Source organism: Anser cygnoides, chromosome 1 (assembly GCF_040182565.1).
Source record: "Anser cygnoides isolate HZ-2024a breed goose chromosome 1, Taihu_goose_T2T_genome, whole genome shotgun sequence".
Taxonomy (NCBI): domain Eukaryota; kingdom Metazoa; phylum Chordata; class Aves; order Anseriformes; family Anatidae; genus Anser; species Anser cygnoides.
Genome location: NC_089873.1, coordinates 68,878,919 through 68,951,007, shown reverse-complemented (window position 1 = coordinate 68,951,007; position 72,089 = coordinate 68,878,919). Strand labels below are relative to the sequence as shown.

The 72,089-nt window shown below is 36.6% G+C and overlaps 3 long non-coding RNA genes across 3 annotated transcripts in view; 1 reads left to right on the top strand and 2 right to left on the bottom strand.

Annotated features, from left to right (window-relative positions):
- LOC136791062 (uncharacterized) overlaps positions 1-2,274 on the bottom strand; it is an 11,307-nt gene extending 9,033 nt beyond the window's left edge. The window contains exon 1 of the long non-coding RNA XR_010832252.1: positions 2,144-2,274. This is a non-coding gene — a long non-coding RNA (uncharacterized lncRNA). The remainder of the gene's footprint in view (positions 1-2,143) is intronic.
- A 27,519-nt stretch (positions 2,275-29,793) lies between these two features.
- On the top strand, positions 29,794-42,007 carry LOC136791061 (uncharacterized). Its single transcript, XR_010832251.1, has 4 exons — positions 29,794-30,713; positions 32,188-32,280; positions 33,581-33,710; positions 40,051-42,007. It is a non-coding gene; the product is annotated as an uncharacterized lncRNA (long non-coding RNA).
- Positions 42,008-45,787: 3,780 nt separating this feature from the next.
- LOC136791060 (uncharacterized) lies at positions 45,788-65,299 on the bottom strand. Its single transcript, XR_010832244.1, has 6 exons — positions 64,707-65,299; positions 60,228-60,340; positions 57,214-57,378; positions 50,474-50,552; positions 48,299-48,343; positions 45,788-46,981 (listed from the first exon to the last, which is right to left on the bottom strand). It is a non-coding gene; the product is annotated as an uncharacterized lncRNA (long non-coding RNA).
- Positions 65,300-72,089: the final 6,790 nt, after the last annotated feature.

Here is a 72,089-nt window from a genome sequence, read left to right as displayed (position 1 = left end):
CAAATCCTTTTTAACAAAGCAGGAATACAAACCCAGATCTCCCACTGGCTAGGCAAAGTCCTCTGGGTACTTGTCAATGTGATACAAATGGGGCAGAAATGGCCTCTCCTTCAACCATGTGTTGTGAGGTTGGGTGGATGCCGATATCAAACCCCAGAAGATTCAGGATTAATCAAAGCATGGGAAAGGACCAGGGTTCAAGACAATTCTGTGTCCACTGTAGTTTGTAGTGGACTGTATGGATGACTTGTATCTCTTTGCATTCATGTATATGTTTCTGAACCCCAGTTTTAGGCACATGATTTTCCTCCTCTTAAGCAATCTGGGGTCCAGCTGGGGCTGTACATCCTCTTCACAGTAGGCATTTGAGACTGGGGGTGCTGAAAACAACAGCATTGTGATCTGTTGTGAATTTTGCCCTAAATGAAGGCTGTAGATCTAGTCCTGAGCATATATCCCCTTTTGAAAATGTGTTTCTAAGAGACTGAATAATAATTCAGTAGTTATCAGTTAATTACTGAAATGTGAAAAATTGCGGAGCAGATGAAGAAATACACAAAAACAATGTATTCATCTCAACAGCTACATTTGCCTGATAATGCAGTTCAAAATTATTTATTTATGCTTATATTTGCACTGCAGAGTAATAATGAATGATGTGAAGTATTTTTGTATGAAAAATCAATCTCACTATATTTTGTAAAAAGTCAGGGAGTTGTAATGATGTGAGACATTACAAAACATTGCATCTACTATTAAATATTTGCTGAGAAATGGGGAAGAAAACATTGTTTTTTATGTCACTTTTATGGGATATGTGGATAGGTAAAATGCAACATAGTGAGCTTTTACTGTATTGCTTACTGTTTCCAGGAACATAATTCACAGGACTGGAGGATAGATTTGCATACATGTATCTTATAACATAAACGTAACAGAGATTTCTTGTAGATATCAAAAAAATAAAAATAAAAAATATTGCTAGATTGTGCCTGTCAATGGCAAACAAAATTCAAGAAAATCCCAACAAATGTGCAGCAAAGAAATTTGAAGGTGTGCTCTCCTGGTAACAATTATGTTTTACTGTTTTGCAAACTTGTTGAGAGAAGTTTGCTAAGCAAACAGTTCAGGGAGGCCTGCACTGATGATCTGCTCTGACTTGCAGTATGGCCAAACACTTTGTAAAATCAGGACAGATGTCCTGAGAAGCAAACTTATCAAGAAAAAAATGCAGGAGGACAGTGTAGCTCTGCTACAGAAAGTATACTTGGAAGAGTATTGGGTACTTTTTTCCCCTCAGCTTTGTAAGGCATAGCTGTAGGTCATCTCTCCATGACATATTACCTTCTGGCACAGAGACAACAACATGTAAGGTTTCAAAGAGACATCGTGATCTCATCCTGATCTCATTCACTGAATTTGAAGAAGAGAGGGAGAAAAAACACTCAGATTGGAAAGAAGAAAAATTAACAAGAATTTTTAACAATGATGGTGGATTTTTTTTTTTTAATGCAGTGAAGGGAGAAGCCAGAGCTACCCACACGTCACACCACTTTTAGAAACACGGGGCTTGTCACAGCTGATCAGGCAGCTACTCTCACTTCTGCCTCCAGCTGTGGCTGATACCTAATGCTACCAAGGAGTTGGGAAGTCCTATAATAAATTGAAATCAACTGAATGGAGGAAAACAATCATACCTGGCTGTTACAGCCCAGAGCATGAGGTCAGAATTCCCTTACTTATCTAAGCTGCCAGAGTTATATCAGTTGAATGCAATCTGATATTTTTTGCACATCCTGTTGAAATCAGTGGGAATGCTGAATGCACATGAACTGCAATGATCATAAAATTAGTCAGACTTATTAAAAATCCACTCACAGCATTTAAAACTCCATGACCATCTGTTGAAATACATTCCACAGGCCAACTAGGGAAAACTGAAGAAAAAGAGAAAGAGAGAGAGAGAGAGAGAGAGAGAAAGAAAGAAAGAAAGAAAAGAAAAAGAAAGAAAGAAAGAAAAAGAAAGAAAGAAAGAAAGAAAGAAAGAAAGAAAGAAAGAAAGAAAGAAAGAAAGAAAGAAAGAAAGAAAGAAAGAAAAAGGAAGAAAAGAACACTACTATCAAAAAAGAAATCCAGCACTTACTGATTCTTGTTGGACAACTGAAGTTCATAAGCTTAGCCATAACTGCAGGAGGTACAAATTGCAAGCAGGATGAAACAGCAGAGAGCAGGAGACAGAACGTACAGGAGTCTGATGGCCTAAGTTACAGTTTGAAGACTATTTCTTTCACCAACAGGTCAGTGTAAATAGCCTCTGAGCCATCCTGCCTCCCACTATTAGCACGCGCTGTCCCTCTTAAATGTTTGTGCAACTGTTTGGGGTTGTTTGTGAGTTATTTATAACCTAATGAGTTTCCTGACCCAGTTCAGAAGTAGCCCCAAAAACACAAAGCAGAAGGGAAGACATGGGGATGGGAATAAATGGCTTGAAGGCCTGGGAGGTTTTTGTGACCTTGATCTGTATGAGCATTTTTATAATTCAGCTCCTTTTAGTAATTTTGAATGATCAAGATGCAGTTGATATTATGCATTTATTTTTGGTTGTTCAGTAAACAACCGTACAGACAAACAGTAGCATATGCTGTGCTCCCTCACTGGTCACTATGAACACTTGCTATGCCTTTTCTATATTGTGAGATCAGTCAGCTTCAGTGTGGGGTGTGAGATGGTATCAGATCTCTTTGCTCAATGGAAGAATCAGTTGCCTTTTCTGTTAGCATATGAGTTGATCCATTAATTTAATATAATTATTCAATTAAATCCATTTTGTAAATAAAGATTTTTTATTAAAAAATAGAATAAAAAAGAATAAAAAAGAATTTTTAAAAAGAGCTTTCCTATATGTCTGTGAGAGGCTAGCTCTATGAACATATTGCCAGTTATGTTACTATCTAGGATGCTTTTGTTTCCTGAGGACACTCCTGTGAAAGAAATGTGCTTATCACCTGAAGGCTCCTAAATAAACCAATAGAAGGGATTGCATGTGCTAGCAAGGTGAATTCATTATCTTTGTATGTAAGAATAATTTTTTGCTCTCCCTATGATAGACTCTAAGCTCCATCAACACACAGGGCTGGGATTTACTCTAGTACAATCTACAGGTGCTGTTACACAAGAAAACATAATAAATTGCATCTTGCATTTTCTACGCCCCAAAGCTCTGCTTACTGAGTATGTCAAAATCTTTAATTATAATATTTATTCTTACAACACCTATGTAAGCCAGGAAGGTAAGTTTATGGCTGTTATACAGATATGGAACAGAGAAAGGTAAGGTTAGAAATAAAACCATTTTTTCTGCCTAGGTAAAAATTGAGTGCTCAAATTCACAAATCCTCTGTATATTGAATTTTGGTCTGTGTGAAACTCTAGGAAACTGTATTTTGACTAATATTTTTACTAATGACTATTTTTTCCTTAGATTATTGAAATTCTGCTATTGACCAAAACAAGGCTGTCTCCTGGCTGAGCTGAATGTTTCATCTCGGCTGATTATTCCCTACCAACTAAAGCCACAGACAACCACAAATCAACTGTTCTGAGGCCGCATGGACTTCTATTAAGTGTGTGTAACTTCTATTAAGAGTGTGCAACTTTTAAAAAGCTAAGAAGCAAATGATGAAAAATTAAAGTTCTAGCTGCATCTGCTAAGAAATGAGAATTTTCTTAGACAGGATAAATGTTTTCAGCGAAGAAGAACATCTCAGGTGGAAAAATTAACTTTTATTGCATTCTGAAAGGAAGGTAAACAATTTTCATAGATTCTTATTGCAGTCATTTAAAACTAAAAATAATAAAAAAAAATTAACACACTTTTCTCAATTATATTGTTTTTCCCAATGGGAATTTTTGTTTTCAACTTTTTTTTTTTTTTTCATATCAAAAATACTGCCTGTGTGTGTGCGTCCATCTAAAAATACTGATCTTTACTATCACAGTGCTTCAAGGGAGCTATAGTCCAGGTCATATTTTCTGTGACTCCAAATGCCAGTCACTGACTTTTCCAAAACCACATAACAATATGGAATTCCTATTAAGTTGCATTCTCAAAGAAGTGAAGTGAAATATAACTGTTGATATTATATGGAAAGGAAGCTGGACTTTCAAGAAGGTGTTCTACTGTGAGAGACTGCAGTGACATTTCTAAACCAAAATATCCTGACATTATCCAAATGTTTTTATTTTCATTACTTAAAAGAAAACAAACTAAGAAAATCTTTTTGGAGAAGTGCTAACAATGATTAAGCTTTTATTTTTCATTGAGATTTTCTATGAAAAAATAATTTGACCAACTCTCCACATACCCCAAAAACAATAGAAAGATCAGTGTTCAGGTTCTTTTTAGATCCATGTATATTAATACATTCAATTCAAAATTCCTCTGGCTGAAAAAGGTGATAAGAAATAGGTGAGTGAATATACTAAAGTAATGGAAACAGATATTTCATCTGAAGAAAAATTTAGACATTCTATAGGATTGTTAAGTAACAAGAAAGAAAGGATTGAGGCTTTCTTCAACTGTAGAAAATGAGCTTTGTAGGTTTCCCAAGGTTAAATTAGCATTGAATAAAATGTTCTTTATTGAAGTGGAAGAGCAGATTATTGCAAGACTGATATTTCTGTAAGTGAGGCACTTTGATGCCACCATTGTTATGAAATGTTTGCAATGCTCACGTCTTTTTGTGACTCTACCAATCTTCTGTGAAGAAACTGCAGCAGCAAAAATGCCAAAAATGTTACCCAAGATAAATATCACAAGGAGGGCTCCACTATTTACATCAACAGTGTAAAATGTAAGAGAACTTAATGACAGTAGTACTCAACTTCAGCATAAAGGCTAAACAATGCTGAAAAAAAAGGCAACGCTTACCAGGTGGGCAAGGGCAAAGTACATGTTTAAGAATTATTTCAAAGCCATCATCAATGTCTTTTGCTTTTTTTTGGTTGGAACAACATGGCAAGATGCCCTGGAACCCTCAAGAAGAAATCTTTGTGCTAACATGCAATTACTGACATTTACATAGAGCATGAGGAGAATGTATCCCAGGGACTCTGTGAAAAAAAAAAAAAAAAAAAAAAAGGCAGTAAGTAAGCCTACAAACGCAATTGAATGAGATTTTAGGATGATTTGACAGATTGTAGTCTGGTGGCACTACTGTTACTGTATCAGTGGCAAGTTGGCTTGATCTAATTAATAACAAAGGACTGGAACAGCACTGAAATATAACTTGGAAACAAAGGAGCTTTATGAGGTTTCAGGGAAAAAAGAAAAAAATAAAAGAAAGGAATAAAAGAACTCTACATAATTAAATGAAACAAAAACTCATAGTTCAGTCTTACCTCAGTACAGAGGTGTACCTAAGATGAACAGCCTAGAACCTTCTCCATGTCATGCATTATCAACACAGTGGTTTCCATTCCAGACAGGTCTGTCTACACAAAACTGCTGAAATAAGTCATGCCAATGGTATATAGAGTGTAATGAAACCTGGAATATAAGTGCTGTGGGAAGCAACATAATTTGGCATGGAAAACATTTCTATCAATGGGGAGAGGGAGTGCAATTGTAAGAATGGCTTTTGAGTTTGTCAGACTAGCAATTATAAGAAGAAAAAAACAAAACACTTTATTTATAGACTGGAAAGGTTTTACAGAGAATAATCAAAAGGTTTAAGCCTGCTACTGTTTTAATGGAATCAGGTTTTAGAGTAACATACTTGATATAAGTTGTATATAACATGCAAGAAATCACTTGAAAAGTACATTATACTCCTGGATATATAAAATGGGATAAATTACAAAGCAATCTGCATATTTGTTATTTAAAATTTTAAGTCCAAATCTGCTCCCAGTGAAAGAAACTGAGGTTCTGTCATTAAATTCAAGGAGTGTGAATGTAAGCTCTTTAGGTCATATAGTTAACCTCTGATTTTTAACAGATATAAATTCTCACTATCCACTGTTAAGAAATCACCTTTTCTCCTGTATAGATTTACTATCTGATGGGGATCAACTTTATGAAACCAATGACTTAGAAGCAGAATAGCTTTACTAGTTTAATGTTTCCTTGGGCTACTTGCAATAACTGCTGAAGTCGAAAACAAGGAGAAATCAACAAATACAAGATCAAGAAACTGATTAAATATGGCAATATGTTTGAGTTTAAGCAGGTTCAGCATCCTCCTAGGAATAACTAAGCATATTCGCCCTTTGGGAAAAGTGGAGAACACAGCCAATTCATGACAAAAGACACAGGAAAGGAACCGAGTTGAAATATCAAGTATGAGAGCACTGATAAAGTTTTAAAGGGTCATAAAAACCTCAAGATACTAAGGTGCTAAAAGCATTATTATTAATCTTCAGATTAAAAACTAACAATTAAGGTAATTATCAAAACAAAGTTCCATGCAATGTGCAGAAGGTGGCTTAAAAGCAAGTATTCTGTTATGTGAATGGAACATTTCTAAATACAAACAAGATTTTGGAACAGTGCTTATACTCAGTAAAACCAAAACAAACCAAAACAAGCCTTAATTAGAAGGCCTTAAAATTATAGCACATAGCCCCTGCTTTATACACATATTTGTCTTTGATAAAAAGATTACATATATCCACAGAGAGGATAGTATTCTCTCTGATCTGCCTAAAGCAGAACAGACTAGGAGGTATGTCAGAATGAACAAGAAGGTGCGCATGTAGTCACAGAACAAATTCAGATATTGTTACTGTCCATGAATTTCTAAAAAAGGAAAAGAAAGATTGTTGGAGTGAAATGTTAATAATCTAAACAACTTCCTGGTCATCAAATAAAATAAGAAAACAGAATCTCTTACAAAAAACGATCATACCAGCAACAGCAATAAAATAATTAGATGAACTCCAGAGTATAATGGAGGATTTTCTGCTTCTTTTTTGTTACAATACAACTTTTATCACTCAAATATAGAGAAATTCCAGATAGAAAATAGAAAACAAAACAAACAAAAAGATCCATTCTTAAATACACATTCTCAAGAATGGAAAAAGACTTCTGAAGAAGCTGATGTTTTATTTGCATAGTCTTAGAAGTGATTTTCAATTTTTTAATTATTTTTTAACTTGAATTTGAGATCAAATTGACATTTGATATTTTTCATGTAATGAAAAATCAGTTTTCAGTAACAAATTGGAGATCTATTTCTATAAAATTGTTGGTGAAAAGTGGTAAGACAGATTCCACAATAAGAATTTTGGAAAAGATTGGAATTTTGTATGTAAACATATTCGTTTTTGAAAAACGTTCAGGCTGATTGTTTTGCAATAAGCACATGCAATATTTTACTGCTTTTAGTTTATTGGAAGAACTTCAGACTGTTTCAAAATTTGGATCTATATCTGCATTTTGGAAATCATATATGTATATATATATAAAAGAATTCCTCTCTTGAGAATTTAACAGTATTTTAGAGCATTGTGAGATAATGAAAACATGCAAAATGTTTGCCCAGACACACCATACTTACTCTGTATCTGCTATGATGTTGTAGATTTCATATTCCCTATATTGTTTAAAACCTTGCCACCATGCGAACAACCAGAAATTCTGGTGTTAAACAGAAGTTACATTAAAGTCAATTGGAACTTAGCTTCAATGACCTGAAGAATAAAATTTGTATGGTGTTACTAGAAAGAAAAAATGTTGGTCGTGAGGATAAAGAGAAAAATTATCTTTTGATTCTTACATTTCTGCCTGCAATATTTATAGGACAACAAAAATATATGGAAATTCAGAATAATTCCGTAGAAGAATTTAACTATTTTTGAATCTGGAAAAAGGAAGAAAATACATTTTCCAGTTTCCCTGAGACATGTAAATGAAACTGAGCTTCATGACTAACTGTCACATTTACCCAGATGTTGTAGGTCTCCACAGACAGTTCTCTGATGTCTAGAACAATGAAAAAGAGGACTTATTAAGGCACCCCTCCCTCTCCTCCTAAGGAGTCTCTGTTACCCTTTTTGCCTGTTCAGCACATGATTGGTATTACATTGAAAGGTCAATACAAGATAAAATATTAGAGATATACACCTCTGATAATGTCCATTTATGCCATCTTCCAGTATCATGCACTAGAGACCTCTGAAATAACCTCTGAAGAGCTTTATCTGATGATATTTTTCAGGGGAGTGAGGATCTTCCTATGCATATCAAGGAGTCCAAAAACTGGAGACACCTTTTCTGTTCAGATATTTGCCAAATGGAAAATGGAAGGGAGAAACAGGGAAGAAATAGATCAGCTATCTCCCCTGATTTGTGAGCATGTAAGGAAGACAGTTCTTTATATGTGCGATATTTATGTTGGCCTAACAAAGTGAAACCCCCAGTCCAGTAGAGATTAAGCACATGTGTAGCTTCACACACATGAGCAGTCCTTTGGGACACAAGCCTGTTAACATCCAACAAATGAAGTTCTTGCAAAGAACTTCTCCCACAATATATTCAAACCAAATTGAAAAATCTGAAATAGGAAACAGCTGAGACATGAATATTTAAAACTTTGCTGCAGCAGTGGACATGTGTAATAACTTTTCAAAGAGATTTTCAGAGGATTTTTTTAATACCATACACATAGCTCTTGTCCTAAATACATATTTACATGATGGACTGGAAAAGCTCTTTTAGAAACTGTTCTGGTCTTCTGGGTAAATAGTATTTTCCTTTTAAAAAATTATGAATACATATTTAACTGATAAACTAGAATGGCTCTATTAGGCACATCATAAACAATTTTTTAAAGTGTCTAGTGAATATGTTTACTGCGGTACAGAAAAGTACCCAGACTATTTAACCTTTTGCAATTTGTCTCTCAGTGCAGTTCTTTTGCAATTTTAAGCCCCCTCCTCAAACAAAACCAAAAAACGTTTCTCCTTCCCTTCATCCCAGGACTGTCAAATATGAAGCTTAGTAGAGGAGACTATGAAGGTAAAGAAGAATTCTTTTTGTCAATATTATCACTACAGCACTATATTCCACACCATACATCAATCATCTCTGTTTTCTAGAGGCATGAGGTTTAAAAAATTGAGAACCAAATTTTTCTGTCAAGGATATGGGTGTTTTGGAGAGTTACAAAAAGAGGTTGGAATAGTCGGCCCCTCTGCCCCCAAACAGAAAAGATAAAATCTCATCTAATTTCAAAGAAACTAGTTAAGAACTGAACTCATCTGTATGAAGCTCCACAGCTTAATGCCAAGAGAGTGTTTGTTAAGCTGGTTAAGAAGAAAGACAGTCTTGCCTTTTTCCATGGAGACACTATCTCATTAAACAAAGTCAATCCCCCCCCCCCCCCCCAAAAAAAATGTTGTGACCATTCATAGAAAGAAAACATTGAACAAACATGCATGATTTATTTGTTCAGTTTTGCTCAACATCTGTGTTTTTTGTGATGTGTAAAACCATGGCAAGCTGGTGCAGGCATCCACCTTAACTGTAAGCATCTTTGGGCATCATCCTCCCATGAAAATTACAGAATCACAGAATCACAGAATTGTAGGGGTTGGAAGGGACCTCGAGAGATCATCGGGTCCAACCCCCCTGCCAAAGCAGGTTCCCTGAAGCAAATTGCACAGGTAGGCATTCAGACGGGTCTTGAATATCTCCAGAGAAGGAGACTCCACAACCTCCCTGGGCAGCCAGTTCCAGTGCTCCATCACCCTCACTGTGAAGAAGTTCTTTTGCATGTTGCTGTGGAACTTCCCGTGCTCCATCTTGTGGCCATTACCCCTTGTTCTGTCCCCACAAACCACTGAAAAGAGGTTGGCCAAATCCCTCTGTCTCCCACACCTCAGGTACTTATACACATTGATGAGATCCCCTCTCAGTCTTCTTTTCTCCAGGCTGAACAGACCCAGTTCTCTCAGCCTTTCCTCAAAGGGAAGATGCTCCAAGCCCCGTAGCATCTTTGTAGCCCTCTGCTGGACTCTTTCCAGGAGATCCCTGTCTTTTTTGTACCGGGGAGCCCAGAACTGGACAAGTACTCCAGGTGAGGCCTGACCAGGGCAGAGTAGAGGGGGAGGATCACCTCCCTTGACCTGCTGGCCACGCTCCTTTTAATGCATGCCAGGATCCCATTGGCCCTCTTGGCCACCAGGGCACACTGCTGGCTCATGGTCAACCTGTCGTCCACCAGGACCCCCAGGTCCTTCTCCTCAGAGCTCCTCTCCAGCAGGTCATCCCCCAGTCTGTACTGATATGTGCGGTTGTTCATTCCCAGGTGCAGGACTCTATGCTTGCTTTTGTTAAACCTCATTTGGTTTCTTCCTGCCCAGCTCTCCAGCCTGTCCAGGTCTCGCTGAATGGCAGCACAGCTGTCTGGCATGTCAGCCACTCCTCCCAGCTTTGTGTCAACGACGTACTTGCTGAGGGCGGACACTATTCCCTCATCAAGTTTGTCGTTGATGAAGATGTTGAATAAAACCAGACCCAGCACCGACCCCTGGGGAACACCGCTAGTCACAGGTCTCCAGCCGGACTCTGCACCACTGATCACCACCCCCTGAGCTCGGCCAGTCAGCCAGTTCTCAACCCACCTTACTGTCCACTCATCTATCCCACACTTTCTCAGCTTTGCTAGCAGGATGTCGTGGGGGACAGTATCAAAGCCTTGCTAAAGTCAAGGTAGATGACATCCACTGCTCTCCCCCCATCTACCCAGCTGGTGATGCCATCATAGAAGGCAACGAGGTTGGTCGAGCACGACTTCCCCTTGGTGAATCCATGCTGACTACTCCTCATAATCTTCTTCTATTCCAATTGGTTGAAGATGACATCCAGAACAAGCTGTTCCAACACCTTTCCAGGGACAGAGGTGAGACTGACTGGCCTGTAGTTTCCCAGATCCTCTTTCTTGCCCTTCTTGCAGACCGGAGTGACATTGGCTATCCTTCAGTCTTCAGACACCTCTCCTGTTCTCCAGGACCTTTCAAAGATGATAGAGAGTGGTTTGGCAATCACCTCTGCCACCTTTCTCAGCACACATGGATGCATCCCATCAGGGCCCATGGATTTGTGTGCATTGATCCCACTAAGACACTCCTGAACCACACCCTCCTCAAACGGAGAGTTTAAAATTTACTACTTTTAATCCTATTTTCCTGCAAAATACAGATTGCTGTGGTTTAGCCCAGTAGGCAGTTAAATCTCGCTCAACCACTTACTCACCCCTCCCAAGCAGGATGTGGGAGAAAATCAGAAGGGTGAAAGTGAGAAAACGCATGGGTTGAGATAAATGTTTCCAAGGTAAAGAAAAATTACATGTGCAAGCAAAGCAAAGTGTTGAATTCATTTTCTTCTTCCATTGGCAGACAGATATTCAGCTATGCCAAGGAAAACAGGGCTTCATTATGCATAATGGTTACTTGGGAAGGCAAAAGCTATAACATAAGGTTGTATGGCATCCTCGTCCTTCTTTCCCCCCAGCTTTTATTGCTGAGCACACTGCTATATGCTATGGGGTATTCTTCTGGTCAGCTGGGTTCAGCTGTGCAGGCTGTGCCCTCTCCCAGCTTCTTGTGCACCTGCAGCCTACTTGCTGGTGGGGCAGTGGGAGGAACCAAAAAGCCCTTGAGTCTGTGTAAGCACTGCTTAGCAACAACTAAAACTTTGGTGTATTAACGACACTGTTTTCTTCATGAATACAAAACATAGCACCATACAAGCTACTATGAAGAAAATTAGCTCTATCCCAGCCCCAACCATCACACAAATACAGATTTACTTAATAAGATTTACAAATAAGATTTACTTAAAATCACACAGAGAAATGTAGTATAACAGACACCACCAACCTGAACACAAAATAGAAATAGAAGGTATGGATAAGAGAAAAAAATATATCTTCAGGAGAGATTTCTGAAAGATTTCTGAAAGAGATTAGAAGCAGATATTAAAGTGCTCAACATTTTTAATGGCAATGCATTTTTAACAGAGTCCAAGTCCATTTAGACACCTACATAAGAGCTAAGATTTTCAAAATGCTCCTTAGCCAACAACTCCGATAATATTTTATAGTCATATTTTCGAATGCACTCTGCATTCAAAGTGCTTCTGGAAATTTGGCCCTGGCTGTGAGCTGTGACCTCTTCTGAAAATCTGTAGGGATCAAGAATGAAGGCATATGGAACATTGCATATAGTTGTGGGAATCTTAATTACCAAAAACATATTGACAAATTAGAAAGAGTTCAAAGAAGAAAAACAAAAATGGTCAGGGGACCAGAGTAATCTACATATGAGGAAAGATAAAAAGAACTATATATGTATGGCTCAGCTATGAGATAATTAAGAGAGGATATATGTTAAGACTCTACAAGTGTTCCTAATCTTGTGTAGAGAATGGAGAGGGACAGATTAAATGGGATCTGAAGTTATAACTAGAGCTGCAAGTAAGAAAAAAAATCCTGGAAGGGATGCCAGGCTGAGAAATGTTGTCTGAGGGGACAAACTACGATTGTTAGGGTCCTATGAAAGTTTATCTCTAGGACAGAGCTCTAAATTTTCCAGAGATACTTGTTTAGATTCTACATTCAATATACATGATATTTTGGGGTGGTTCCACTGAGTGGAAATAACTTTTGAAATAGCTGAACTTGCTCTTATTAAACATAAATTTCTGTGGAGAATCAAAAATCTTTCTTTCTTTTTCCTTCTTTCCTTTTCTTTCTTTCCTTCTTTCTTTTTCTTTTTCATTTCCTTCCTTCCTTCCTTCCCTTCTTTTCTCTTTTCAGATGGTAAAGCATTGCCTATAAGACTTTTGCTCTTGTTATTTATAATCTGATGAACATTAGCATTCTATCTGATCATTTAAACACCAAATATACATGATTTAAGAAAATTTACCTGAACACTTTCCTTGACATTGCATTATTGTTTAGATTTTCAAGATACAAAGAATCAAACCAATTTGAGAAAAAACACTGAGAATGTTTTTTTTTTTTTCAAAGACAAAAAAAAGGTCATTGTGTTATCCTATTTATTAAGCATCATTACTTAAAGTGTTATAATGTACAATTTTTGTGGCTCTGATCTCAAAGAAAATAGTTTCTAATAGTGTTTTAAAACTGCTAAATGTTGGCATAGGAAGTGAGTAGAATAGTAAATTCTGACCTATGCGGTCAAGTAGGTCACCAGAACTCTGGCTTAGATAAGGTGATTAGTATGTGATTTTGCATAACTCCGTGCAGACACACCCTTGTATAGAGAACAATTAATTTCTTGATGTACCTGCGCTTATAATGATATACTTGTGCAGAGGGATTTAGTATTGGCCCCATCCTCATTCCCTTCCCCCATTCCATTTCACACCATGCAGCCTCTTGCACCTTGTGAGCAGGGTGCATGGTCAGCAAAGACAGCAGGCTGCCACCAGGAGGAAAACCTAGCTCTGGATATCCAGCTAGCCACACTTCCTGTCAATGCACAAACAATGTACGAAAAAAAAAAAAAAAAAGGAAAGAAAAAGTACCCATCTCTTGAAGAGCTTCAAGAAAACTACACGTTTAGAAAGGAACAGGAAGATTCTCATTTCTGCTTCTAATCCTTGAAGGTGGAGAGGTATCCTTCCTAGGTGTCCTCTCAAAGGGCAGCTACCAAGGTGCTCTTCTTATATTGGCCTCTAAGACCCTGCAGCAGAGCAGTGCCCAGGGGTATTACAGAGGTTCTGCAAGGATGCTGGAGATGTGTCTATGGCACTTGCAGCAGTGTGCTGGCACCAGCTTTACTCACATTCACTGAAAATGACTGCTAGGTCAGATAAATATCTGCATTATGCATATTCCATATAGGAAAGAAAAACACTTCATCTCAAGTAATTGAATGGCACATAGAGGTGGATTCAGTATTCAAATTCATGATCAGATTTATTTATTTTTTAATTGATTTTTTGGTGGGAGGACTCGAGTATCAGCCATTCTGAAAGAATGGCTCCCTTTTACCTCTTCTGGATCTAACTCCAAAAAGCGATAGTGTTGGGCAGGATTAATGAAAAAAGAAGCTAAAGAGATTAAGCAAAATAGACTGATCAGAACATTCTGAAACATTCTGACAGTGAGTTTTTATTCAGCTCTTCCTCTCCTACCCTGGCTAATTCTATAATCAATGCAAATAAATTTTCCTCATCAAAACATAGCCCAAACCCGTGGAACCAACTGCTGCAGGAGGTCATTGAGTCAGATACTACAGTTAGATTTAAAAAAGAGCTGAATACATTTTATGGCCAAACAACATCTGTACAGTCATCCAAGCCAAGATAATGGTGATGAAATTTCATGCTTGAGTGTGTAAAATGATTGCTATATCACTCAGAAAGGATTTTTTTTCTTCCCAGGTAGAGGATTACACAATCGAGAAGATGCATTAGAGAGAGGTTTCTGAGTTTTTTTTTTTGTTTGGTTGGTTTTTTTAAACTTTCTCCAAAGAGTGAAAGATCAGTTCACGGACCTCAGAGAGTAATAACTTAGCCTGCTGCATCTTTTCTTCTTAAATATAACGAAGCTCTTAGATGAGATGTTTCATTTCAGGGCCTCCAAGTTTCTCTCATACCCTCCACACTAACTGATCTCACGTGTAGGTAAAATCACTGAAGCAAATCTTAGCAGCTGGCAAGTTTACTAATTCACCCTCCTGACCCCAACAGGTAAATGACAATGAGTTTTCATGTGAGCCTGGAGAGGCCTTCGCCTGACCTTTGATGCAACAGCTGGTTTCATTTCTTGTGCAACTTGCATTTAACATGCATCTGGCTTCATTTAATTGGGGAAAAAAAGAAAAAAAAGAAAAAGTTCTGTCAGTAGTCAGCAACCTAATGATAATTTTGACCACCTTTTCCTGTTTTCATCAGCTCAATTTCATTTCCAGTACTTAATCAAGAAATGAATTAAATAGGGAGAGAGAATATATATTTAACTAAAGATTTCTGTGATATCTGGCAGCAGATTTAATTCACTGGGAGTACATAGGGGAGGAAACTGTGGGGTGGAACGACTGCCGAAACACTTAAAACCTCATTACCACATATCCCCACTTCACCCTGAGAGCCCCCAGTCTGTCCATTATTGTCCTGCCTGTACTTTCTGTGGGACTTTGAAAAGAAAAGGTTCAAAGAGCAAGACTTTCATGCTCCCTTTTCCATGTCAAACACTTTCAACTCCTGATTTCAAAGTGCCACTCGCTTGCTGTTCAAAGGCCTGTGGACACGTAGGGGGTGAGACAGGAGTAAAAGGTTGCACTACAAAGCCTGCTGCATTCAGAGCAATACCCAGCTCAGAGATACAAATGGTAATATAAACTCAAGTACCTATCAATAAAACCACCAATATATGAAAGGAGGTTTGGAAAAATTCTAAGTGGCCTTTTTCTGCCCCCTCTCCCACACTGCCATCATGTTGTTATTGGTTTAGATAAAAGCCTAATTGATATTTTGAAGTGTGGCTTTTCCTTCTGTTCCAGTTATGACCAGAGGACTGCAGAAGTGGGATAGAAAGCCAACCCCAAATAAGTTAGCTAAGAATACCTAAAGAAGTTCCTACCAACATCTGAAAAACCTGCCTTGCTCTCGTTGAGTATTCATCTACCTTCCCTTCTCTCTCTGTATCCTTTTCATCTGCCTGCCCACAAGATTTGGAACACCATTAATTGGTCCTCGGGGAGGCTGACAGGCCTGTGCTTTTATGACTTGATTCTTTGTATTGTACACATGTGGGCATCTCTCAGGAGATAAACAAAGGGAAAACGTGGAAAAAGGGGGTAGAATTTGTTTAAGACTAAACACAGAACAAACCACCTCCTCAATTTACTGCTAATATCCTAAATTGCATGAATAAATCTACCCACTCTCCCTCCCCATTTTCCCTCTTCCCCACATCTGCTTCTCTTAATCTGCTTTTCCTGATCGCTACAGGCTCATCTTCTGAGGAATTCCACCTCCCATTTGAAATCAAACAGTGTAACTCTTTTTTTTTCTGTGTCCCACCCCCCCCCCCCCCCCCTCGCCAACAAAAGAGTGAGGTGGTCTTATGGGAAGATAAAAAGAATAGTTGATCATAAGAACTAACCTGGAGCCAACACCTTGGTCTTTCGTCCCTTCAGCAGTTTCTAAACCCTAAGCACCTGCAGCTAATTCTCATGGCTTCCAGCCTTGGTCTTGGATTCACTGAGAGTGAGAGACTTTTTGGCACAGCTTTCACCACTCAGGAAAAATAAGCCTAACACACTCAGACACACGGACGCATGGGTATGCATGGGCACAAGTGCTCACAGGTGTTTTAGCTCTTATGTCTGGTAGAAAGCAGATATAAGTTACCCCTGTATTATTTGGAGGTAACCATCATTTTTAAGAATGTGTACTAGTAACCTTTACTGCAAACTAAGAACATGCCAGATTTTTCATCCTCTTCTTCTTCTTTTTTTTTTTTTCTTTAACAATAAGGTAGGCCAATAAATAGGCACTATTGCCCCAGAACTGGATATCTGCAAAGGAATTTCTCAATTAAATCCTCTTTGCTTTACTTACAACATCTTTGATAGAAAGATGTGATTTATTCTGCTCTCAGATATGAAAAAGCAACGTGAATCTGTGAAACAGACACAACTGGAAGGCAGACTCCCAAGTGCTTTTGTGTACACCTCTTCACTTCCTAAAATCTTGTTCCTCAGTGTCCATGTTTAGATGCTAAAGCAACAGAGGTAGAGCAGGTCTTGGGAATCAAAATCTAGAGTTTTCTTTCCATCTTTTTTCTTCTCCTTTCTCCTTCTGCCTGCCCACAAGTAAATAGGCAATTAAATAAATCTGCCAGACACAGAAGTGCATTTGAAACCTCTGACGGAGAAGACTAAAACTAGGTCTTTCATGGCTGGATGAGTGCTCTGAATCTGAAATCTTTATTTAAAATGTTGCATCTTCTTGTCCTGTCTAATTTACAAAGATAGAAGTTGTTGGTTTGAAGGAGAGGGCTGAGGTACCCACTCTACCGAGTATTGCTAAGAAAGGCAGAATTTATTGCAATCTTGTACTAAGCTTTCTTCTTAGTTATGATAGGGAGCTCCTTGCTCAATGTGCCAATTATTGTGAACAATGCTCCAAGGCAACTAACTTTTCATTTCTTGCAGGGACTATATATATATGCTGTGAATGCATCAGGGAGGTTGGACTCTTAACTTGCAGCTGTTGCAGACAAAACATATTGTGCTTTTCATTTAACAACCTAAATCACGTTTTTATGCTAAGACATCAGATCCTAGATCCTTTAGAACTGTTTGAAGATCTTAGATATATGAAGGGTTTAGCTATATCTGACTCAGTTTACACATCAGAAAAATAATAAAGGGTTCACCAATAATAAATAATTCTTTAAAATGCTTACCAAAATATACATATATATATTACTTGCTTTTTTTTTTTTTTTTTTAATCCACAAAGACTGTTTCTTGTCTTAACCTCATACTCAGCGTCTGAGGTGCTATAGCTTGTTTTGTATTGTTTCAAGGGAAGTTGTGTATTCACAGCATCGATTACATTTTATTTATTCATTTATTTATTTTCCCCAGAAGGTAGCCTGTAAAAGAAAGTTCTGCAAGGAAACAAGAGGAAAGGCCACAGAGATCACTTTACATATGCCACTTCTCATTCTTCCAACATTTTACTGAAGCACAGCAATTTCTACCTGGATTTCATACCATACTCAACAGCAGGAATTTCAGTGTGGGTTGTAAAACCTGCTTAAGAACCTATGCAATTTACCTCATGTTGATTACCCTGTGTGGAACAGCTAATGGTACATGAGTTAATTAATCTATAGCTGCCTTGACAGTCTGTGCTAATATAGTTGTAGCAACTACATCTTTGAAAATCTTGAGTTAAATTTTTTTAATCATTGTGCGTGACTTTACACACTTGGCAGAAACAGGTATTCAAATGACAGCCTGAGATCTGATTTGAGCCCAGGGTATAAAGACATCTGTAATGGGAAAATTTCCCAGTACAGAATTATAATCCTGCAAGGCAGCCACTGCTCCCATCCTGGCAGGGCAGCTTTTAGCATGGGTGGAGGAGAGCTAAGAAAGGAAGTAAGCAGCAAGATTTTGGTTCTATATTGTTCCCAGTACACTGTCTTGAAAACTAAAAGGCAGTGTGAAAGGCCCCATATGTAATGTGGCTATATGCAATACTTTCACTATTTGTTTCTTCTAGATTCCCTGGATGAGCTAAGCAACCACTATTGAAAAAAGGTCCAACAAAACTCACAATTTAAATCTTCTTATCCCTGACATCATCCCAGCTATGTATAATAGTACAAACACTGTAGTTACTGTTGTCCATGATCCACCACTGTGAGGAGCGGTAATTCTCACTGCTGCTGTGAGGAGCAAAACACTGCCTTTAAAATGGCCACAAACTGCTGGAATTATTTAAGAATCAGACCTCCACATAATGCAACAGGGAAGAGGGAAGAGACAAGATCAGCCCAGCTCTGGTTGATACACAGGACCTACCTCACTTACCTAATGAGAGCAACTGGTACTAGAACTGGGCTGGGCACACTGGATGCATTTTTCAGCGCATGGCACAAGTGCTGTCTCCTAACGCCACCCAACACTTCTCTGCAGCTCAAGGCTTTTTTTTTTTTTCCTGGTTTGAAAAGAGTAGTTCAAGATAGAGAAAAAGTGGCAGCCCTTAGGTTTGCATGTTGACTGTGCTTTTTGGCTGTGCACTTGTGGGAAGCAGAAAACCACAGTAATACTCCTTTATACATGATGAAAAGATTGTTTAAATATAGTTCGTTGGCACTGGTTTATAGCTTTTCTGGAAACTGTTCCCAAAAAAATAGACCCTTGCCTTCAGAGTATGAGTGCCACTTTCATGAAGACAGGGCATGTCATATAGACAACTAGAGTAGATTTTTTATTATACTATATAATTATAATATTATATATATTTATTTATATTTTAATGCTCAAGAAGACATTGTTGCACTAAAATAGTCACATCTCAACCCTAGCTGAAATGCCCCTTCCAGGATGCTAAGGGTACAGATAGCTACAATGAAAATCAGTTATTTTGACATTCAGAACTTTCTTCTGGAGAGGTTTATTTGCTCTGCTAACCATTTTAAGACTCCACGGCACCTTCTTACTCACCTTAACTGTTATGTTTAGTATCTAGCTCATAAGCACTATTTGTTTTCAATACCCTGTGCATCATATCACCTTTTAAATTAATATAAAATTTCTACAGCATTCTCCTCAGTGGTGGTAGTGGTGTTAAACCTTTCTTGAAGAAATTTTATTTCTTCAATAAATTTTATTTCTTCAGGAGGGAGGTGGAGCATGTAGGACATTAGGGATTCAGGGCCCATGATCCCCATCTCCTCTGGAGTCATTCCTCCCGTCATGCAGCTGTGAAGGACTGCTATGCCTGAAGTATCAGATAAATACCAAAGGCACTTTCTTCAACAGTGGGGATGAAAGAGGTACAAAGTTCAGCTTATAGGCCCATTTCTGCTGGAATATGCAAAGCAAGTTATCTAAGGAAAGAATAAAGAAGTGAAAAATTGATTTCAAGAAAACTGGTCTAATAAGAGGAGTCGTGGAATATCACTCACAAGACAAAATACAGGCCACAGTTTTACTTGCAAGATGTTGTCTAATACTAATAGGCCATAGAAAATATAATGGAGTACTTCCTTAGGGAAAGCTACTTGAGTTTAAGAGGTAGTAGCTTACTTTGGAAGGGAAAATAATCTCTTATAACAACTCTATTCTGCATACATGCTAACAATGACACCTTTTACATGCAATTTTCTACATTGCTCAATTTGGTTAGGGGCCAATAAATCTGGTCTTTTATTTCAGTACCCTGTACCTCATATCAATTTTTTAAATTAATATAAAATTGCTACAGCATTCTCATCTTATTTTTCATTTAAAACATATTTTTTTATTTAAATGATATTTATTTTTATTTTTAAAGAGAAGCTTCCATCTGGTGATTTTTTCAGTGTTTTTAAACAAAAGAACTGAGATTGAAAACATTTATAGCCACTTCTGTTTCATGATTACTATTTTTTTAAAATATATAGATATCAATTTGGATGTTTAAAACTAAATTTTAAACAAATAAAAATCCTATGAATTAGAAGAAAACATTTTTATTTCCAAAAGAAACAAGTTTTTTTGTTGTTTTTGGTTTTTTTTTAGTATTATTTTAGTGCTGAAAATTCTTTTGGATCAAATGGGATTTTAATTTACACCTCTGCAGAAAAAGCTGTCATTCCATGCAATCACGCTCTCACTTCAAACTCTAATGTTCGTTTCATCTATAGATTTTCAAGGCCTCTTGCCTGTGATGGTAAAAACATGGTTTCTTTTTCTAGAGTCAATGCTAAATTGCTACAATGCTCTAAAATTGGTCAGTCATTGATGCTGAGAGATAAAGCATCAAACAGAAGCTATTTAGAGACTCCCTGGACAAACTATTTTTTCATTCATGTTAAGTACCATTAGTAAGAGAAAATCTAAGGACCTGTTTTGGAAGATATGTTTTATACAGCAACTGTTATAGTCAAACTAACTTTCTTTCTTTCTTTCTTTCCTTCTTTCCTTTCTTTCTTTCTTTTTTCTTTCTTTTCTTTCTTTTTTTCTCTTTCTTTCTTTCTTTCTTTCGTTCTTTCTTTCTTTCTTTCTTTTTTCTTTCTTTCTTTTTTCTTTCTTTCTTTCTTTCTCTTTTTCTTTCCTTCCTTCCTTCCTTTTCTTTCTTTTTCTTTCTCTTTCTTTCTTTCTTTCTTTCTTTCTTTCTTTCTTTCTTTCTTTCTTTCTTTCTTTCTTTTCTTTCTCTCTCTCTTTCTTTCTCTCTTTCTCTCTTTCTTTCTCTTTCTCTCTTTCTCTCTTTCTCTCTTTCTCTCTTTCTCTCTTTTTCTTTCTTTCTTTTTCTTTCTTTCTTTCTTTCTTTCTTTCTTTCTTTCTTTCTTTCTTTCTTTCTTTCTTTCTTTCTTTTTCTTTCTTTCTTTCTTTCTTTTTCATTTTATTTCCTTTTTTTCTTACCAATCTGCCCCAATCTTTACAAGCAACAGGGAAGTATCCATAGAAAAATAAACAATTTAAACATTTTATAGTTCATTTTAATATGTCTCACAGTGACCTTCCCTATTAATGCCTTTACTCCCTTACTTTTTGGCTAAAGTCTCTTTAAGATGGGGAAGTTACATCAGAAGTTTCACCTACTCTGAAATCATCTAATTTTGCCCTGATTTATACCCAATGAAATCCTGTTGCCCTCAGGGAAGTTCTGCAGAGTGTAAGGCTGGGATCCAGAATGTTAAATACTAGAGCTTCAAAGCTATAGATTTACTGCAACTATTATTGGTCCTCATTGGTTATTTACTTGTGGTGTATCTCAGCTATAGTTAAATTCTATACTATAGTCAAGTTCTATTCTATAGTTAAATTCTATTAAATATTCTATAGTTAAGTTCTATTCTATGAAGTATGGGGGGAGAAATGAAAGCACAAACAGCAAGAAAGTGGATTGATTTGGAATGGGCTTTTATCTACTTTTGTGCCCAAAGACTTGGTAGAAATCGAAGGATTTTCAAGGCTTCCCACAAAGACACCTCATATTTGGGATCTTGAGTTTCCCTAAAAAGCTGCACTCTAAACTGCTCAGCTGCTGATATGTAAGGGGCTCAGCCTTCTCAGTCCCAGAGAAAGGAGTAGGAAGTGGGGCCTCTGTGGCCCTCCCCACTAGTGCCTCTGTCACTGATGAAGCTCTTCAGAGGGATGGGCACCTTCTCAGTCACTTGGGCATCTTCACCAGAGCAACACCAACAGCTTTGATTCCTTCAGCACACCTGGTAATGCATTTTTGAAATCTAAGGGGCAAACCTTGGTCACATTTCAGTTAACTGTGTCAGGAGAAGGACTCCATTCTCAATTACCAAACTTCTGAGCACAGATTTTCACATCTAATTATTAACTTAATAATATGGTATTATATACAATTGATCTTTCATTACAGATTCCCTCAATAGTGCTCCAAAAGTTAAACTAGTATGGAGGAAGTAAAATTGTATATAATTTTGTGCTATTTCCACTCTCAGGTGTTTTTTGTTGCTGTTGATTTTGTTGTTGTTTTTTGTAGAATAGAGCCCAATACCACTACAAGTACTACAGGAATTCTCCATCATATGACTCAAAGATGTTCATAACAGAAAAGTGCATCACTTAGGATGTTAGATGCTTAATTAAATATCTAAAATCAAATGGACACATATTGAAGAGATATTTTGTAAAGATAGACTAAAATATAACAACAACAATAGTAATAACAATAATAAATAATAATAATAATAGTCCAATCAGACATCAGTACGAATACAGCTGTCTCTAAGGCCCTCGGGATTTTTCACTTCAAGTTCATAGAGTTTTCCCTCTGCAGTGTTTTTGTGGATTGAAATTGTCTAACTCAGGTACGAGCACTAGAGTTGCAGGGCATATTTCAGAGGAATGAATAAGACAGTATAACATAGGTCACATTTTCTATTGAACTACCATAGAGTTTATCACCATTATAGTAAATCTAGCAATATACAGTAAAAATTAAAATTTAAAATGGCCACAGGAACATGTACCAAAAAGAAGGCTGTTTTTAATTTATATATTTTCCTAGGTTATACTTTGTTAGAAAAGACAAACCACCGTCCTTTATGGGTAGCCATATATTCTACATTGAATAGCTGCCCAATGTGTCCTCTTCCAGACTTTCTGGTTGGACACATGGGCCTTTAACACTCTGAAAAATATGTATGACATGTACTTGCTTTCCTATAAGGCCTTCTTTTTATTTATTAAACAAAGCAACAAAGTACTACAAATTAGATCTCTTTTTTCTTTCTCTATGAAAAATTATCCCTTTCAGTAGTTTAAAAAAAAATAAAAAAAAATAAAAGCACTGTGGAATCAGTTCTACAGCAATGAATTTCTGAGGAAGGAAAATTCTAATTGAGTGTGAGAAGGTCCCAGTTATACCACTCTATTCATGGCTTCTCAGTTTGGCCCACATTATTTTGAATTTACGATTACCAAAAAATAAGTTTCTAATTTAACAGTCAGATTTGTTTGTCATAATAAATAGCAAACAGAATGACACAGAAAATATTTGTCCTGATACTTATAGCCAACCAGTTTCTCAGAAGTCTTTCACTGGACCAAAAATAGTCTTATCTTCCTTTTTATTGCACTCACTAATCAGAATCTAGTCTGCCTTACAACAGTCAGCTGCCATTGTAACAAGTTACAGGAAAATTATAATGCTTCCTAAGCATTTCCACAGAAACAAATTTCATGTGTGTGGGGGTGGATGGTAGGAGGAGAAGAACCTTGGGAAAACCACAATTATAAACAGCTGCAGCATGCATTAAATGTAATTATGATTGATTCCTATAAATAATTCTTTGTGTAAATTTCCACTTAAGCCGGATTTGCTGTTCGGGTGCAATGGACATTTCTGCATTAAGTGATTATCTCTTTTTATTATTATTAAAAATACAGATTCTTTTCACTTGGGAGAGGAGATGAGGAAAGAAGACTTATTGTACCAGCATGAACTGCTGAAAATCTGGACTTTCACAATTAATGGTTTACCAGCCTGGACTCTATGAAAATGTTTGTGCCTGAACTACAAAGAAGGATTAAAATGAAAAAGGACGCATCATCCACAGTTATTGTCAGCAAAACCTCATAATACTATTTCAACAAGATAATAAACATATAATGATAGCATCTAATCAGCCACTATGGAAGAGCTGACTATATTAATAGGACTTGACATTTGTTCTGTTTAATGGAGAAGGTGCTGAGCACCTAGGTTTCTACTATGCTAATTACTTGGTCATTTGAAAAAGAAATCAATAGGGTACAACTCTCACAGGAGAAAATCTTGACTGATTCTTTACACTTCCTACAGCAAATATACCACTAAATCGTGGTCATTAATTCATTTGACTAATTCAGCACATCAGATTTCATTCCTTCCCATTTAAGGTTTTACAACTGTCTATCATATTAACGTACTGTAATGGTGATGACAGGAAAGATCATATAATATGACTGGGAGAAGGGAGAAGGTTTCCTATGGAAGGTCTATGTATCACATTCCTGATCCCACTGAAATTAATTACAGCTAGCCATTTGCTTCAGTGAGATAAGACAAGAGCTCTGTACAGGCCTTAGTATGGTACGTCTGAGTGCTCTCAGTTCTCATTGCGTGTGGGAGCTACTAAGAACTGCTTAGTGCTTTGGAAAAAAAAAAAAGAAAAAAAAAGAGGTCTTAAAGAAACTGCTTTGCTGTGGCTGCAACTAAGCCTCCATAGAATCCGGAAGGATCCAGCCTCATATTCAGTCTAATACTTAGTCAAACTCTTAATCACATTTGTAACCACACCTCTATCAAAAATCATAGAAGTCAATGGCACATGTTAAAAGTTTAGCAACTATTTAAGTAAGATGATGATCCAAGTCTACATTTGTACTCCACATCTTTCACATCAATGTAGGTTTTAATTTAGACTTTCTTTCCAGCTGGGACATATAATTCAGTTTTCAAATAGAACATATGGATATTGCAAAGTGCATCAACATTTATTTATAAGACAAAATCAGAAATGTGGGAACCTACTTTTCTCCTAGATATTTCAAAAGATGTTCATGTTCTAATCTTCTTCACTTCCATGACACCTTACATGTTTGTTTTTTTTTCCGTACATCTGCAGAACATTTTATAAACCTAAGCAAACATTCTCTGTATGCTATAGGGGTGGGATAACCATATTACAGGTGAATATCTTTTAACTCCAGCTTAAAAATGTCACCCGGATGGTTTGTCAAAATTTATAAAATTACCGTGCTCTGTCTGTGCTTTAACGCTGGGTAATGTGCCCCTAAAACAGAATGTCTATAGTGCCTTTAAAGCAGAGTTGAAATTCTGGACATTATTTTAGTATTAGATCTATGGACATCTTTTTCATTACCACCTCCTTTACCTGGCTGTGCCATTAGCTTAATTTATAATAAAACCTCACTCATTTTCCCCATGTAATTTTGGTGGAAGTACTTACACATATGAGGTGGTTGGCACCTGACACAAGTTAGGCTATTTTCACAGACTTTTGTTGGAATTGTTGGTAGTTTGCAAGCTCTAAGTTCTTCATGGCAGAAAAAAAAAAAAAAAAAAAAAAAGAGCTTAGTTGCTCCAAACAAAGTTATAGTAAATTAATATAAAAAGCTATGCTGTTGCTGTTGTTCAGGTTGCATTTAGTATATAACATTCAGAAAAATATTGTTAAAACTCCATATAATACTGATGATTTGCTTGCATTCTTTTGAAACAAAAGCATAAAGTTAACACATTTTTAACCCCCTCAGGCTAATTTTTGAAGCCACAACTCTAAAATTGCATCACAATATTTTGTGAATACAGCTTTGCATACTTAACCTGCATTTAGGTATAGAAATCAGGTACAGGTGCAATGCAACAAAAATAGATTCTAAAGATCTATTTATTCTTTTGACCATGAAGACATTCTGTTATTATTCTTTTCCCTTATGAATGGATTTAAAGAGCTTTTTAAAACCTCCAACACACTTTTAAAATAAATATGCAAAAATATCAACAACAACAAAACACAAAACAAAACAGAGGCTGTGTATTTGCTGGGGAAAAAAAAAATCTTTACATCAATCAAGCAAATATACATTAGCAAGAAGGAAACACATTAAGACTCATTTTCCTTTTTCCTGTGCCAGGTTGCTTTTGTGCACTATATATCAGAATGAAAGTAATTCACTTCTCAAAACAAAGTATTATAGAACAAAATAAAACTGTGATGCACTTCTGCAGAATACAGTCAAATTTCCATAAAATGTCTGCAGGGTTTTTGCACATTAAAATTTCTCATACTAAAACTGTTTATGGAAATAGGTCATTATGCACATTACTAATAGAGAGCAATTTGTTGCTTTTAAAGGAGCTTTTATACTAATAGTTGTGAATAAACACATTTATCAGACTTCCTAAATATAAACAATATATGTATTGGTGATCACAGTTCTCCTCACAAGTGTAGTAGGCATGCATTAAAAGAGTTGCTCATTTGGGACCCGTTTCTACCAACAGGATGCCCAGGGGCATTTTGTAATATCTTTTTGATGGGAGATGAATGGTATTTCACCATGGAAATGGGGTTAAGGATGGTGTCACTGAAAACAATGAGGCTACTTGTAGGAGTGAGTATTTATTGGTTTGGGACCTCAAGTCCTATTTAGCCAGAACTTGTGAGGTTCTTTTTGCAAGTAGTGAAAGTGAGAGCCGGACACTTTCTTCTACACAGACCTCTCCTCTGCATCCAGAATTGTGGAGTCAAATCCAGCAAGCCCAGCCCCTGAAAAATATCTTTATTTTGTGGAAAGCAGCCTTTTACAGTGCAAAGCAGATTTTCGCATTATTGGCAGCAAGTTGTGCTAGTCAGGTATCCGAACTGAGTTTGAAATAATATATATCCCATAATCAGCACCTAGAAACAATCAAAAATGATAACAACTATTGTAATTTTACCTGACTTCTGAGGAACTAAAAAGATACAGTCATGTAATTACACTGTGTAGGTTATGATAGCATGGGAAGCAGGAAGATATTAGTTAAAAATTGCTAGGCTCACTGAGGAACATCTTTTAATATGTTTACACAGTAACCAACATCAATTCTCCTAAAAATCCCACTTAAACAACATATTAGATCACCTAGAATATGCAAATGAAATGAGCTGTTTTAGGAAGATATGCTGATTCGTGTGGTCCCTTACTTGGTTGTCAGTAAAAGTGAAGAAAATGTAAAACATCTATCCAATTATTTCAGTTAATATACAAGCATTAGGCATTCAGATTCCTAATTAAGAGACAACATGCCCTGTCAGGCATCTGCATGGGCTATTGAACATTGCCTAGATTGTTCCATAATTATCCCAGCTTAATAGCTCTAAAAATGTAAGCAATGTGCATCCATTGAGGAAATGCACTGCTTATCATATGAGGAGAAACAGCACACAGAACATGCTCTGCTACCATGTATTTGTGCTGCAGGTTTTTAGTGGAACATAGTTCAATTAACAGCGGGCAGCCTCAGCTTAGTAGATGTCTTGTGTTGAAAAGGGGGAAATCTAACTCACATATCAAAATAGATTTCTGTGACCAGAATTGAACTCAACCACTGGGAGTGCTCCATTTCAGACTCCTAGCTAGTATCAGTTACATATCAAAAAGAAGAAACAGTATGTACAAGAATATATTTTGTACTGTTTTTAACATGCTATTTTTCAAGCCTCATTTGTCAAAATCCTCCAACTCCCAGCCCATCCTCACCAAAATAAAATACAACAAAAACAACAACAAGAACAAACAACAAAACAGCATCCTCTAGGGCAGTCATGTTGTCAAGGAAACAGATTTTTGCCATCTTCTGTGATTTGCATTATCAGTATATTTGTAACAGTTTCCTTCTTTTCAATCTGAAACCTATGTTCAAGAGCTAGTCAATGTTGCCTTGAATATTGCAGCCACAGTATCAAGATGTCTACCCTTGCATACTATCTGGCAAGGCTGAGCAAATCATGGATTGCCTGTCTAAGGAAATGTCTGCAAGGAATGCAAACAAAATATTCCAGCTATTTGAATGGATCTCTTCTGGCTTTTAACCAATAGGTTTTGGTTTGGAAAATAACAGATGTTTAAAGTGCTTCATGTCACTTCATCTCTCTCTCTCCTTGTTTTTTTCTCTTCACTTTTAATATAATAAAAGTGAAAAAAAAGCAAAACCAAAGAAAGATAGTGAAAATGTGACGAAATTTATAGGATAACTGAAAATCTGCAAACAAAATACATATTTTCAAAAATGTTTTTATTTTATCTAAGACATTAATTCTAAGGTAAGTGTTGTAATATATATTATTATTCAATATTTTAATTAAATGCAACAATGAACTTTAAACAAGATAAAATAAGACATGTAAAGACTTTTTAGATTTCAGGTCCTTTTTTTATTTTTTTTTCCACCTTCAGGTTCAAAATTTGAAACCACAGTTTTGTTTTGTTTTGCTTTGTTTTTTTCTCAAATCAGAAAAAAGAAGAAAATTGTCAGTTTTCATCAGAACTACAATTCTTGCTCCTTATGAGGTCACAGCATATTTAAGTCCCTTAAAGGCATTAGGAGTTTACAGCATTAGGCCATTACTTCTGTGAACAGATGTAGCTTTGAAGATTACTCTGCATAATGAAACACATTTTCAAAATCGTAGTGAGTTAGGAAGACTGTTGCACCTCTTGAACATGAAAAATCACACACAGTCCTTTAAATGACTGAAAAGTAAACTGGAACAAGTCTATACCTTTTCTATTTCTCCTCTCTGAAAACTAGCTTTAGTGGGAATGCTACATTTTGGATCTTTCTTAACTTCTGCACCAAAAGGAGACAAGAGGTCTTCTGTGAAGGGATGCTCACTGAAACACAGGAAGAAGACCTGTGATAAAGACCTGGACTTACTCTGGTGAAGCCACAGGACCTTTGCTGTTTGAGCTGCAACTCCAATTGCTTGTTAATGTTGAATACAATGGTAATTATTCCAGCAAAATCCCATGGTACTTTAAGGCCTTTTTTTTTTGCCATTTTTTTCTTTTCAGGTTTGTGATGGAGAGGCAACCAATTGCCCCTCAAAGAGTGGGTTAGGACTTCTAGAGCATGCCAGCAATGTCTGGTTGAAAGCATTACAGTTTTTAACTATAGGCCTATACAAAGGAGTAGTGAAGGTAAAGTCAGGTGTACTGTACACTGCATGAAAGATTTTAGATACGTATCTGTGGCTGTTGAAATCACCTAAATGAGTCTATGATTCTAAGATCATCAAGTCCAGCTGGGCAGCTTTCTAGCCACTCTTCCCCCAGACTGTAGCACTACATGAGGCTGTTTTGCCCCAAGTGCAGGACCCAGCACTTAGCCTTGTTGTACCTCATACAGTTGGCCTCAGCCCATTGATTCAGCCTATCCAGATCCCTCTGTAGAGCCTTCCTACCCTCAAGCAGATCAACACTCCCACCCAATTTGCTGTCGTCTGCAAATTTACTGAGGGTGCACTTGATCCCCTTGACCAGATCATGGACGTTGATTAAGTCCAAACTCAAAGGCCGAAGGCAAACAAGGTACTCGGACTTTTTTGTCACGTGGAAAACATGTCTACATTCGTACTCTCCTTTCTAAACACATATATTTAGTTTGGGTTGCTTTTTGCAGCCTGCTACATTATTTGACATCTCAGGCCCTAACTTCTGAAAAATCCATTTTCTGAGGATTCCTTAAGCAGGGGATGTAAATTCTCAAATTCACAAAGAGCCGATTCCCAAGAGACAGCTATAAACAGCTGCTTCCTGCAGCTGGAATATTTTTCAGTACCAGTTCAAACCTTAATCTACTGAAGTGCTTATGTTCATGAATAACCAGCGGATTTCCATGGAAAGGTTTATTTGTTTGGGTGCCTCACTGCATTGGATCTTATTGTAAATATTACAATGACAGGCATTTATTGTAGGTAGATAGAAGTTACAGGCTTGTGTCCTTAAAGACTTATACATATGAGTAATAGAAAAAAAAAAAAAAAAGGAAATACAAAATACATATATGAATCCATTTACTCATTTTAGGATTTTTTTTTAGTGGATATGGTCCACATAAAAAGCCCTACTAGAGTTATTAGCAGCCATTGAAATTCTGTTATCCACAATTACACAGTTTAAAATGAGATTAAAAATACGCACTATTAAGTGAAAATTGTACAGAACTGTATATATCACATTTGTCAAGCTCATTGGCTTTTAGTTTTGTATTTTCAGTATGGGATGTAGTTCAACAAAACTTTCTAAAATAAAAGAATCTCAAAGAAACATTAGCACGGGTGAATGCTGTCACATGGCCAAGCTGTCAAGACTTGAAGGACCCTGTGTTCAAAATTGGCTCTTCTCTTGCAGTTGATTGTGTTGAGGTGAATATCAGATGACAGTCCAGCATTAACAAGATAAAAAAATATTTTAAAAAATATCATGGTAACACAATTGTCTTCCTTTTATAAAGAAGCCATTTAATTAATCTTAGAAGAATTAATCTTTGATTTCAATCTGTGAAATCAAAGATTTTTAATCTTTGCAAATAATTAATCTTTGATTTCAAGCATTTGAAAATGTATCACAGCAATTAAGCTGTACTGATAGATAAGGGCTATCCCAAGATAAGGGCTTGGCAATGAGAAGTCCAGGAGAAAATGAGGAGTGGAGGGAGAGATCTGCCACGACATGTTTGGGGCTTCCACTGGCCTGTTGCACAAGGCTGGAGCACTATTTCTGGGCTAGCTCTGTGAAAGCAGACCAGGAAGGGACACCCATTTTACTACTGTCTGTCAAACAGCCCTGGTGTTCCCCAGACTCACAGATCCCCAGGCTGGGAGGATCCTTGACTATATAATGCTTTGGTAGAGAGTTCATAACATCAACGTTCTTGGCTGTCCCTGTGATGTGGAATTCATCACATTTGGGTAAGCAACTCTTTCTAAGACTTTCTTTCAGGCTGTTTGTTGTTGTTGTTGTTGTTGTTGTTGTTTTAATTATTATCGTTATTATTATTATTATTATTATTTTCCCTCTGAAATAAAAAGGCAAATAAAAGTGCAAGATATGTTATATGGGTAACTTTGAGGTTGCAGGGGTAACTTTCAGATGACAGTGAAGAAAATTACTTAAATGAGGGTCCACTGAGAGTAGCTAAATTAGTTTTTTTAAACGAAGAATTGTGGTGAATACGTAGGCAATGAGTTTCATGCCATTGTTTCTTTGGACAAAATATGTAGTGTCAGGCAAAAGAGATTTTTTTTGTTGCTTTGTTGTCTTTTTTGTTTTTTTTTTTGTTTTGTTTTTTGTTTTATTAGATCATTCAAAGTCTTATTTGCTCAGTAAACTGCAGTCATATAAAGATCCCACAAGAAGCTCAAAATTTTCCCAAATCAAGAGGAAGAGAACAGTAAAATAGTTATTAACAGGCAAGGGAACTCATTATATTTAGTTTTAAATAATTTTGTAAACTATTGTATTAAAAGAAAATGTTTATATCTGCACTGTTGTTTAGAAGTGCAGAGTCTATCTTGTTAAGTATTCACATTTACTGACTCAACATTCATAAAAACAGGTGCTTTTAAGATAAGAGGTATTTTTTACAATAAGTAGTTCTATTATGAAACTGAAAGTATAAATCAATTTATTAGAAATCATCTGCATATTTAGCTGTGAAAAAGACCTCAGGTAAAGGACTCAGGCTGCTGTAATTTGTACTTTGGGAAATTATGTACAAAATACCATCAAGTATTTTGTATACATATATAAGGTATACATAAATATATGTAGTTTAGCAAGAAATATTTATATTTTTTCCCAGCACAAAATACACTCCCCACCATCCACTAGACTATACGGTATATTTCCCAAAAAGTCTCTGTTTCTGGTAAGCATAATGCCTATGTTTAGGATTTGTTAAAAATAATGGCAATGAGTCTGATGTAATCTATTTTTTTTATTATTATTTTTATTTTTTTAAGTATGCTGACCAATAAAATAGGACTCCAAGGGCACTTTCATATTACCTTCATATTTTCTAACTCCTTCTCCCATGCTAAAATAATAACAATAATAATAATAAAAAAATCTTTAATGTTTTGCTAAGACCTACTCATCTCTTAGGTCTTTCAATGAATTTAGTTGATAAGGCTTCTCCATAATCAAATATATTTACATATACCTATAGCTTGTTGATTACAACTCAATTCTTGTGCATGACTTCCCTGAAAAAGAGCTCTATCAGTACATCTTTCAGAAGCCAGGTACTGGTAAACACTTAGCTACTTTCCTGATGATCCCTATCAAGACCATTTTGGGGGGCAAAATAAAACAATACATTTCTTCTTGCAGGCAAAGTTATTTTATATACTGCTTCATATTATGCTGCATATGATCTTTTAGGAGTGCACCTTTACACTTTTCCAAAGTACATTGTAGAATATGGGTACGTTGATGCAGACTCTGGATCTCATTTTTGGGAAGACTCATTAACAGGTTAGTGATGCTCCAGAACTGTGTTGTTGTTGCATCTCGGTAATGGCGTTTCTGGCTACTCTGATAGTATCCAGGCTTTCTAGCCATAGGGAAATGTTTTGTACAAAATACACACATTGGCACTGGAACTGTTTTGTAGAGGAGAACCTGGTAGTGTAATTTAACACTCTGACCTCCCTACATATGTTGGATTGTTATAACATGTTCCTCGCTTTATTATCGCTGGCTGATGACAGAAAATAACATTGTCCAGGTATGTTCTGCCTTCATTTGCTACAGATCAAGACTAGAAGAGGAGAATGGAGACTTAACAAAGAAAACAGTAATGTCTGTAGGGCATACACAGTTCTCTTCAGATATAGGACAAATCTTTGTCAGATGGATTCTCATGTTATTAAATCTTTAAGATACAACCTGTGTTCCCCAAACAGTTTGTTGAATATCTTTCTCATGTGCTTGTTATCCCTTGTTTTGATTATTGCATTTTTATGACCTCAGCAAACTAGGGCTGTCTTGTTCATATCCATGCAGGGTACTGCTGCAAAGAGCACTCTACCATTCTCCTGTTTCATACATAAAGTATGCACATTCATTGTCACACTTTTCACAGTGAACCTTACACTTGTAGTAAGTCTTCATTTTTTGAGAAGTAGGTTTTAGAAAAGGACCTCTGACTTTCCTCTCAAACCTTGTCCTCAAAAGTCACCTGAAAACATCCATAATTATATAAATTAAATTATAATAAAGACTGGAACAATGCAAAAAGAGCCACCAGTTCCTATAAGCCCAGTCTCAAATGTAACAAGCTTAAAAACAAAGACATGCCATTAATAGCCCCCCACTATGCAAATCCCATATTAGATCCCAAACTTGAAAAAATCATAAGAGTTGTGGATGCACCATCCCTGGAAGTGTTTAAGGCCAGGTTGAAAGTGGCTTTGAGCAACCTGGTCTAATGGAAGGTGTCCCTGCCCATGGCAGGAGGGTTGGAACTGTACAGTCTTTAAGGTCCCTTGCAATCCATACTATTCTATGACTCTATGATTCTGTGATTTCATTCCCATAAGTGTTTTTCTATTGTATTACAATCTTGTGTGACTGTGAGCCTCTGTCTTATTTTATTCAACTTAAAAATGGGATCATTATATCACTGATTATTTTCTGGAAGTACCTGAATAGAACAAGGTCTGTCTTGTGTGTTTAAATATATCATTTCATTTAATTTTTTTTAAGTTGCTGAAAGGTTCTTAGCTGAACAGGCAGAGAACAAACATCTTTTTTTTTTTTTTTTTTTTTTTAGACTAAGAAAGAATATGAATGAATCATACTCTTAGTATCATTAGTTTGAAAATACAAAAAATGTATGGGCAGCACTTCTGATGGAGTAAGTCATTTTTATGACAAGAGGCCAAACAAGGTCATACATGCAGGTAAGCCAAGGTACCAGTGTCTGCCTAATAAAAATGTTATTACCTCTGATTGAAACTTACCTGGTATAACAGAACTATTTATGAAAAAACCTTGTTTGACAAATGAGATATCACAGAGCATCTTGAATAACATTCTTTTTTTCTTTTTAAAAAAAGTAGGAGACTTTGGGTTCCTCATAATCTATTCCCCAGTGAGAGTCCAGTGCACCTACATCACTTATGCTCCTCCAAAGTCATGACTCCCCTTATGCCCCGGGCAAAGACTGGTCTGAGAGAAGTTCACATCGCATTATGGAAAGGAGCTTGGCCTTTGAAAAATAATTAAAACAAAACAAAACAAAACAAAACAAAACAAAACAAAACAAAACAATAAAATAAAATAAAATAAAATAATAAAAATAGAATCACAGAATCATCTAGACTGGAAGAGACCTCCAAGATGACCTAGTCCAACCTCTGACCTAACACTAACAAGTCCTCCACTAAACCATACCACTAAGCCCTACATCTAAACATCTTTTAACGACCTCCAGGGATGGTGACTCAACCACTTCCCTGGGCAGCCCATTCCAATGCCTAACAACCCTTTCAGTTAAGAAGTTCTTCCTAATATCCAACCTAAACCTCCCCTGGCGCAACTTTAGCCCATTCCCCCTTGTCCTATCACTGGGCATGTGGGAGAATAGACCAATCCCCACCTCGCTACAGCCTCCTGTAAGGTACTTATAGAGAGTGATAAGGTCACCCCTGAGCCTCCTCTTCTCCAGGTTGAAAAACCCAGCTCCCTCAGCTGCTCCTCGTAAGACTTGTTCTCCAGACCCCTCACCAGCTTCATTGCCCTTCTCTGGACTCGCTCAAGCACCTCCATGTCCTTCTTGTAGTGAGGGGCCCAAAACTGAACACAGTACTTGAGGTGCGGCCTCACCAGAGCCGAGTACAGGGGGACAATCACTTCCATAGCCCTGCTGGCCACACTGCGTCTTATACAAGCCAGGATGCTGTTGGCCTTCTTGGCCACCTGAGCACACTGCTGGCTCATATTCAGTTGACTATCAAACCAATACTCCCAGGTCCTTCTCTGCCAGGCAGCTTTCTAACCACTCATCTCCCAGCCTGTAGCTCTGCTTGGGGTTGTTGTGCCCCAGGTGCACGATCTGGCACTTGGCCTTGTTGAACTTCATACAGTTGGCCTCAGCCCATTAGTCCAGCCTATCCAGATCATCCTGCAGAGCCTTCCTACCCTCAAGCAGATCAACACACGCACCTAACTTGGTGTCGTCTGCAAAATTTCTGGGGGTACACTTGATCCCCTCCTCCAGATCATCAATAAAGATATTAAAGAGATCTGGCCCTAGTGCTGAGCCCTGGGGGACTCCACTTGTGACTGGACTCCAACTGGATTTAACTCCATTCACCACAACTCTTTGGGCCCGGCTATCTAGCCAGTTTTAACCCAATGAGGCGTACACCAGTCCAAGCCAAGAGCAGCCAGTTTCTCAAGGAGAATGCTGTGGGAAACGGTGTCAAAAACCTTACTGAAGTCAAGGTAGACCATGTCCACAGCCTTTCCCTCATCCACTAAGCACGTCACTTTGTCATAGAAGGAGATCAGGTTCGTCAACCAGGATCCGCCTTTCATAAACCCATGCTGACTGGGCCTGATCGGCTGGTTGCCCTGTAAGTGCCATGTGATGACACTCAAGATAATCTGCTCCATGAGCTTCCCTGGCACTGAGGTCAAACTAACAGGCCTACAGTTTCCCGGGTCTACCCTCTGGCCCTTCTTGTACTTCCAGTACTGGGATCAGTGCTTCTACAGGGATCAGTTGCATTCACAAGTGCTGAAGGCAGGCACAGGCCCAGCTCTTGACTACTGCTGAGGCCCGTGGCTGCCCAGACATGGCGTTGGGCCAGCCCCAAATAACGCATGAACCTCGGGTGGGTGGAAAACAGTCTTAACTCCAATCCCGCAATGCTCCAGGGGAGTTTGAAATTAAGCAAAACACATCTGCCCATCCCTCATTATTGTTGTTACTGTTGTTATAACCTTTCATTACACTAATCCACATTTTTGTTCCACATTGTAAGTATGTGAGAGGCTGGAAACAGTCATTAAAATGTGATAAGGTTTAAAATTCTTGCACATTAACACTGACATTTCACCTTCTAAACAGTCTCAGGTAATGAAGGTCAATACAAGCAAACAGTCTGTCTACAGCCCTTAGTTAGAGGATTTCTGTGCTTGGACTTCACAGCAGGGGACTGTCAGGCAGAGTGTTATCCTCTGTGCAGTTCCTCTCTGAGTACTTGCTGCAGCTGGCTTCAGCATATGGTAGAATATGAAGATATTTTCTGGGGTCCACTGCCTCAATCACTGTTTAATGATTAATTACTGCAGGCTGGTGTCAGGGTGAGACATTCAAGGCTTCAGGCAAAAGTCTTAACTACAAAAAATGACAGCAGGCAGGATTTTGCCAAAAAGAGTAATTTTGCACTGCTACTTCCAATGATTTGCACTGCCTTTTGATCCATTTGTAAACAGAAAGATGGTAAAATACTATCAGGCAATAAATGCCAACAATAACAAGAAATCATTCCCAGAGAGAGTCTTAGGATGTTTGGTCACGTTGAGAAGATCTTATAACCAGATCTCTTGGAAAAATATCGGTACTTAGGGGCTGTCCTCCCTCAGACCACTGCAAGCAGGAATGAACTCAGCCTCCAACCACCAGGACAAGGATTATAAAGACTCCCAGAGACAGGGAGACTGGGTCCCATGGGAGCCATGAGGCTGAAGAGCCAGACATGGAAATCCTGACTCTGTCGTGGCTGTTGGTCTTGTCACACTGTTTTCTGTGCCAGATCTGGAGCTAGCATCAACCCCGTGGGGAGCTCCTGGATAGCAATCCACCCCTCACCAGGCACAGAGGTCAGCAGTCAGTCAGCACCCCGAGCACAACCTGGGCCCCCAGGAAGCACTGTTATTGTGGCCTACGTTAAGGGATTTGGGAAATGGCTTGCACTGGTGGTACTACGTACTACTGGGATCCTTTGAATATTAGGAGATACAGAAAGCCACCTTAGCCTTCCTATGTCCTGTGCACAGCTTAGCAGGAGGAGAGGCCTCCTCAAGGCCTCAAGGCCGTGGCTCCTCAAGATTTAACCTAATGTTCATCAGCACTCCCAGATATGAGAGATCAGCCTCAGGTTGACATAGTGATATAAGGAATCAAAGATATTTAAAGGCTTCTGCTTTTTTTTTTTTTTTTTTTTTTAGAAATGCAGCTTAAAAACTATCAATTTGTGTGCATGACCATTTATCTGTAAAATTATCCAGTAAAAATAAGATACAATTATCTTCCACCTACAAAGATGAGAATTACATTTGTGCCTTAAAAAAAGCCTAGGTTAATCTTCTTTAGTTTACCCTACCTCAGAAATGCAAAACAAGTGTAAATGATACCATTCACATTTAATATCATGTTGCAACTGCTTTGTGCTTGTGCCAGCAACTCTACACAGCAACAGAGAATTAGATCTTTCATCTCAAGTGCCTTTGTCTTCCATAAAATGGGACAAACACTTACTTTGAAGATGGAACATTTCATGCTGCATAGTTTGGTTTCCACCTTCCTTCTGCAGTGTCATTACTGAAGCACAAAATCACACCATCCTCTTTTGAGTGAACGTAGAGCTGATTAGCACTGGAAACACTTTTGGTAACTTTGGTGAAAATATTTTTTCTTTTCCAGGGAAAAGCAATATCCAGCATTGCAGGCAGTGGGCAGCCAAAAAAGTTTATGTTTTTGGAAAAGGTGTGTGTTGGGGTGAAGGTCACATTTATATCTTCTGCAAACATATTAGATCATTTCTAATGAAATAAAAAAGAAAATCCCATAAAAAGTAAGATGTAGGATTTTTTTTGTTTGTTTTTTGAAGAAACAAAATTGAACCTCTTCAAAGGAATTCACTGCCTTATAAAAAATATTTTCTTTCCATGAATTAAATGCATTTTTCGAAGTGCATAATCAATTTTTTTTTCTGTTTATTCCTTCAATTTGAATATTACAAAGTATGGAAAGGACTCAGTTGTCTACTAATAAAAAACTAATTTTAGCTGTCTACAATCCTTAGTCATTTTATTGTTATAGGAAGAGAATGATAACAAGTGAGAAGCAGCAGAGAATTAATGGGCAGGATACCCAGCATGTACAAGTCGCAATAAAATGCAACATTATTTGTCAGCTTTTAATGTGATATTAACTAGTGATGGGTGAATCACAAAAGGTTGAGAGACTGAGTAATCACTGGAAGCATAGATGCTTAAATCTTATCTGGACCTCTAAACACTATAAAATTGGGGCTAACTTAGTGCAGCTGTCTGAGTAAAAGAGGGTGAGGGCACAAAATGTTGCACTTTGGAAATAAGATTTTTGGTTCTTTCATCTGGGTTGGAAAAATTGTGAAAATAACCCTTCTCTTGCTTCTTCTAATGAAAAGAAGTAGTAAAGACACATGAATAGTTATTCAGCCAGCTAAAACTCCATGAAAAGGAAAACCGTGAACTTTTAGTTATTTAAAAAAAAAATACATAAATCACTCTGCATATATCTAGTTTTAATAGTAAAAGTAATGTGATTTGTTGCTAAATTAAATAAAAGTTGGTACAGAAACCAGATGACTTTTTTTTTATTTTGTAACTCCCCACTAAAAGAAAATTTGTTTTGAAGATGAAATAAAATTTCAATGCAAAATATTGTTATGATCTTAAATACTTCAAAACAATTTTAGGGAACAAAACCTAGGTGCAACACCATGTGAGCAAAATCAAGGCCCATCAGACGGAAAGACACAATCTGTGACTCAGGGCATTCCTAAGCTGCAAATTGTTGGCCACTAAAATACTCTTTTAGTTAAGCATGTGTATATATACATATGCTTGTCCTCGATTCTGCACATTGGGAAACATCTGAACATTTACCATTACACAGCATCATCACCCTTCAGATGAGTGGAACCAGGAAAAGATCAACTTGACATGACCTTACAGGACTTTTTCATCTATTCTGTAGATGAGCAGACTGTGTCCAATAGCAAGCCAGATAAACTAGCTAGTATGAGGCTAGTCTCAGGACCAGACTTCAAAGAGACAAGAAGGCATTTTCTTTTACAAAAAAAAAAAAAAAAAAAAAAAAAGGTATTCTTAATGGACAGCATTATTCTTATTGACAGGGTTAGATTTTTATTATTTTATTTTATTTTATTTTATTTTTATTTTTAATACATCTTTATATAATTTTCTATATTTATATATATGTATTATGGTGATAGGTAAGATAGTCTATGGCCCCTCACAATTCACATTGCAGTGAATTCATTCAAATAGTGTTCGCTCTGCTCACAACCAAGACGGAGCTGCTGTCTGTGGCACTAACATGAAAATTAAACTTTATGTAAATAACTTCCAAGAAGAGTCTCTCATTATTAATGCAGACAGTTCCAAAGGCAAAAGCAAACAGTATTTGGCAGCAGGAACTTTTAATGAGAATGTCATTAAAGAATTCAGTCTACAGACCACAAAGTGATGCATAGCATACCCAGCTGACTTTTCTGCTTCTCTTTTCCTTCTCGTCCATTAAACATAAAGGAGATGTTATGGGTGAGCTAAGTATGTGTCCCCAAGTGAAAAGTCATACTTGCAGCAGATCACACATTTACCAGAAGGTTAGTATCAGCTTCTGGCAAATTTTCACCATGGGTGGATGGTTTCTTGGATGGCATCTCTACTCATGTTGTATGAAACTGCAGAAGAAACAGAGCAGACCCATATGAACATCCAACATAAAGAGAATGGGAGGAGTTTGACTAGAAAGTACAGCCCAGCTGGAATTCTGGTACAGAACAGAAAGGCCGGTGCATTCAGGCTTAGCAAGCTTGTTTCTCATTGCAAAATATATGGGTTATCAGTCTAGCTGGGAGCAAAATCTGTGTTCTTGCTATCTAACATTTGTAACCCCTCCTGCTACCACCTGGAAGTTGCTAATGCATCAAAAGAAGGACAAAAATCAAAGCAGAGATGAACAATGAATATACAAAAGAATCCTAAACTGAAGTTGCCATTATTTCAGGTTGGCAGAGCTCATGATTAGCATCATAAGCTGTTATTCAGATTTATGTCAGATTAGCCTTATATCTTCAAGCAAAAATTAAAAGGAACATCAAACGTCAATCATCCCCATTATATACAAATATATATATGTGTATATATATATATATAAAAAAGATAAAAGAGATTAATCTTCTATTCTAACTGTATGTTTTTCATTCCCTTGTGTTTCAGCTCCTCCACTGCAGAAATCATCTAATATCATGTTAGATGACCTGAGGATGCTTCCTGGTATCTATCTGCCATTTCATAAAAGTGCAGGACTCTTGAAGGTCTCCTGTCACTTCCACAAGCCCTGTGATAATGTCCCATATCCATTAAGTTGGATTGTTACTAAAAGCAATGTGTTTAGGTACATGAATATTTTTCCATATGACTGGCTATATTTAGAAGCAAAAGACCAAACCTGCGATTTTTCTGAGATTAAAGCTCCCTTGTACAAATGGTAAAAATTCTTAAAAGCTTTGGGAACACAGTGGATTTTTGGATGCCACCCTATTAAAGAATCTATGCAGGATCTCTGATCTCATTTGGCTGAACTGGCATATTTATAACCTAAATTTTATGAGGCTTGAGAATTCAAAGCAGTAGTGTTATGATGAGTTAACACCGCTGCTTAGATTGTTCACCAGCCAAATAGCAAAATTTCTTAATGTCATTTTATGGGACTTATAAGACTTTAAACTAAATATGATTGCTGCTCCATAAAACAGAAGAGCAGTTCTCCATATACTGTATGTATGCAAATAGAATATCCTATCTCAGTGCCCATAGTAAGTTATCCATAGAGTTTAGACTGAATAACTGTTATTGGTTAACATGCTCCTATATCTTTGCTTTTCAAGTAACTAGGAGAGAAGCTTTTGAAAAAATGGGAGTGATGTCTTATGCCTCTGACTGTACAGCTGAGAAGCTTTTCTCTTTCTGCAAGAATGGTAATTTTGCCCAGTTGAAAAACATTTTCCAAATGCAGAAAATATGCAGGCAGAAAATGTTATGTATGGCAAAAGTTTTTGTAGAAAGCTACTGCCACATGGTGCCAAATATTCACATGGATGAATGGGCAAGCTAACCAGGATATCTAGAATCAGTAGATCACACTAATGAAAGAGTATCAGGTAGAAGGTTAAACATACTCATGATTTAAACAATCTCTTACTATTAGGTATGAGAAGAATAGCTTTTATCATAATTAATTATTCTAGAAATTTAACATCAAAGCATATTGTCCACTCTTGCAGAGGAAAGACTAATATATGGGGAGCCAGTCTGTTTCTGCAAATACCTTCCACCTATACCATGCAAGGGTGTGACAATCCTAGCAAAGGGCCATGGCTATAGCCCTACTCTTGATAATATATATTGAACAGAAAAAAAATTGCTATTGTTTTCCAATAAATTCTACTTCAGAATGCATTGAATCTGGAATATTCACCAGGTAATGCCTGAGCTGAATATTATGAATCTGAGGGCAGAAAGATGCATGAGTTTTTTAAAAGGTGGGAGTTTGAATGAACGGGGAAATGAATCATCAATTTATGAAATCACCAGCATATGAAAATTGCCAATTAATGAATGCATCAGTTAGACAAATTCTGGAAAAAAGTCATGTGTGCAAGTCAAAGTAATAATTCACACAGCTACTGATCTTGGCAGCATTACAGAGGTAACATTTTTACAAGGTTAAGCTGTCTTTGAACTTTTCTATAATATATTAGTTGCAAACAGATCTTTCTTCTGTATCAAGCATATATGTCTTTTTGATCCTTCGCTTAAAAAAATCACAAATTATGACAACTGTAAGGAAAGAAAATCCTCTTCATTGTATTTTACTTCTCCAAGTGCCATAAAAATATCTGAAGATATTAAACCAATTGAGTACTGTTCCACCATATCCAGCATTTTTTCAGGTTCTCCCTTTGAAATACTATGGTCTTAGAGCTAGTGGTACTATTTAGTGGTCATATGCATCTGTAGCTCTTTCTTTTGAGTCATAAGAATTACTGATTCTGAGCACAGCATATGAAAATTGAGACTTGGAGAGACTTCTTATATCAACACCATAGGCTTGTAGAAGTGATGTTAACCTGACAAGACTCTCAATAAAAAGTATTTGACAATAAAAAAAAAATGTTATTGCCTGCTAGCCTCAGACGTTTATAGAGGATAATGCCTAGCAATAATATAAGAGACAAAACAGATGAAACAGAGCAGAAGAGGGAGGTTGAGGTTTGTGCATTTTTTGTTTGTTTTTGTCCAGAAGCTTCAGATTCAAATTCAGCCTGTGTGTGTCACTATCTTAACTCATTTTATGAAGGCTATTTGGTACCCTATATAAAATGGGCTAAAGCAGTATTTGATACCTATCTATATCAACAGCATTTGAAATAATTGGCAATGCAGCATTATGGATAACCCGGTGAGACAGAAGAACTTTTACTACATATGTCATCTCTTTTATATTCACTTACTACAACTGTATAACTGCTCTTTCAGACAGATTCTAGTTTTGTCTGTTTAATCAATCTGAAATCAGAATCATACAAGTTGGATAACTGTGTATGGTAAAAAAAAAAAAAAGAGAGAGATACAGAATTAAAAATACCCTTAAACTTAGAGAAGACTGTCGTTATATATAAAAATTAGGCAAATCTGAGCATAAGGAACAGAACATTCACTCCACATCTTCCTTGTGCATTACTATAAAAGGTAAAGTCTTTGATTCAGCTCTGTTCAGTGTTAGAGCCTGGTATTGCTGCAAAGAAATTAATAGGGCTATCTCACTGACTTCAGTAGGAATGGGCTTGGTCCCTAAGCTGCGTCCCTAACGCTCTGCTGAAACATAAATGTCACTGTTTTGAGAGAATACTTAATATGTTTTTCTCTCTGAGGTAGATCAGTCTCTGAAGCTGCTTCAATTAAAGTTGATCGAAACTCAGAAGAAGTTAGTTGATACATCTTGAATATCTGCACAGAGAAAAAAAATTAGTGGCATTTTACTTTCCCCCACTTCTGTCATGTTTCCTTTTGACTAGTTTCTGTGAAATATACGCTATACTTAGTGCACAGCTGTCTGAAATCAATGGTTTAACTGTGTGTGAGAAATTTGGATCATGTGCTTCACAAGCAACAGTCCCTACGTTGGAAGCATCGATGTGCAGGGTCGTGCTATTTTCTAGTCCATGCAGTTCCTTTTAGTTAGATTCCCAAAGGACTGCAACATTGCAGCTAAAACTTTAGTAGATACAAGAACCATATTTTCATTACTTCTTAATTTTTACAGTATTCATCAAGTCCACTGACTTTACAGTACCTAAAAGACAAGCAGAAATAAAGGTATTTCAATGTCAATACAGAGATGCTGAGCCCTGAAAGTAATGTTGTAATAGAGGTGTGTCAGTGATACAAGACCAAATGATAAACAATATATGTTAAAGACAATAGATGTGAATATTATTAATGATTTGCTTCAATTACTGGTTTCACATCAATACTATGCAAAAGACTTTTTTTCTGGGTGTTTGACAGATCTGCTTTACAAAACCTTCATATTCTCTCCCCTTTTTTTGATAAACTATTTGTCACACCTCTTTGTTCTAAAATGAGAGTAAATGTTTTGCTTTATAATCTCACTTTTTTAACTAAATAAAAGTTGCTGCATAAAGTTTTAATATCATTTTAAAATATGTCCTTGTAGAAGTTGCCATAAATGTCGGCATTTTCAGCAGCATGAATTTATGATGACACTGAATTTTTATGGCACTATAAAAGTCCATAGTCCAAGTCCAAAGTCCATGATGACATCTACAGCTGCCTTTTCACTAAAATATAAAAAACTGTATTAAGAGACATAGTTCAACATTTCAAGGGATTTTAAGGAAGAAAATGTATACACTTATGAGTGCTCACAGAAGTCTCAAGATGGAATAGAGGTAACATCCTAAGATTATTTAGCTACTCAATCTTTTTATATTTAAATGGGAGTCAGTGGAAGGTTCTTTTGTTCCCCTTTAGTTTTTATTTTCTTTCATTGATCAGGAAAACATGGCACTAATAGACCTTGAAAATCAGTTTAAATTGAAGCATTATTCTACCAGGCAATGGTTGCCTAATAGCCCTCTTCTTTCACTCAGTATGCTCTATGCATCTTCTCAAGAGAATGGACCATCTGAGGAGGTAAGGGTGTAGATCCTGAGGATAGTATATGGATACGATCCAGCTCCACAGAGCTTTATAGCCCAACTCCATCATACATTGACTATTTCTGAGCTATCGGACACTGTAGTGCTGCACCTCAACAACATATTAGGATACGTTTGGGTACAAGGCCTCTCCCTGTGGCTTGTTTCTGATGGAAAAGAGACATACTTTGATGTGCTGGAAGCAACAAGACATACTCCTAACAAATCTTTGACTGGGGCAACTGACAGAGTAAGACCCTCAAGTTATGTCTGCTATTTTGTGAACCTGCCCTTAAGCCTAGATTTTGCCAGAACACCTGGTTTTCATTTTGCAGGCCAATAAATAGTACCTCAGAGACACCATGGAGGAACAGAAATCTTCATATTTTCTGTAAGAGAAAGTGCTACACTTCTGCATCAGAGTCCTGTAAATGTGTACTGAAATGTGAAATGAAATACATGAAGAATTGTAAATTTCAGTACCATAAATTCATATACCTTGGGCAGATGAGGTCTGACTCACAATGCATAGCAGCAACAAAAGCCTCTCCAAAAACATTAGTGTATTGGAGACTGTTTATCTACATTTTCAAATCTCAATCTATGAGAAGTTTTGCTTGAAGAAAGTCTTCAAGATTTGCCTCATCAATATGAATACTATATTTGATTTAAATATTTTAAAGGTTATTCTTATTGGAGCTGTGAGCAAATTAAATATACAACTGCTTAAGACATTTCCTGATTGTCACAATAGTAAAGGTATGGACTCAACTCTTCCATCAATGCACACTCAATGTTTCCATTGAATTAAATATGAGTTACATGTACACAGGGACTGAAGCGGTCTGTTTTAATTAGTGTGAAAATGTCAAGTCCCAGTATACAGTGAAAGCCTAAAAACAACAAGACCATTAACCCTTTCATTGCTGTTCAGCATTGTATACAAGCCACGTAAGAAAATCTCAGAGGAATCAGTTGACTGTAAAATGTTTCAACATTTCTGCTGGACAGTTACTCAGAAAACAGGTGCCCCAAAAAATCCTATCGAATATTTCAGCAAACAAAGGACCTTTTAAAGGACCTCAAACCTTTTAAAACTGGCTTGAGGTTAGTCCATCAAGCCCACTGTTAAACAAGTGGTCATATATCAAATATCAGTGAGAACCTGCTAGTTTTCATTGGTCTGAAAAAATCAAACCACTTAGGGCAGCCCATTTCTATGGGAAAAAAAAAAATATATATATATATGTATATTAAGCTTGTATGGGAATCCCATTTACTTCAATGTCCAAACATTTTAATTGAAAACTGAAACTAATACCTCGCAGAAAAATTTTGATAAATCAAAGCCTAAGTGCAAATCCATGCACTTAGAAGACAAAATTCAAGGTCTGCACTTTTGAAAAAATGGAGCTATAATTGTCTCCTTCTTAGAGTATGTCTACTCTACAGTGTTGTTAGATGCTCAGTCTAGAAATACTTATCTACAGGTGGTTTTTGTTTGTTTGTTTGTTTGTTTAGAGGAGTTTACTCATACTTCATTAGCACCATATGTATAGCAGCAGGAACCCCTATGCAGGCTGTCCCCTGGATGCACCTTTTCCTGGAGGTAATCATTTCTTATATGTACACTACTTCCACAGCTGCCAGTAATCTTAGCACAAGTTCCTCTTGATTTGTTTCCCAGCTTAAAACATATTTGAGAGTGTAAAAGAAAACTCAAAGAATACAACTCCAGCCTACTTACAAAAATAGCTTATTTTCAAATTTGTTATAATTCTTTTGCATCAGGAAATGTAAAGCAGAGTTACTTACTAATAATGTTATCATGAAACCAGATAATGTGTAGAAGGAATATTATTTATCTTCCAAAGCTTAACTTGTAGTTTTCAGATGGCTTCAGAACTAGTACCATAGAATACAGACAGGTATTTTCAGAAAGCTTCTGTAGCATACAAAAACACCCTCCTCTGTAGCTAATGGAAATTGCTGCTGTGCTTTCCAAAAAGAAGCTCCTTAAATTGCAAGCTTTTGGGGAGAAATAATCTAGTTTCACCGGGTGCCTACAGCCTAGCACAACATCTGGACCAAAGCAATAATGACAGAAGATCATGGACAGAAAATGGTGTTATGTGGAACACAATCACAGCACCAACATCCAGCCCTTCTCATCAGACATTCAGCCTCACGTACATACTCTGACTCTGTGCAGAGACACTCCAGAATCACAGCTCCAATGTATCCAGGGCCTTGTGCCATTCTTTTACCAGAACAGGCAGTCACTAATAAGACAGTAATTGGACCACTGCATGGTCTCTGAGGAGCTGCATATATTACATAGAGCTACCAGCATATACACACAGTTACCATTTATATATAAAGAGATTTAAATAGAGAGGCTGTTGGCAAAAATAGGCAAAATAGAAGAGTTTATCTGTAGAGTTCATACATACTGTTATTTTTGTCTTGAATCAAACAACTCTCTTCAGATGATATAATTAAAAATTACAAACCTTTTAATCACAGCACGGGTTGGTAAGATATGGACAGACAGAATTACATAGCAAAAATTGTCTAGGCTCTGCTAACTCCAATATTAAGATATTTCCTGGGAAAATGGCAAAAAACAATGTCACATGATTTCTCCAATTCATTAATAAGCATGTTTTTTGCACACTACTCTTCATGGTGTATTAACTTATGACAGGGGTCATGGCTACATTAAATTATAGGATAAATTATTATAGTTAACAGTGCTATTTGACAGCTTCTTAGGTATCTGCTGCTCTTAAACTTGTTCTGCATGGATTTTTTAACAGCACAATAAGAAAAGTCTTAGATAATAATGCTTTTTACCTTGATTCCTACCTTTTTGTCACACTTCTCCACACAAAGCAAGTGATGACCAAAGATCACTGTCTGAACTATTAGAAGACAACGAATCATAACAGAACAGCTTAAAATTTAATAAACAGTTCAGCTCAAATTTTACAGTTATGTTAAACTCTGAAGCTTTCTGATACAAAGCACAAGGTTGTTCTCCCTTCTGCTACTTTCAGGTAGCTTTTGATCTCAGTTTCTCCAAATTCAGAGTGGTTGGAATACAGTAAGGATCTGTTCCACAGTCTTGTAACTGCGATGTAGTATCTGAAAACTTAAAAAGGGATCTCTTTGTTTCTTGCAGGAGAGTGCACTGCATTATTTAAGGAAAGGTGAGCTCTCTTGGCAGGTATATTTGTGTGATATTCTATACAGAGATTTTGCTGTTATATATTTGTGTTTGTCATTAAAAATGAGCTTTTCACTCATTATGACCTTTTTTGCATCCCTACCCCTCTCCAGGTAGCTCCTCTGTCCCTCCTCACTTCATTTTGTTTAATGTAATCACAGAGATAAATTCACAGAGCTGGATGAAGAGATGGTCATTTTTAATGCACCGCTTGTCCTGTCACTGGCGAGCACTGAAAAGAACCTGTCTCCATCTTGATCGAATCCTCCTTTCTCTGAATGGGCTGTCTCTTAAATCTCATCCCTCTTTAAGCCAAACCTAAATGCTACTGTAGCCATTACAGTTATATTGAAAGATCAGATATGATTTCTTCTTTGTTTGTCTATTTATTTGTTTTGGTGGATGTTTGTTCATTTGTTTTTTAATTTAGTTGTTGCTCTGTTGCTGATTACCTCATCTTTTTTTTTTTTTTTTTCAATAGCTACATTTGTATATGAGTTATATGTGCACAGGAGACCAGTGATCTCCCCTGGTGTCTTTAGTAGCTATTATCACTCAAAACATAAGAATTATTAATAATCAAAGCAAGGACAAGTAAAACTGTAAAATCTTTGTTTTTCTGTAACATATAGGCATTATTTTCGTTATAGTGGTATAGCAAGGAGAATCTAGATAGACACAAATCATGAGTCAGAGATATATGAATGACTTTGACCCACAGTATCTTTCACAGTGACTTCAGTGGTGTTGGACTAATGCAAAGCCAAAGTTCCTCCCATTTACATGTATCAGACAGTATTTATACCCACTCACAAGAAATAAAAATGTTAAACAACATGCAGGAAGAAATTAATGTAGTTTAGCAGGAGATGAATAGATGATACCAAAAGCCAGATGAAATACAATCCTGGGACTAAGTTTAAATATTTTTAAATCATATAATTTAAATCATCACTTCTAATCCTAAATGATTTCTGCAGTATAAAAAATGGCAACACTATTCATGACTTACCCTATGTAAGACAGAAACAGTCTAGACGTATCAGCTCTGTAGTCCCTGGACATTAGAAACAAGAATATAAGAAAGTGCAACACAGTTAGGGAAGAATCGCATTACAACTTAGTGAAACTAAACTTTCGAAAAATGACATTTCAAAAAGTGATGAACCTATTCAAAAAGACCCTGAAGTCAAGAAAGAGGAAATTAAAATCCTTGGATTTACCATGAGAGTAACTTAAGCATAATACAGTAGTCACTGAAGGCACGAATGCCTGTAAACAACACCAACAATAAAAGGTAAGCAAGAGGGGAAAAATTCCACTACTGTTAACTAATGAAGTTCAGGAGGTCACTAGAGCCATGTAGGCACCCTTCAGGCAGTGGAAACTGAGACCGTGACTTTTCCAGTAACTTTACCTTTCTTTCTTAAGACTTTTCATACACTACACTTTTTTTTCTTCTTTTTTTTTTTTTCTTTTAATTCAATAAACATATTGGGCTTTAAGAAGGCAGTTGAGGTTTTCTCACTGTTAAACTATACAGTGGTGCTCGAAGTATGATGTTTGAAAAAATTCAGGTGTGGCATGGAAAAATACTTTGCAAATTTTCTATTCCATTGTACTAATGTGCCTCAAACTTAGTTTGACAATAAAGCAGTTTATCCTTAATCACCCATCCAATCTTGAACTTTCTATGGATCTCTCTAACATTCCCCAAAACAGCAAGTTGAAATTAAATATGGATAAGTAAAAACATTTCCCCTTAGGAAGGAGAAAGGAAATACACAAATACAAAATGAGGGATGACTCATAAAGCATCAATAAAGCAGAAATGTATTACCAACAAAATATGTCATCTCCTTGCAGCATACTTGCAACAACAGAAGGCTAAATTTCATTCTAGGAGATGTTAGCAGGAATACTTTATGTAACAGGAAGAAAGCCATTATAGCACTCTTTTCAAAGTGTCTGAGACTTCAAGTACGGTAATATTGCCAGCTGGGTACGATACTTTAACAAAGATGTAGACTAGTTGAGGTAGTCCCAAATGGAAAAATAAATAAATAAATAAATAATAGAATAACAAAAAGTGGACAGGTTTAAGAAACTATTTTTTTTCTGTTGTTTATTTTCCTGCTGTTGAGAGATGCAGAAAAAAATGGCGACTGAATAGACAGAAATAACCAGCTCAGTTTTCAGCAAAGTTTAGTACAATTTTTAGGAAAAAGCTATCTCCCCTTGTGTTATTATTTTGTGACTGGGAAGAGAACACAAACTTCAGTCCATTTTCATTCCATACTCAAAGAAGTTGAGTAGTTTGAAGTTACAGATATCCATTAAAAATGTATTTGAATTTTATGGGCAGGATTATATTCTTTATGTACTTGTCCTCCAATTCCTTATTATTAGGATTCTGAACTTTATTTTAAAATGAATTAATTTGGGGTAGCCACAAAATGAAAAGTTATTATTAGTAGTAGTATTGTTGTTGCTATTATTATTATTATGAATTATTATTTGGTGACCCTGCCTTCATAAGCAACTATACTTATGTTTACTTTAGCCTTATATTCATAGTGGCCTGTACTTACTGCATTTAATTTACAGGCTTTATAGAGTATCCATAGCTGACAACAAAATGACTAAAAGTTATGTGATGGCTACAGGATCATGGTTTTTTTTTTGTTGTTGTTTTTTGTTTTTTTGAAAGCTGGAAATGTGTATAAAGTTTAGCTCCACACCATGTATTTGGGAAATAGAAGATTCAATGACATCTTATTTTGTCTTCTTCTCAAGCACAGGTTTCAGATAGAAAATATAACAATTCATAACACTTGGGCTGAAGACTTTCTGTTATTCAAGGTTATGAAAGCTCAGTTTTTGACTATGTTGGGGCCAACTTTTCTCTCTTTGTTCTTAGTAAAGCTGTGGATGTAGGATGGTAGAAAATGGACACTGTTAGCCAAAGGAGAAATAAAAGTTCCTGGTACTCAGCATGCATAAACTGGTGTAATCAGTGGTTAATTAAAATCAGAAGAGAATTTGCTCAAAGTTCTGGCCCAGCATACCCCTCTATACTGTGCAGTACAGTAAGAGTACAAACACCACCACCACACCACCTTCCACCTGCATCAGATAGACAATAAAAGTATATTATTTTGAGGTGTTGATTCAGTTTCTGACTTACTTGATAGCAGATAAATGGCAACTCTTTCACAGAAAATGCAGTCGGTTGATTCAGCAATACCAAAGTCACTTTGCCAAATCTAAAAATAAAAAATAAAAAATAAATTCTCTGCTTATAAGTAACTGAACATCAGGAATCCAAAGCACCATGTTCCCTTCATAGTCATCAGAGGGAAGATGTAGGAATACCACAGAAGCAGCCAACTGCAAATGCCAATGACTGTATGCGAAAAAAAGCAGCTCTCAAGCATGGATGCCCTATCCAACACCAGCTATGATTACTGTCCTGTGAATTGCCTTGTCTGAAAACATCTCATTTTGTTATTTTCTGTTCCTAGGAGATCAGGGAGTGGGGTGTGGGGGTGACTTCTACATGACAATCTGTAATGCAGATTCCTTTAAACTGTACTTTGCATATGGTGAAAGTTCAGTAAACAAGGCACATGTTGAGAGAGAGGTTTCTGCATAATCTCTGATTTTGATTGCCAGTTCCAGACAGCATCATGAAGGTTACAGCTTGGTTTCAAAATTGTTATTCAGGGTTACTTGGCAAGGACAGTAGTGTCTATATTCTCTTTGCTGGACAGATAGATTTGAGGAAAATTGGTATTGAAGCTCACAAGTAAATTCAAGAATTAGCAGTACAATGAAATCTTACAGCTTTTCCACAGTGGTACTGCATTAGCTAAAAAGCCAGAATGGGTCCTGTCATGCCTCCACTAGAAATTAGTGCCCAATATGCATATTGCACTTACCTGTTTGTTGTGAAGGAGATTGTCCTAGAGATGTGTTTGTTTAAAGGCAATGGAGTGCTGTAAATCTAAAATCTATATTCTGTTTTCAAACAGCCTTTAAGCTCAGAAATAATTTTATGTTTTTTCACACTTGTCTTTAATTTTCAAGGAAACAATACTGATGATTGGGAGAAAAACCAACAACAAAAAAACTGTAGGAGCAAGAACAGGTAGATTTATTCTGGATGGGGAAAGGAGATATGCATTTGTAATTACTCTGTGCATTACTGTAAGCTATTTCAAGTGTCAATGTAGAAAACTCTTCATACTTTGAACAAGTTATTGGACTCAAGGCCCTTTCAGATCTTGTCATTTCTGGGAGCCAAAGATTCCTCTCCTTGGTGTTAAGCTTGGCCTATACAAAGTTGCATCACTTTAATTAAAAGTGTATTTTTAAATCAATTTAGTAAACCCATGCAAACCCTATGTTGGCACTTCTAATTTTATTTCAATCAGACTTGCATCAATTTATCTTAAGTGAATTCCTTCCTGACTTAGGCTAAATCAATATAAGCCTGGGCAAAATCAATTTAGGAGTGTCCAAACAAGTGTTCAGATCGGTTTAACAAAATCGATTTATAAAACGATTCAAATTAAATTGGTGTAACTTCTGTGTGAAGACAAGCTTGGCTTAGCTAATTTCCTCAAACCAGGCCTTTTAGAGAACCAAATAACCAAAGTGAAAATTATGGATTATTTTTTTTTTTTGTTTCAAGCCTATTTGTGTTATAGAATTAGTAATATTCAGAAAGTTTATGGCATTTCAGTAAAAGGAAATTATGAAATGGGTGAGATGTACAGTTACCAATGTAGAAACGTATTTTAGTTAGTTAATTAGTTACGAGTTCAGTGAAATGTAATCAGAACTCACAAAAACACCCAGAAGATGATTCCTGGGCACTCATCTTTAGAACTGTTTCACTGCTTACAGATTTCTTGGAGTTGGATTGACCCAAGAATAGCAAAAATACACTCAATCTCTGCTTTGCACCTAGGGAGTATTTGACAAACTGGGCATGTTTGAGATACTCACTCCAGTAACAAGAGAATCAGCCGGTGTGTCTTTAAAAATACTAGCCTAGTGGCTGTGATTTAACACACACACACACAAAAAAAAGTTATAGTAGTTATAATAAAGGCATTTTAAGTACTATGGGAGTGCAAATTAATCATTATTCAAAATGTTTCCAAATAATGAAACAATGAAAGCCTTTCTTTCCTTATATGAAGTACTTTATCAAACTAAAATCACACACCTTTGTCAGTTTCTTGTGTCAAGCCACATACTACAAACTTGCAAATTTATTTTGTGTTAATCAACTAGAAATAATAATAATTTTAAAAATGTAGATTATAAATTATAGTCTTATTTCACTCACATCCTTGAAACTCAGCACATTTTTTCATGTTACTGTTGCCTTCTACTAAAAGCCTTCCATAGTTTTGTATGTTCACAGACCTACAATTGGCCCACAAAAAATTAAAATTTTCACATCTATTATATTCAAAGATGTCCAAACAATGTCAATTTCTCTCTATGCAGTATTTCTTATTGAAAAAATAAATATTATTTGAAGTTTTTATACAAAGATGTTTCTGAATTAAACTTCTGCAAGAAAAGCTGGAAGGCTACCAGAAAGTGACGTCAGCGTTTTGGAATCCCAGTACTCCAAACAGCAGTCCATCTACCTATGACCTGTCATCAAAATATTCCTTGCTTTAAGAACAATCAGGAACATTTTCAAAAAACAAACCCCAAAACAAAACAAACAAACACCAAAAACCAAGAACAAACAAACAATAAAAACCAACCAACCAATCAACCAAACAAACTTTAATAAAACAAATGGCAGAGCAGCCAAGTTGTAGCATCTAATGGTAAGTGTAAGAAATTTTGATTATGAACTCAATATTACAGTTTCATACCAAAAAATCACAGTTCCTGCTTAGTGTCAGTCAGATACAGATGAGAAGTATTGATGAATACTACTACAGTCATCCTTGCAAAACCTCAAGACAATAGGATAATCTTACAAAAAAGATGCCATTAAAAAATCAAAAAAGTTAAATTAGGTGAGACTAGTACACTATTACATATATTTCAACCGTATAAGTTTTATAGTTATGGTACTTTTCAAATTCAAAGCAGGGACAGTAAAATAATTAAAACAACCCTGGTATAGTATACTGTGGATCCATAAATACCCTCTGGGGTGGAAGTGTTATGAATTGTCATCGCATATACACCACAACCACATTTCCACTTGCTCACATGTTAGTACTGTGGTCTGTGTGAAATGGCCTTGTGTAAGATCTGAATACCTTTAACAGTGCTATCCTGAAGGTTTAGGTTATGCTTTGCTTTCTGCTCAAGTAATTGCAGGTTGTCAGTAGAAATTCAATTTGTGCTGATTCTTCAAATACAGAGGTCATGGTGGGAAACACATTGCTGTTGTGTCTTTAACCAACTATATAAGTAGGAGTGCGACAACTTCTGTTTTTCAAAGGCAAAGGTTGCTCAGGCCAGACACCATTTTAGAGCAAGGTTGTGCACAGGCTGCACATCTCCTCCTCCTTCTGCTCAGGGTTTCCTAAGGTACTTCTGGCTCCACTGATAATGCCAGAGTCCAGGAAACTGGGCCCTGGAACTACCAATGAATATACAAAAAAATCAGGTTTATTCTTCTACCTTTTCTGTGCTGAAGTCTGCTGCTGCTGTAAGGATGTCCCGGTGCCCTTTTCACTGCTTAGCGCAAGCTAAGCGTTACTCTGTTACACCACTGAGTCCAAAGATCATAAGGTAACATAATTTGTCCCTGATATGTTCATGAAAATCAAGCAATATGGTTTTGGTGTTCTGGAATACTGCCCTGCTGACTCACCTTGTCTCCTTAAAGAGGATCTTCAGGGCCAGGGTTAGGGTTAAGACCCTAACTGACCCAGCGAGAGAGGATGATAACTCCTTTTCCAAAGGAAAGGAATATGACATAAACAGGTATGATGGTAAGAGTTAATAAATAAATAAATAAATAAAATAAAGTAGAAGGGAGAGAGAGAAAGGGCAGCATGAGCAGCATGAAACTCCAAACCCAGGCTGTTCCATCTAAGTAATAATGTACAAGGAACATCATTTCAGGAGAGGTCAAGAAGCCTTGGCTCTGCTCAGACCAAAAATATTTTTGTAAAATATACACCTTTTCAAGTTGACTAGTGAAAAAAAGTGTGGATGTATTTTGTGAAATCTGTGTTATTTAAACCAGGAAGTAAGCTTCCTGAATGCAGTTTGTACCACCTTTCTTATACCTACACATTTCTATATGGCTTAAACCAGAAGCATCTGGACCGTCATTGAACTTCCACTTACATGAGAGATACATATTTGCCTATAGATGAAAATACAGCCTTTATTTTTTACTGCAAAAAGACTGATCTCATGTTAGAAATCAAGGCACATTGTTTGACTGAGATATCGAAATATTGATATGTCTGGTGTACTGGATGTAGCAATGTTTTTATTTGTTTGTGTTCTTTTATCTGTTTTATATAGCTAGGAACCCTTTCTGCTTACAATGATAGCAGTAATTTTGTCCTCAGAGCTGTCTGTCTGGTATGAGGAAATACATGCAAACCATGCTTCTTTAACGATATTATCCTTTGCTTACACCGTTTTTAGTTTAAATTAAGTCAATTTGAGTGAAAGTGTACACGACAAATTGCTTATTTTTGCACTTCTTCAATTAGTTTATTTCTTCCTTTCTTGCTATTGTAATTATATTATTTATCTACTATTGTTAGAATATGCTTCTGTCTCATTACTATTGCTCAGTTTTATCACCAATATTTCTTGAACCTTTTTGCTAATCAGGGATAAAAAGCACCAGTATCACATCTATTCACTCTACCTGACAAAATGATACAGGGAAAACATTTTTCTACCCTGAAAGATTTGCAGACATGATAAAGCCCTGGCAAAATGTTGATGAGAACAAAAACACTGGAAGAAAGAGAAATCCAGATGAGCAACCCTGGAGAATAAAATTGGCCTCTGGCAACTCTTCTGGCATGGTAACTGAGAGTAAATTCGGTGGAAAATAGGAGAATCTGGTACAAATCCCTGCTGTCTGGTAGGAGCTCTAGGTCTGGCCCAAACAGAAAGCAACAGAGGAAAACCTGTGGGAAAGCTGGCTTTGCAACCTCATGTTGTGCAGGGCAGGTTTTCTTTCTTACCTTTTAACCTGTCTCTGGAAGTGGCTGACCTCCTGAGTACCTTTCTTCCATGCTTTGCACCTTACATGGATCAAAAATATGTAACAGAATCTGGGTTGGGTAGGGCCCTCAGAGTTACCTGTATCAATGCCATCACTTGGATAATTATTTACATTTTCTTTTCTCTCTGTGAAAGCACTATTGTGGCACACCGGAATCAACAGTAATCTTCCTTCCATAATTCTGTAAGCTATTTTGCTCAGCCTGCTTGCCAAAATACTCACTCATGAATATGCAATGATGTTGAAGGAATATTTCTTTAAGTTTTAAGCCCCTTGGGCCTTTAATCTCAAAGCCTTTTAAATCCAGGATATGATTTTCTTGTGTGTATGCATGTATATGTGCTGAAGTGTGTGTATTGGTGTCACTTCTCTTAACTTGTGTGCATACTTGATTGCTGGAGGGCTTTAATTCTCATTTAGATATATCATGCACACGTACGGTAAGGACAGTTTTTGTCTATTTTTGATAGTATGGAGGACACTGATTATCCAAAGTGCTTCCCACTGCAGCTATAGGGTATAAATATTGATGAATTTGGTAGTAGGGTAAAAAAAGGTAATTGAAACTTTTCAAGGACACCTGCCATACAATGACCAGAAAAATTATATTAAGTGCCCAGTGTGATAGCAAGTTTCAGTACAGAACTCTGTGAGACTAGACTTATGCAATGATAAACCAGAAAATAAATAAGTCAACACAAATATTTACTTGAGGGGCTGAAAACATCTTTAACTTTGGGACAGGTCCCATTTTTGTGTCCACACTTTGGAGGGCTGCTTGCCTTCCTGCGCTATGAGGTAATGAAAAAGAGAATCTTTCAGCATTCGGTATGTGCAAAAAAGCAGAAGGAAGAATGCAACACCCATTTACCACACCTCAGCTGTTAAAGGTCTCAGCTCACAAAGAGCTGCATCAGAGCTCCATTCCCCTCTCTGCTTGAATCAGAATCTTGCTGCAAACTTGGACTTATGTTCTGGGGTATACTACACTTCCCACTGAATCTGCATCCAAAATGGAAGTATTAATTCGATACAGCCTGATATCCCTAAACACCATGTAGCCACTCTCTCCAGCCTAACAATATCCTCCTAAGAATTCAAGAATTTATCTGAGGGTTAAGATATTAATGTTCAAGACCTTTATCCAACACTGGCAAAACAGAGTCCCTCAATCCACATGGATATCATATATCATAGTATATTATTTATTGAACCAGGGTGGCAAGCTTCCCTGTATATTCCATTTATGAGTGGTGTCAAAACGGTAAGTTCAAACCATTTGGAGAATACTGAAATGTCCAGTTTTGTGCTTGGTGAAAATAAATATAAAAACATGGAAGGAGAGAGGAAGCCAGTACTTCAGCTCTTTGATTCAGATTTCCAAGTAACTTTTGGTGCTATAAAATCATGTTTTTGAGCAAATAAACAACACTACAAAACTAAGTTATTGCTTCTTCCCAAGAATTACTCACCAGTCATATAAACACAGTGCCAAGAGACAGCTCTTGCCCAAAAGACTTAACAGTCTAATGCCCCACAGAGCTCTGCTGTGTCTGGAGAATATACCATAAAAAATAATAATGAACTGGTAGCAAAAGTTCTATACTCTGAAAGTGGTCAACATATTTATTGTAGCAATTAAAACCTCAGCTCTTTTGCTGCTTTCTGCCACTTCTTACCTTAAATTTCTGGCTCTCCAAATTCAGCTTACTGTCTCCCGCAAACTGTGATGTGTCCACTAATGCCTTATGAATTCCTCTGAAAAAGGTATTCCAGAGATGTTCAGTCAAGCATAGGTTGTTTTTAGAGGAGTATGGAGATGAGAGAGAGTTGGAAGTTTAAATCTGAAGAAGAAACATGAGAATTATAACATTTGGTGAAAAATGGAATGCTGACACCAGAGGGAGGGTGGAAGAAATTGCAGGGTAGATGCAGAATGTGTCCAGTATGCCCTGGAGGCATCTGAAGCGGGGAAAAACAGAAAACAAGTTGTCCATAATCATGAATTAGCAGTGCAAGTTCTGGCTTAAAATCATACACTTTACAAATTGGGTAGAGTGAGAAAGTCTCTTTTCATATTTTTTTTTCACTCGTGTGTGTATGAGTGCTCCTATCCAGTTAAAAAAAAATGGGGGGGGGGGGGGGAGGGGAAGCTGGGGAAGAAAAATCTAGAAAGAAAGAAAGGAAAAGAAAGAGATGTATCTGTCTGATGCTGTTAAATTAAATTAGACTATGATGATTACCGTGTGCCTTCACAAAAGACATTTTGTAACATTTAAGATTTCTGCTAATTGAATGAGGTACATTACCATGCAAAAGAATGTTAGTGAAGGTTGAAAAGGACAAACCAACTATTCTCGTACATCACCATAATTATGCAGCCCCATGTTCGAACAATTACATTTATGTAGACCCACTGTTAAAATCAATGTTACTTGTACAGCTAGTCCTTAATCAATGGAATCAGTCAATTTACCATGGTCACATCCTTCTTCTTAATTAAGACAGTGATATCTCTGGAGCACAGGGTCTCAAAGAGATAAATAAGTACAGAGGTTGGGAAATGTCAAAGAGGTGACTCCCCGATTTTACTCTCAACGAACTTGGGAGGAAATAAGACAGTTCCCTCAGTTCAGGGAAGCAGCACAATCTTCTAAAGAGATGGCTTAGCATTCATTAAGAAAAGAGCAGGTAGCAGTGTTTGACAGAAATAGCACTAATGAGCAAAGAGCGCTTTCAACATGCATATCCTTCATAGTCATAGTCTGAATTATGAAGGTTGTGCCACCTAAGCCAATTTTAATTAGAGTGAGCATGGACCTCTTTGGACAGTTAGCCTTTCTTTCTAAAATCCATTTCAATATGGTGTCATTTTGTTGTCATAATCAAAATGGCAAAGTGATGGAATAACCTACTTAAAATGTCTGCAGTGTTAAAGCAGATATGGCAAACATCCTCTAATGACACATGTAATAAGGGTTTTACCTAGAGGACTGTGACAGTGCGTTCTGTGTTGTCAGCATAGCTAGAATAATGATAGAGGTCTCCTCTGGAATAGGACAGAGGTCTTTAAAGACCAGGTCTATACTTCCTGTTCTACAGGTAAGCTATTAAACTCCTGTGTGCTGGAAGGAAAAGAGAAAAATACAGAGCTACCGAGCTGCCAAATGCAGATGTGCTCATAACTCCAGACTTTATTCCTGTACAAAATATACTTGTGCTGTCAAACTAAGATTACGAAGTCCTTCTATAGTAAAATAGACATTGTGGATTACTAAATAAAGCAAAACAAAACTGTAAGTAATCTGTACTTGTTTGCTTATAAATGTTTGGCTTTAACAATTATTTCTTACACAACATTATTATGGTATTTACAGTCTGAGAATAATAATAACAGACTTCTCAGCCTCAAGTGCTTTAGGTGCTCTAGGCTCTAAAGCCAAGGCATGAAAAATATTTAGAAATGCAAATGCCATGTAACTAGGATTTCTCTCTCTGCTACATCAGTTACAATCCATGATTGATTGATTTAAATATGAACACAATCAATCTGAATCTCAGTGGGTATGTATCTGTTTAACCAGAAAGATCTTTGGGAAAGATTTGAAAAATTTGGCCACAAACATCTGAACAACGTAAAAAAAATGGTTTCCAGGAGTCTTAATACTTGTCCAGGTGGCATAGCGATGGACTGTGAAAACACACATGGAGTAATATCAAATAAATGAGCTCCATAACTTTAAGCAGCAGAAGACCAAGTGAAATGCTATCATGGTGCAACTTAACTGCTTCCCATAACAAAACAAGTACCTCTGCTTGGACACACAGAGCTTTGACAACAAAATTTGAGTCCTGGGTAACATTCATGGTTTTGTTTCTTTTCAAAAGACAGTAAAAGCAAAAGAAGAATATTAAAAACAGTCAGTAGCCAAGAACATCCCCAATAAATTTGAAAAGTGAAAATCTAATGCTTTTATTGAGGTCACCAGTTTCACTGAAGGAATTAGAAAAGCATATTTTTCTCTAAAAAGTCATCTGAAAAAAAATTAAAAATCAGTTACTGAGATCATTAGAATAAATTCAGTTTCTGAAACTTAACCCTTTTCTCAGAAACAACATTAATCTTCTCATTTGATTCACAATTCCTTCAGCTAATAAGAATCAAAATAAAAATTCTAATACTAGAAGCTACAAACAAAGTAAACTAGAACTGTGTTGCAGAGATATACAAAGAGATTGTAAACTTCTCTTGTTTGTGGACATACCAATGCACAGTATGAGGGGTTGTTCCATTTCTTATGAAAACTGAAATATATTAAAGTATGTCCCAGTAGGTTAAAATAATGATTTAAAGGAGCCACTCCCTTAAATTCAGTCTCTATTCTGTCCTACACTCTTCATTTTTTATCAGTATTGCTGTAATCTCTCCATTTCACAGCTGAAAATTGGCATATTTTCTCTCCCTTTAGGTGCGTTATGAAACTTAATAAATTAATGTCTTAGATGTGCTTTAGGAGTTCAAGACAAAGTAGAGAAAGTTAGAGTTAAAAGAAATTATCCTGAGTATGAGGCAAGAAAACATCCATGATTTGGACTATGTATAAAACTATGCATATAAATTCAGTTAGAAGTACAATGTAGCAAAAGCAGTAAGAAAAAAATCATACCACCATACAAGAAAAAATAATCTGACCTGTCATAGAAGGATTCTTCCTCTTCTTCCCTCTCTCCACATTATGTTTTGAAACTCTAACTCCTCTAGATGTATTTACTTCTGCATTTGAGGTATTCTGGTGAAAGTCAAAACTATACAATTGAAATGGAAGTGATTTAATATTGGGGGAAAATTACAATTAAAAAAAAAAAGAAGAATGATTTTCAAAGTGCTTTCTGTAAAGAAACAGAATTAAGAGAAAAAGCTAAGAAAGCTGCAGGGATTAAAGGAGGTATTTTATAAATTTGAAACCAGCTGTTCAACCATATGTGCTTACCTTTTCATTTTTTCTCAGCTAGCACACTGAACGCTGGATCTCTACCAACCTGGCTTGCTTTTAATCCAGCAGTATCATTGCCTGAATAACCAATACACCCCCTCACTCTAGCCCCCCATCCTCACAGCAGTAAAGAGGCTTTGCTGTGGTAGTATAAAACACACAGATTCTTCATTTTCTTTAATTTATTTTAAATCCTGCAGATTCCAGTATGTTGCAGTGTTTCAAGACCATGAATTCCTTGATCAACTTGGCTGTGAACTTATTTATGAATATATAACAATATTATATCTGTTTAACAGCCCAAACTACACTGGACTTCATTCAGTAAGGAATATAAACACGTGATTAAATTTTATCACGTTTATAACTTTGTTGAAGAGAGGCAATAGATATATGTTTACCGACTTTGTTGATCTGAGGCTTGCAACAGTACCTGCACAAGTTTAAATATGAAGTCCCTACAAATATAGGCACATGCACTGACAGCACTACTGATAAAGTAACCTGAATGGAGAGCCACCCAAATGCTCATGAAATTCCCATTCATTTCCCAATATCACCTTTTGGAAAAGCTTTCCATGTGGTATCGTTTTGCAGAAGGCATCTTAGAAGCTGCTAATTTATGTTGTATGATGTCCGGTATGTGTTTTGTTATGTTTAGAAGATATTTCTTATATACTAATTTAATTTATTCTACACCGTACTTTGGAATGACTGCTCATGTTTTTTGTGTCCTTCTGGGTACTTATTAATGGAAAAATGTGACAAATGGAAGAACTACATCAAAGCATACTTAGAAAAGGAAAATGAATCACTGCACATTCAACAATGGATCATATCAAAACTGTTCTTAGCCTTGCATACTTTATATTCAATGGTCAATCTTTGAACAAACTAGTGTCTGAGCTATAGGCTCACCATCTCATTTTTCACAGCATAACTCTATCTTCTGCATTTCCAGAAAATTACAGAAAATGAAACTTCAATAAAACCAAAAAGCTGGAAACAGAGATGACACCCATGACAACATTAAAAACAGAATACTGAAGGTGTTCAGCCATCCATTCAGCTTACAATTAATGCAGCTCAAGATAGATGTCTGCCTTTTCCTGATACAATATCCATGAGATAACCGGTAAGAATCAGCACAAGTTTGCTAGTCACAGGACACAAATAAAACAGTTTAACTAGGATTGAGAGAAATGTGTAAAGAAATATGAGGAACATCTTAAGCATTTTAAAATGAAGTCAAACTTTGAGCCAAATTGCAATATAAATCCTAATTCTCTCTTGAATGCACAGTTGAAAAACGTGTGTGGCTCTTCTCTCCACAATGAGTCTGTCAAAAGCTTGTGATTCAGACCTGAAGTGACTGGAACCAGATCATGTTCTGACTTTTCAGCTTAATACCACATTTAACTCTATTTCACACAAAGCAGCTTATTAGAAGTAGTTACTTTTCTTCATATTTATGAACTTTGGTGCATTCTGCATATCTTTATTCCAATGTTGCCAGAAACATTATTGCCAAAATGTTATGTCAGATCTGAAAGTTTTCCAACCAAGTTTCACCCTCAGGAGGGTCATGTTATTTACTAAAGTTCAATTAATCATATTTTGAATTACTGAAACAGCTTTGTAGTTGAATTTAGCCACTCTTAATTTGAATTTATCAAAACATTTCAAATTTTTCTCAGAAATCAAATTGCATGCAATACCATTCTCTCCTTTTTAGTTGTGTGTTCTTCTCTGGAGTTTGCGAGGTCAAGTGTTTTTCTCATATGCATATGCAATCAAAAGATGTTAATCAGAACATCTGTCCTATATGTCTGTACAATCCACTGCCCACAAAATACCTCTAAAGACCCTGTAACAAGCTTAAGACTTGTGGAAAACGAATATAATTCCACTATGATATTCCACAAAAAGGTGAACAGCAAGTTTAAAAGCACTGAGAGAACAGCGTGAAGTTTAAACTGAAAATTGTTTTGAATGAGACATCTGCTCTTTGACCAGGAATACTTTCTTCCAGACCTTGGCAGTATGCAGCAATAGTAAAAATGAATTTCTCAGTAGCACCTTTGAAGAGTTATGATGGTCCAATAAATACATCATGCATGAAAACAAAGCTTAAAATATGAATTTTAGCTTTAGCTTGATAAAAAAGAAACTGCTATTTTGATAACAGTCCTTTAAGACTTGTCACATAAAGAAGTTCTTTGCCATGCTTCATTACAGAGGTACAACTCTACTGAAACAATTTCAGGAGTGAATGTCAAACATCAGAAAATAGTCATGTAGTAAAGAAAGAAAAGCAAGTATAATATAACTAAGACGAGTTTTTATCCTTTTTCCCCTCCCATTTTCATCCCATCATACAAAACGCTGAATATTTACGGGCACAGCTCTGGCACCATAGAGAATAAAGCAGAATTTATTTAGATATATAACCTTTCATATTCAAGGTATCTCAAAGCACTTTATAGAGCAATGACTTAGATAATGGAGTAACTCTGCTGGCAAACTTGACTGTCATTATACAGTCAGCAATAGATCATACGTAGTCCAGATATCAGAACTGCAGGGGGAAAATAAAAAGAAATGTTGACCAAAATATGAGGCATAAACCTCAAAAATAGTCTCCAAGGAATGAAAAAAGACACCTATCTTTTACCCAAAGAATGGCAAAGATGCACCACCATTTTGATAGTTCATGGTTTCTATCAAAATTGCTTGTATAACGGAGACTTCCTGTGCTGTTTTATGTCATATACCATTCTTTTCCCCAAAATGGTGCACGTTTAGTCACAAATCTGTTTGCACAATCACATATTATTATTATTATTATTATTATTATTATTATTACTTCTTATCAAGTAGAATTTCACCTTTGGAGACTTATGTTGCAACTTATATTCACTCTAAGAATTTGCACAATTAGACTCAATATAAGTCAACGGGATGGTTGACTTTAATATTGCTCTCTTATAAGTATAAATGTTTGGGTTTTTACAAATACATACTAAGACCTGAGCAACTGGCGAAAAAAATCATCTTTGCTATGATGCTCGCCAAGGTAAGGAGAGCATTAAATTAAGAATGTCGTGGGTGATGACAACCCTTAATCAAGTACAGAAGTGGTGGATTTCCTCAAGTAAATGGTGCGGGGGGAGACATCATAATCAACAAAACATTGCTGAAAGGGATGCACACCAAGTTTATGCACAAAAATAAAGGTTGATAGAGCAGCATTATATGAATTTTTTATTTTATTTTATTTTCCATTTTTTTTATGTCTGGCTGCATCTCAGAAAATTTCTTGTAGCCAACATGAGGAATTAGAGGCCTGCATGCAGATGCAGAGCTATGATCCCACTAGGAGCTCAGAGACATGCTGAGATGACGAGTCATCTGAGAGCTTATAGGAAAGGATTAGGGGGAAGACCAAGGTTAGCAACACCATGGTGGAAATCTGCTGCTGACAACAGGACCAAGAAAAAGAAAATGAGGTCCTCCTCACACATCTGGAAGAAGCCTTACATTTTCAGGCCCTCATCCTCATGAAGAGCTTGAACCACTCTGGTATGCCCGCAACACAACTGGATAGAACCAATTCAAGAGGTCTCTGGAGTCCAATATTAATCAATTCTTAATTACAGGTGATTGTGAAACCAACAGAGGGAGATACTCTGCTGAACCTCTCATACTTAACTGACAAGTTCATCATTAAGATGATGAGAAGATGAGGAGCATGAGAAGATCAGAGGTAGCCTGGTCTCTGCTAAGAGATGGCAGAGGTTAGGATCATGAGAGAAGGGGACAAGGTAAAATAATAATAATAATAATTTTTAAAAAAAGGATCACAACCTTGGACTTCAGGAATGCAGACATTGTCCTGTTCAGTGACCTGATTGGAAGAATGCCTTGGGATATGGTCATGGAGAGAACAGGGGTTCTGGACAGCTGGTTCATTTTAAAGGATCACCTCCTATAAGTACAGGAAAGGCCCATCCCAACAAGCTTCCTGCATGTCAAAGTAGACATAAAAACAAGGTGGGGTGGGAGCAGTAAAGAAGATGGAGCTTTTCTCTGTAGTACACAGTGAGAGGACAAGAGGCAATGGGCACAAACTGAACTACAGTAAATTCCATTTAAACACAAAGAAAAAAAAGTCTTACTGCGATGGGGCACTGGAAGCATCTGTGGATTCTCCAGCCTGGAGATATTCAAAACTCAGCTGAACACTCTCTTGAGCAAACTGGTCTTGCTGAATATGCTTTGAACAGGTGGGTTGAACTAAGGATCTCCAGGTGGAGAAATGGCTTTCCAACCTCAGCCATTCTCTGATATTATAATATCTTGAAAATTAAAAGAGGTTAAATTTTTAAGATGACAGATACTAACATTTGCAATGCCACATCACTGAGTATCATTACAATGTAAGACACAGAATGGTTTAAAACATATGCCTACACACACACACACTTTATCTAGAATAAAAATAAAGTTCAAAGTTCCTATATTACAAAATGGTGACCAAAAGTTGGGTTAGTCTTTCTTATTCTTAAACACACAAAAGGTGACAAGGATTGATTCCTTTTACAGGAATAAGCATGTGATTCTCTTACTTCTCCCTGAAAAATAAAAAGTACTATCTATGTTATACCTCTGCAGATTACATCAGTTTTAAAGCTCTGTTTATCTCCTCTCTAATTTAGCATACTTTGGAAAAAGGTAGTGCAATGATGATTTACAGAACAGCACCCAAGCTCAAGTCACCAAGATACACCATTTTAAGACTGATTGATTTCCCTTGGGGTCTGTGATGAATTTCTATAGGAAAAGGGGCTTAATATATGTCTGCCATGTTTGTTCCGTTGCTCCTCTGACTTACTAAGCCTCCCATTCCAATAGGGCTGGAGCAAATAAAGTACACCCTCCAAAGTTTCACGTAGAGGATTCAAATCCTTATTTCCTGCTTTCCACAGAGAAAACATAGAAAACCTATGTGGACCCTCCACATACAGATCTGTGGGGCACTGCTGCCCAGCCCACAAATGAGGAAAGATCAAATAAAGCGTAATTCATATTTATAAGGAATCAATTCCAGCAAGAAATTGAACCAAGAAGCTTTGGGCTCAAAGTAGTGTGGCTTCCTGCTGAGATAAGAAGAAATGACTTTGTCTGTCTCTAACCAACTAACTAGGTGTCACATGTGATGTTCTTGCTTTAATGCTTGCCTTACATATGGTGCCTGATAACTGCATGGATAAGGGGATAGAAATACATGTCATAAAACACTACCAGCATGTGAGTGGGATATGCATAAATGAATGGATGTGAATGGCTCTTTTCTAGGCCAACAGGCTTTCTGTCATTTCTTCATTATGTCTGAGAGTAATCTTCAAACATGCAAGTCTTCCCTTGAAGAATATATTAGCAAAAGAAGGGTGTAAAACGTTCTGTATCATTAAGAGGACTTGACTTTAAGAGCTGTTTATGCTACTTGGCAAGGAGTAAATAAGTGCTGATTATAAAATTAATGTTCTATTATACAGCCCAGGGGGGGATAGTGTAAAATGCAATGATTTCTGCATTGATAAAAAGATGTGGCCTGCAGTTTGTAATTTGTATTGTTCCTCATATAGTCACAGGATAACTAAAATGTGGAAATGCTACTTACCTAGAGCTCATTTAGACAACAACTCCCTGTAACAAAAGTCTAAACCAATAAGAATGTTTGTTCTTGGGCAAGTTGGGTCATCTTTGACTATAGAACATCAGTAGTTTGTGGTTAGGTTGTTAGGAAATAAGTGATAATTTCTTAAAGGGCTTTTTATTACCAAGAATTAAAATAAGCAAATAAAACTTATTCTACTATAGGAACTTTTGGACTAAGTTGCTGATTGCATGGTACTGAGAGTGCATCTCTATTGTAATTATACATGGTAAAATTACAAACTGAAACTTGCATCTGTAAATCAGCCAGTGCAGTCACTTACAACAGCCTTCCTGTAGAAGGCTACAAAATCCTTTCAAGAACATGTCACAGTTTATCTATATGCCATTGAGCTATATAGTCTTTCCAGGTTAAAATAAAAATAAAAATAATAAAGCCTTAGCCTTAGCCAACCTCACATTCAACTTCAGCCTTCACCTTATCAATTCTAAAGTTTTGAGTTATACATGAATAGGGTCATTACACTACCACAATACTCTAAAAAGTAGTGCATGCCATCAAATCTCAAGACTCCAGTTAAAGATAACATTATTAAAAATAGCCTTGATAAGCCAATAATAAGTGGTGGGGCTAACAGTTACCACCATGTGAAACAGCCTTACTCTAAGTTAGATTTTACAGAAATTACACTAACGGGCTTACTTTTCCCCTTCATTCTAAACATTTAGCTCCAACCCTTAACTGAAAGTAATTAGGATCATAGATGTGAGCCCATGATGGGAAATAAATACCATTTGTTTTAGATGATTGGAGGGACTGTAGTCATTGTTTGAGTTCAGAAAGACAGATTTGCTTTGCAGGAAGCACAGATTTCTACAGGAGCAAGAGTGATCATTGGTTTCCTCACGTATCTATAAGCACTTGATAAAATGCAATATTGTCCAGAGAAGACTTCAAACAGTGAGAAGAAAAAAAGATGATTTTGACAGATCCCTCCAGGTAACTTCTTGAGAAGGATGATGGAAACACTGCTGTATTGCTGAGGATATCCCACCATCCAGAATGTGTGCATGTGAGGGGATGCAGGGAGAGAAGGATGGAGAGAAAGGAAAAACTAGAACTAGCTGATGAGTCAGTCCTTCTGCAGGATCTCTTGATGTTTACAAAGAACGTAGTAGAAGAAGCATGCAGAAGGAAATCACTTGTTTCCTGCTCATGACCTGAGCCATGTCACACACAGCCATTTCAAAGGAGAAGATGCTGCAGTATGAGAAACACTGCAATTGACAGTCACACTTCATGTATGGGGTGCTTAAAAATCAGGATATGTGTAAAAAACACTCAGAGGGATTTTGAAATAACTAGATTTGGCCATGCAGCAACAAATAAATAACAGCTTTGAAAATGCATTTGGCAAGGAAACCAAGGAAGAGCATCGGGAGAAGGCATTTTAGGAAAAGAAAAGAAAGAAAGGTTGAGAAAAAGTGAAGGAATGAAATCCAGTAGGAGACAGAAACTCAGAACTATTAAACAAAGAAAAACTAAAAATAAAAAAATCAGAAAAGGAATAAATTAAATAAAGAGGTCCTACTCTGTAATTTTTCATGCATTAAGGCTTCTCATACATTAAAATTGTCCCAGTGCATTCAGTGAAAACTTTTGTACTAGGTGATCAATGAAATAGTGTGACTAGAGCATTACTGCCTTTTAGAGGGGAGATAAACAGTTTATACTTGTTGCTGTAGAGAAGGAGGAAAGAGAGGAAGATCCAGAGGGATATGGCACAATCAGAGACATGGGCTATGAGGACAGTCTTGTCACAGCTTCTAAAGTGCTATAACTAGGGTAAGAACATCTTTCTCAAAGCCATTGACTGAGGTTCAAGTTGGCAAAAAAAAAGTCAATGTAAAGATTTTTAGTTATGCAGTTGAATATAAAAAGCCATACCTTAGAGATGTCATGAAGAAAGTAAGCAACAAAATAATAGCAAATGTTGAATATTTTATTGAGCATTATTTTGTTGCTTACTGTAATATATATGAGATACCCAAGGTCTCCTTTTATATCTGTGTCAATGTGGTTAGTACTCAGATGCGGTGTGGTGTTGAGGATTGAGAAGGCAGTGGTAAAAGACCACACGGGACATCTGTAAATGGAAAGTAAAAGAACAGTCAACAGGACATCTCATCTGAAACCACACTGACTCCAAGGAAATGACAGAGGAATACATCTGTAGCTAACGATCTTTCTCTCTGTCTCCTGTAGTAAGTAGGCACCGGTCCTGTTCACTTTACAAGGTGTCTGGTGAGTCCACTGGCATACAGGTTTCCCTAAGCCTTAGGGACACCTTTATCAAGGCTTGCCATGGAAACCGAATTGCTTTCATTTCTTGACTCTTTTCACTCTCCTTGTGATCTCATGAGTGGTGTTGTCCTACTTTCTTTCCACCCTTCATAATTTTGCAGCAGGGTCTATTTTCATCAATTCCTTTACTATTGTCTAGGTTAGCATCTTCCTTTCCCTATGGCTCTGTGAACCCCAAATTTAAAGAGAAATTACGCAAAGCATAATCTTCCCTCTTGAAAATTTGAAAATGAAATTTTACACCATTAAAAAGCTTTAAAAAAAAATCAATGCAGACATTTGTCAAAATTGCAAGAAAAAATTAATTTCACAAATCAGCATTTTGAATCAGGAAACAGTTCAGCCATAAATGTCAACCATCTCTACGTATCATTTTTCTCAGCAGTAAACCAGGATCTAGTGGTGTCTGCAATATCCATCTCCAAAACAAACATCCTGACAAGCCATTGTATTTCTAAGGATCTATGTTGTGGATGAATGACCAGCATGCACTTGGTAAATTTAAACCAAGTGCTGAAAAGTGCTGAGCATCTGCATTGCATTCAACTACACTGAAACAACTCTCCTACAACCACTTCTACATCAGATTCTGCACTTTTTTTTTTCCTTCACTCCTAACACTTTGTGCAGATTTACAGTAGAAAAATTGAAATAATCTAAAATTGACACATCTTAGTCCAAAGAATGATGTGATCTGGACTTTTTTTTTTTTCTTTACATGATTCCATATGTTCGCTTCCCTATATACATACATATATATGTACATACATATATATATACATGGATTGCTACAGGCTATCACATTCAGTGGGAGAGGAAAAAAAACACATTTTCTCCTAACAGATTACCTATAGTTGTCTTGTTACTTACAGTTTCTACTATACTATGACACTTATTACAAAATTAACATATTTACATGCCATTTACTATTCAAATGTTAACAAAACAGAAACAGAAAATTAAAGAATGATAAAATATCTCATTTTGATTTTTTTAATCTTTGATACTGACATTTTTTGTAAACACAGCAAATGTTTCTAATTATATTTTAACAAGCAGTTATAAAGAGGAATGCCTCCTATTGGATCCTAAATGACTAAAAATGACCTACTTTAATTTTATTCATTATCTCTAACTGTTATTAGAACCTGTATTTGACATATGTGGATATTATTTGATCTTTTCAAACCACATTCATTCTCATTAAGAAAGCCCCAAGACATTTTCTTTCAGAATATTTTTCAAATATTCTGAGATTTTGCTTGTTATGTGAAATGTGACAGCACTTTCAAGTTCTTTATTATATTTTTTTTTTTTTCTACGGCAAGAACCAATTATCCCTTCCCAGTACTAGTGTCTAGTTTTGAACTCAATATTTAAGCAATTAGTATCCGTATCTGTAAATTAATACATCTATATTCCTAATGTAGTTTTAATCATACAAAATGAGTAAGAGCAGCCTTTTTCACTGTTGCTAAATGTAAAGAAATGTTTATTTAAAGTTAGAATGAAATTAAAGGAGTGGAAGACAAGCAATGGATATATTTTTTTATGGCACTGCAGTGTTTTTTTTTTTTCTGAAGACCTCTTAAAAGTACATTACCTTTTTCAAAGTTGTCTGTTTTATACAAATTGAACTTACTGTCATACTTCTAAACTCTGTAATTTCTGACTGTATAAACATCTTCATGACAGCCTCAAATCCATTAAAGTATTTGAACCTTCAATACAAGAACTCCATTTTAAGTTAGGAATATGCGGAATACTATGCTGAAAATTATATCATCAGAAATTTTATCAAGTCACAATTAAATATCAGGTTATGTGTTATTATGAATACACAGTAATTGATACAGATTTTACTGTTTGATATAAAGCTCCCTTTTTGGGAAGTATCTGTGATATTTCACTAGATCAGAGATGTGAATCTGGATATGTACAGATGCATCACATTTCAAAATGCATTTCATCAGTAATCTACACAAAATAGCTCTTATGACAAATGAAAACTAATTTCTTCATTTTGTTTTCTTATCTTGCCTGCAGAAAATGAGTAATAAAAAACTGCACTACACAGATTTCAGTTCATTATTACCTTCTTATGTTAATCACCAATTAAAGATTTCTTTCTCTCATGAATAAAAATTCTATAAATATTTTAGGTCCACTTGCTGATATGCTGATAGATGGGTTTAACTGACCTGCAGATGGCTGTTGTTACATTATATTCTTTGTGGTTTTCTTGGAATGTCTATACAGAAGTGCTGAAGAGGAAAATAGAGAAGTTGAGAATGAAAAGAAATAATACTAAAATTGCATAGAGTTCAACTATTCAGTTCAAATTTTATATAATGCTCAGATCATCGTATTTGTCTTCCTGATGTTCAGAGATTACTCGTATACTACATTTATAGCCAAGTGAACAAGCAGATGAGAAAGAAAAAAAAAAGGAAAAAAAAAAAAAAAGAAACTTGGCTTAACATTTGACCATTGCAACTAGAATTTCCTTAAATATCAAAATATCATTTGTTAGGTTAGATGGGAAAAGATAAATGTAAAAATTAATTAATGGGAAAGATTTCCCAGGAGTTTCATAAACCTAAACAAGAGATCATTCAAAAAAGGAAGCAGGCCTGAATACGTGCAAGATTTAGTAAATTTCATATCTATAGCTTACAATCACAGCTAGCTGCTGTTTCCAGCATTGCAATCAAACACCCATAGCTCAGTTTATCCAACAAAGTTCAGGTGGTAAATTCATAATTAACCTGCTGGTTCACTCATCTTTCTCAAGAAACCCCAGGCAGTATGTAACTGGCCAACAAGGAAATAATATCAAAAAAGGGAATACCAGGTTGGTTTGGAATAAAAGAATACATGCATACAACTAAACAAAAACATCATACGATGGGTGATCAATTGGCAGGGCTCAAAGGGTTGTGGTAAATGGGGCCACATCTGGCTGGCAGATGGTCACTAGTGGGGTCCCTCAAAGCTCCATTTCAGGGCCAGTCCTCTTCAATGTTTTTATAAACGATTTGGATGTAGGACTAGAAGGTGTTTTGAGCAAATTTGCCGACGACACCAAACTTGGAGGAGTTGTAGACTCGGATGAGGGTGGAAAGGCCTTGCAGAGAGATCTGGACAGATTGGAGAGCTGGGCGATCACCAACTGCATGAAGTTTAACAAGAGCAAGTGCTGGGTCCTGCACCTGGGACAGGGCAACCCTGGCTATATGTAGAGACTGGGCGACAAGACACTGGAGAGCAGCCCCACAGAGAGGGATCTGGGGGTTGTGGTTGACAGCAAGTTGAATGAGCCAGCAGTGTGCCCTGGCAGCCAGGAGGGCCAACTGTATACTGGGGTGCATCAAGCATGGCATCGCTGGTCGGTCAAGGTAAGTGATTGTCCCGCTCTACTCTGCGCTGGTGCGGCCTCACCTCGAGCACTGTGTGCAGTTCTGGGCACCACAGTACAAAATGGATGTAAAACTTTTGGAGAGTGTCCAGAGGAGGG